Source organism: Xenopus tropicalis, chromosome 8 (assembly GCF_000004195.4).
Source record: "Xenopus tropicalis strain Nigerian chromosome 8, UCB_Xtro_10.0, whole genome shotgun sequence".
In the NCBI taxonomy this organism is placed as follows: domain Eukaryota; kingdom Metazoa; phylum Chordata; class Amphibia; order Anura; family Pipidae; genus Xenopus; species Xenopus tropicalis.
This window is the reverse complement of record NC_030684.2, coordinates 129,263,158-129,335,246: the sequence shown is the minus strand read 5'-3', so window position 1 is coordinate 129,335,246 and position 72,089 is coordinate 129,263,158. Positions and strand designations below refer to the sequence as shown.

At 39.3% G+C, this 72,089-nt stretch overlaps 6 protein-coding genes across 6 annotated transcripts; all 6 read left to right on the top strand.

The window, feature by feature from the left end:
- Positions 1-1,057: 1,057 nt before the first annotated feature.
- On the top strand, positions 1,058-1,981 carry LOC108648285 (olfactory receptor 1019). The gene has a single exon (XM_018096482.2). The coding sequence runs from the start codon at positions 1,058-1,060 to the stop codon at positions 1,979-1,981; it is 924 nt and encodes a 307-aa protein (XP_017951971.2).
- A 12,946-nt stretch (positions 1,982-14,927) lies between these two features.
- LOC100491787 (olfactory receptor 10J4-like) lies at positions 14,928-19,474 on the top strand. Its single transcript, XM_004917521.2, has 3 exons — positions 14,928-15,048; positions 15,145-15,193; positions 18,532-19,474. Exons 1-3 carry the CDS (start codon positions 14,928-14,930, stop codon positions 19,472-19,474), a joined length of 1,113 nt encoding a protein of 370 aa, XP_004917578.2.
- A 7,215-nt stretch (positions 19,475-26,689) lies between these two features.
- On the top strand, positions 26,690-27,604 carry LOC116406841 (olfactory receptor 5B21-like). The gene has a single exon (XM_031891805.1). The coding sequence runs from the start codon at positions 26,690-26,692 to the stop codon at positions 27,602-27,604; it is 915 nt and encodes a 304-aa protein (XP_031747665.1).
- Positions 27,605-41,452: 13,848 nt separating this feature from the next.
- Positions 41,453-42,013, top strand: LOC116406840 (olfactory receptor 5V1-like). The gene has a single exon (XM_031891804.1). It carries the CDS (start codon positions 41,453-41,455, stop codon positions 42,011-42,013), a length of 561 nt encoding a protein of 186 aa, XP_031747664.1.
- A 7,751-nt stretch (positions 42,014-49,764) lies between these two features.
- On the top strand, positions 49,765-50,691 carry LOC116406839 (olfactory receptor 5B21-like). Its single transcript, XM_031891803.1, has one exon. The coding sequence runs from the start codon at positions 49,765-49,767 to the stop codon at positions 50,689-50,691; it is 927 nt and encodes a 308-aa protein (XP_031747663.1).
- A 13,369-nt stretch (positions 50,692-64,060) lies between these two features.
- On the top strand, positions 64,061-64,990 carry LOC100492797 (olfactory receptor 2G6). The gene has a single exon (XM_002938468.2). The coding sequence runs from the start codon at positions 64,061-64,063 to the stop codon at positions 64,988-64,990; it is 930 nt and encodes a 309-aa protein (XP_002938514.2).
- The last annotated feature ends 7,099 nt before the right edge of the window (positions 64,991-72,089 follow it).

Sequence of the window (72,089 nt, the reverse complement as noted above, 5' to 3'; positions counted from 1 at the left end):
GTTAAATGATTCCCTTTTCTCTGTAATAATAAAACAGTACCTGTACTTGATCCCAACTAAGATATAATTACTCCTTACTGGATGTAAAATAATCCTATTGGGTTTAATTAATGTTTTATTGATTTCTTAGTATACAACGCTATTTTATTTAAATGCCTAAACTCACTCAGCTCCTTCCAGACTTTGCCATTGTAGATCTACATTAGGAGCAGTACCTGGGTGCACTATATGTACAATTGATCTAATTCTCTAGTTTATTGACTCCTGGCCTGTTTCCTGAATTCTTCTGACAGTTGTGCCTGTGCTTGAGACTATTTGCCTGTTTTGCTACAATGCTCAATTCCTAATCCTGAAAGTCTTGTGGCCCAAATACTGGCTAAATGCAGCACAGCCTTTAATAATTAAGTGCCCATCTACACTTTTAAGCCTTGTCCTACAATCTGATGGAGGTCCAGAGAGGTTCACCTAACCCCTTGTGTTTTCCATCATCACACAAACAAGCAGGATCTACATCTATTAACCTGTAACATTGTAATAAGGATTTGATGTAGATCTAGATGCACACTAAGAACACCGGAGTTCTCCATTGGGATATTTGGAATAGCTGCCAACATGTTGGTGTCTGCTTGCCCAGCTTTATTCAGTATCTTATCTGATTTCTGTCATTGGTTCGCTCCCTAGATTCACTCGTTGCCACCTCCATGGAGTTTGGACCTTCCTGACCACACAGTGTTTATACTGTATACCCAGCTTTGGATGCATTGGAAGGAAATTACGTTGTGCAAGTCCATTGTGAGGCAGATTAGAATACATTGAAATTCAGTTGCAGGATGGAACATTTACCCACCAGTAAATACAAACAGAGGAACTGATACAGAGGTGATTCTTGGTTTTGATTACATACTGCCTAGTTTCCCTGTAATACACATTATTTTGCAGCCATAGAATATCGTAATTGGCATGATAAGTAATGAAGTTTTGAAGGTGGCCAACCAGCAAATGGCATGAGTGAGATCCCAGTATATTTACCGGTATTGCTTAGCTGCAGTGAAGAGTTATGGAGATCTCAAATGAAACATCTTCCAACCAGTTCTTTCTCCTCAGTCTTGCTGATACCCCATTCCTTAAGGCCTTGAGCGTCCTAATATTTCTCATCATGTATATACTGGCATTGTCAGTAAACGCTCTACTTATTATCGCGGTGAGAATCAATTTGCGGCTTCACACCCCGATGTATTTCTTCTTAAGCAACCTGTCCATCATTGACATTGGCCTAAGTTCCTCAATAGTCCCTAAACTTATCATAATTACAATAACTCAGGATACAAGTATTTCACGCCATGATTGTGCTTCTCAGATGTTTTTCCATTCAGCCCTTATTGCGTCAGAGTGTATAATTCTTGCTATTATGGCCTATGACAGGTATATAGCCATCTGTAAGCCTCTGCACTATAATACAATAACAAATAAGAAGTTCTGCATTTCCATGGCTGCTGTCTGCTGGGCTTTGGGTTGTATCAATTCTAGTTTTCATGTACCATACACCTTACAGCTGCCATTTTGTAGGTCCCATGTCAACCATTTTTTCTGTGAGATACCTGTCATTTTACATCTGTCTTGCCAAGATACTTGGCTTCACGAGGTATCAATGTACATCTCGGCTTGTACTCTTGGCCTTAGTGCCTTTATATTGACTCTTTTTTCATATGCTTATATAATCTCCACTATTCTAAATATCCGTTCCATTAAAGGAAGACATAAAGCTTTCTCTACATGTGCCTCCCATCTCACAGTGGTCTCTCTGTACTATGGGCCTGTTATGTTCATGTATTTGCGCCCTCACTCCAGATACTCTCTTAGCACAGAGAAGACTGCATCTGTTATTTACACTGTTGTGACTCCAATGCTTAATCCCCTCATCTATAGCATAAGGAATAAAGATATTAAATCTACCATACAAGGAGCACTGAAGAAGAAATAACATTTTTGGACACAATTGTATAATACTATATACAGGTATGGGATCCCTTATCTAGAAACCCGTTATTCAGAAAGCTCCGAATTACGGAAAGCCCGTCTCCCATAGACTCCATATTAATCAAATGATTCAAAATTTTAAAACTGTTTTCCTCTTTCTCTGTAGTAATAAAGCAGTACCTATACTTGATCCCAACTAAGGTATAATTACCCCTTATTGGGGCAGAACAGTCCTATTGGGTTTATTTCATGGTTAAATGATTCCCTTTTCTCTGTAATAATAAAACAGTACCTGTACTTGATCCCAACTAAGATATAATTACCCCTTATTGGGGGCAGAACAGCCCTATTGGGTTTATTTAATAGTTAAATGATTCCCTTTTCTCTGTAATAATAAAACAGTACCTGTACTTGATCCCAACTAAGATATAATTACCCCTTATTGGGGCAGAACAGCCCTATTGGGTTTATTTAATGGTTAAATGATTCCCTTTTCTCTGTAATAATAAAACAGTACCTGTACTTGATCCCAACTAAGATATAATTACCCCTTATTGGGGGCAGAACAGCCCTATTGGGTTTATTTCATGGTTAAATGATTCCCTTTTCTCTGTAATAATAAAACAGTACCTGTACTTGATCCCAACTAAGATATAATTACTCCTTACTGGATGTAAAATAATCCTATTGGGTTTAATTAATGTTTTATTGATTTCTTAGTATACAACGCTATTTTATTTAAATGCCTAAACTCACTCAGCTCCTATAATAAAACAGTAAGTAATAAATAGGTTTCAGAAAGAGAATCTACTAGTTATATTCCACTGAATAAGTCCTGAATCAGTATAAGAATAAATAGCAAAGATTTTCAGTGGAATAAAAACAACAACATTTATTGGCTCAAATTAACAACAACATAAATTATATGAAAAGCATACTATACCAAACAATGACCAGGTGCATCCTAATCTCCTAACGCGTTTCGCACCATGTGGCGCTTCATCAGAGGAGGTGTGGTTTACTTGTGTCACTTCCCTTATATACCCTTAATTTGTTAAATATACAGTGTGCAGGGCTACCTAAACACCCCATACCAAGCTAATAACATATCAAATTTATAAGACATACATAGCCATGGGCTTTCAGGTCGCCCTGTATATAGCACATATTATATCATTATATTAGAAACACACCAATAAATTCAAAACACAAAAAAACCTCAAAACATAAACAAAATTGATTAAATAAATAGATCAATAAATCTACGGCTCAAAGAGCTTATAAAGACAAATATCTTAATTGATCCCACATATTAAAGTGCATAATTGTGCATAGTTGTGCATAGGATTCTATTCCAATAATACTTAAAAACCACCCAATGTTGTTGCATCCTGGAGATTCCCTAAATGCCAAAGGCTAGTATTATAGCCATATGGCCATAACAGTAATTAATCAATTTAACCTCATATCATATACCTTTATTATAGATGTTAATATTGAACATAAAAACCCTGAGACCTCCAAGATGCATCAACATCCTAAGTGTACACTAGTACTCAATACAAATAATAAAACCAATAAATATATGCAATATAAAACTACATATTACAGACTCTTAATATGAATTTTTTCTCTAATTATGATTTTTTCATAACCATAATTTTTTCATGACTTTTTCATGACCATGATGACCCAGACCAGTTGACTTAATACTATTTTTTCAGTTTAACATAATAACAATTCATACAATGTATACAATTTCTTTACACAGTTTTTTCAATTTTATTCGGTTCAACATTATAACATCTCCTATTTATCTTAATTCCAAGGTGATATAAGGAAAGGTTTTAGCTGAAATTTTGTATTCATTCCTTTTGGTATCACAGTATCCAGCGTAAATATCCATTTAGATTCCAATCGTAAAAGTTTGGTTACCAAATTCCCTTCACTTTTTTCATCTATTTTATCTATGCCAAACATATTAAATTTCATTTGTTTTCCTTTATGCACATAATCAAAGTGTTTATATAGCGGATTATCACTATCTTTATTCTTTAAACCTCTCAGATGTTCTCCTAATCTTGTTCTCAGCTGTCTTATAGTACGTCCTATATAGAGGGAACCACATTCACATTGTAGACAATAAATTACGTATTGTGTTTGACATGAGATATAAGCATCAATTTTATATTCTTTATCAGTATTTTTACTTGAAAAAGTCTTTTTATTACTGCTATATTTACATGACTTGCAATGCTTACAGGGGAAGAAACCTTTTGGATCACCTAACCATGTTGTTCCTTTGGTCAATTTTCCTTTTGACCTTAATTTATTAGGGGCTACAATACCTGCTAGGGATTTAGCTTTTCTACTAACTACCCCCGGTTGAATATTTAACTGTTTCAATATTGGATCTGCCTGTAATATATTCCAATTTCTTTTAATTACTTTTCCGATTTTTTTATATTGGACACCAAAATCTAGAATACACCTTATTTCTTCTCTCTTTTCAGCATTAGTAATTTTGACTTTTTCACCTTTTTTGTCACTTTTGCTGTTATTTTTGATTCTCAGCTCATCAACTCTTTGTAATGCCATTTGCAAATCACATTTTTTATATCCTCTTTCCCCAAGCCTCTCACATTCATGCCTTGCCTGTTCTTTAAACACATCGTAACTGGAACAATTCCTATGAAGTCTCACTAGTTGTGCATATGGTATCGATTTCACTGTATGTTCTGGATGAAACGAATCTCTTCTCAGGATAGTATTGCCTGCCACTGGTTTCCTGAAAAGTTTCGTATTAACTTGTCCCTTTTCTATATAGAAAGTCAGATCCAAAAAATTAATCTTTTGCATATCATGTTCCAGAGTGAAATTGATATCGTATATATTGCTGTTAACATAATGCAAAAAGCCAGACAATTCATTCGCATCACCATCCCATACCATGATGACATCATCTATGTAGCGAAACCATCCCACAATGTCATCATGGTATGGGTTATCTACTCCATAAATATATTCTTCCTCCCACATTGCCATAAACAGTCCAGCATATGAGGGCGCAAATTTGGCCCCCATTGCGGTTCCTATCAGTTGCCTATAGTACCTGCCATCAAAAATCATCACATTGTGGGAGAGAATAAATTCAACCGCATCAAGCAAGAATCTTATCTGTTCTCCTGATCTTAAAGATCTATTTAAATACATGTTGACTGCCTTAAGCCCATCAACATGATTTATACGTGAATATAACGCTTGCACATCCAGAGTAACCCAAATATAACTATCTTTCCATTTTATAGCAGAAATTTTAGATGAGGCATCTTGACTATCACGTATATATGCAGGTGTAGATTTTATGATGTCATTAAGATAATAATCTACATATGCACTGAGACCTTCTGTAAGACTGCCTATACTGGAGACTATTGGCCTCCCTGGGGGACAAGTAACACTTTTATGTAATTTAGGCAAGGCATAAATGTGAGCCATAATCGGGTTTTCCCTCCATATATATTCAAATTCCGATTTATTTAGAATTTCCTGACCTCTAGCATCTAACAACAGCTGTTGTAATTCCCTTTTATATTTATTAAGTGGATTATCCTTCATATGTTCATATGTCTTTTAGTCACACAAAATATCCATTACCATTTTTTTATATTGGCCTGTATCTAATATTACCACTTTCCCTCCTTTATCTGCCCTTTTGATGCAAATATCACTATCCTTTTGCAGACTTAATAAGGCTTTCCTTTGCTTGCGGGTCAAATTATCCCGAAACCTCCAATCTGTAGATATGTCTTTTTCAAAAATCATTAGTAATTCTTGTTCTACCACTTTTTCATACATCAAAATAGCATTCCCTGGAGGGATATCTGGTGAAAAGACTGACTCTCTTTTTAGATTACTATGAGTAATAATTTCAATTGGGTCAGACTCTTCTGCACACTGAGCCATAAAGTTAATAATTTCCACTTCCTCCTTACTAAAACCATCCTGTACCTTATTAATACCTTTATCGTTATCTAAAATTACATCCATAACCATTTCTTTAGTTTGTATCATCGATGTATTAAGTTGAACCGAACTTTGCAATTCTTTAACCTTAAAATATCGCTTCAAGGCAATTTTTCTAATAAATTTTTGAAAATCAACATATGTATTAAAATAATCCATGTTACAAGTTGGGCAAAAATTCAGACCCTTTTGCAGTACTTCAATTTCTTCCTTACTTAGCTGATGGGTAGATAGATTTAAAATTTGTTCATTTTGCCATACACTTTTACTAATTTGTTTATCTTGTGTTACCACATCAGAAGGGAAATTATCCATAATATTTTTCTTTTTTCTCAACTTTTTAGAACTATTTGTAAAACCAGTATTACTGCTTTTACCATGCTCCAAATCCTCACATTGTAGAGCATCTTGCTTTATAATATCCAATTCTGTACTTTTCAAACTAGCAGTATTCTGCAAATAAGGCATAAACTTTATACATTTCAATTTCACATTCTCCTGATCCAGCCTTAGTACATTATCATTGGGTGATAAGAAGAGACCACCCATATGTGGGTTCTCATCAGTTATCAAAGGGGCAAAATCAGAATTTTTCTCCATTAGCAAAGAGGCACAGTCAGTTTGCACATTGCCAAAAGTCAAATCAGAGTCAATTTGTAAGGTCCCATATATTTGAGACTGAATGTAATCGTCTTGCAAGTTATCATTAGAAACAGTAAAGTCAACTTGTAAATTGTCATCAATTGGTGAAATTGCATACTCCAACTGAGGGCTATCACCACCTGGCTTGGAGAGATAAACAACCTGCGGACTATTATCAAATTGCGAAGCAACACAATCAATTTGTAAATTCTCCTCCACCTGCATAGAAACATGATTAATATGTAAATTGTCTTTTTCCATCGGTAAAGACCCATGGTTTGTTTGCAGTCCAACACCCCTCAATGAGGAAAAAAAACTTGATTGTGAAGTACTCTCAATACAAGCAGCATTTTCTTCCAGGCACTTAGATGTATATTTAAGGTTGACATTTCCTTTAAAATAATTAGCTGCATATTCAGACTTTAAATTCAACCCATCTGTACCTTTAAACAAAGCTCTCTCCGGTTCTCTTGCAGCTTTAAACTGGCTTGTATACTTTACCAGCGACTCCTCTGTCTTAGCTGCCTGGACGAGCGCCGCAGGGCTTCTACTCCGTTTCTCTCTCCTACTTCCGCATCGGAGCTCCGCCCCCACGTTACGCGCTGACGTCGTTGGTTCCGTCCTCTCACTTGCGTTCTCTCCCAGCTGCGCACAGACGCGTCCTCTCTGCCGACGCGTACAGACGTGTCCTCCCATCCGGCGCCTTCTTCCTGCTCTCTCGCTTTGCGCGGCGCCATCTTTTCTCCCCTTCGTTCCGCTGAGGATGCTGGGGCTGGGGGACTCTGTAAAAAACAGTCTGGGCTCGAGGCGGTGCTGGCAAAGGAAGAGTCATCGGTTATATACTTTTTATCATTTGCCTTATATTGCATTGGCGATTTCAATATAGATTTATACATAGGTCGCAACATTCTCTCATTTCTCCAATAAAATATCTGCCCCATTCGATAATCAGTTAAGTCTCTCTCATATTTATTTTGTCTTTGTGCAATTTCGCCCATTTTTCTAAATTTTCATTTAGTTGTATAAATGTCTCTGTTTCCTTATAGTTAATTAACTCCTTTTGAATCACTTCAATTTCATCATTCAGTTTACTTAGTTCATTTTCTTTTTGCTTAACTATCAAAGCCATTAAGTTAATTGAACAATCTTGCAGTATATTTCTCCATTCTGACATGAAATCTTCATCATCTCTCCCAAAGGTTGGCCATTTCCTTGTAATTCTTAAGCCCCTTGGTACTATTTTCTCTGATATATAATTCATTAATGATTCTTTTTGCCACCATGCTTTGATTTCTTTTTCACATAAAGTCTGCAATGTTTGGAAATGGTTTTTAAGATCATCCTCATCTCCAAAATGTACTTTGTTTGGATGTTTAAGAAAAATCTTTGCCCTTTTCCTTATATCACTGGTCTTAGGGTCTTTAAAACAAAAGGATTTACCTTCTGCCATTCTTTGGTATAGTATGTGAAAGTTAAACCAAACCTTTTTCTTTAAGCAGATTTAGGTGTTTAGGTAGCCCTGCACACTGTATATTTAACAAATTAAGGGTATATAAGGGAAGTGACACAAGTAAACCACACCTCCTCTGATGAAGCGCCACATGGTGCGAAACGCGTTAGGAGATTAGGATGCACCTGGTCATTGTTTGGTATAGTATGCTTTTCATATAATTTATGTTGTTGTTAATTTGAGCCAATAAATGTTGTTGTTTTTATTCCACTGAAAATCTTTGCTATTTATTCTAATAATAAAACAGTACCTGTACTTGATCCCAACTAAGATATAATTACCCCTTATTGGGGCAGAACAGCCCTATTGGGTTTATTTCATGGTTAAATGATTCCCTTTTCTCTGTAATAATAAAACAGTACCTGTACTTGATCCCAACTAAGATATAATTACCCCTTATTGGGGGCAGAACAGCCCTATTGGGTTTATTTAATGGTTAAATGATTCCCTTTTCTCTGTAATAATAAAACAGTACCTGTAATTGATCCCAACTAAGATATAAATAATCCTTATTGGGAGTAAAACAATCCTATTAGGTTTAATTAATGTTTTATTGATTTCTTAGTAGACTTAAGGTATGAAGATCCAAATTACAGAAAGACTCCTTATCCAGAATACCCTTGGTCCCGAGCATTCTGGATAACAGGTCCTATACCTGTATTATGACAATACAATGTTTACTGATAGATACATAAAGTACATGTGCATCTGTTTCCAGTGAATGGATAATCCTGACAAATGTACAGTAATGGCAGTGTATAACATCAGTTTTTTATTTTTCCTGATTGGCTAATTTTAATATTTTATATCAATGCAAAGTGTTATATTATGGGTTATGTTCCCGTTGTTTATGCTAAAAGCATCCAGAGGTCAATTTTGAACCAGCAAAGGGTTAATTCAGACTATTTGGTCATACAGAAGCATAGTTATTATGGTGGAAGCCTCCTTAGTCGAGCGAGAAGATAGGAGATGCATCAGTTTTCATGATGGTATCATGGTTAATATCCTGAATAACCCAAATGGGAATGAATTGGCTACAACTTCCCCAGGTTAGTTTGTACTTATAACTTATAGAATAATGTAATGTTCAAGAATTCAAAGAGATGACACAGGAGTAGTGATGAGCGAATCTATCTAAACAGCAAAAAATTCACAAAACGCATTTGTCGCGCAATTTTTTTTGTCGCCTGCAGCTCTTTTTTTTTTGTTGCCTGCGCTTTTTTTGCCGCGACCATGCCCTTTTTGACACAACTGTGCCCAATTTGACGCGCGACAAATTTTTCCGCAGCGAACTTTCACAGAAGTTTCGTGAAACAGTTCGCCAATGGCGAAATGCGGAAATTTGCTGCAAATCCATGCCTGGTGAAAAAATTCGCTCAGCACTACACAGGAGTTTTCCTCTGGAGACAATACAAGGTCTCCATCAGTCACAGTCAGGTGACATCCAAAGTAGCGCAGTTTCCCACACAACCCCCTTTAGACAGAGACAAAAGAGCTAATTCTTAGTGATTTAACTTTGAAGTTAACTTTTGTGGGGTGTAGACAGCAGAATGTGAATTATATCAATCTGAATGTACTGTATATGAATTGTAAAATTTAAGGTAAAGGTGAACTTTCATAAACCTACTGTACATGTGTATTATTAAGACTTAGAATAAAAGGGGAGGACCACAAGAGTGACGGAATGTACAAATTCTGCTAGAAGAGGGATGGGCAGATGAGAATTGGTACTGTAGGTGAGCAGAAGCTGTTAGTGACCTCTAGTGTTGTCCTCAATCCCTGTCTAACCCAACTGCCAACTACGGCTTGGGGATATTTAGGAAGACAGGAATCAGTCACAGACTGCAGAACTCAAAATTACATGCACTGAAGGAGAGTGCTCGGGAATTTTAGATTGTAAGCTCTTTTGGGCAGGACCCACTTCATCTCCTGTATCAGTTATTGTTTGCTTTGTATGTTACTCTGTATGTCCAATGTACAAACCCGCAGAACTGCAGAATATGTTGGTGCTTTTTAAATACTGGACCTACCTCTGTCCAGGTGGAATCCAAGAAGAAAGAGAGTGAACCCAATCAACTCCCCTCCATTTTATAAAATAGAACAATGACCCCCCCGGTTAGTTATGGACATGCCAGGAATATACCTTTACACAGGATCAGGAAACAGTTTGCCCCCCCAACTGCAATTTAGTAGCCAATTTAGCCATCCACAACTCTAGGGGACTGTCTGTAACATAAAGAGGGTAAGTAAACTATCAGTTTCATTCATAAACAGTATTAAATTGCATGTATTTTTGTCACATTGTTGGTCACTAGTGATGGGCAAAAAAATTCAGCAGGCATGGATTTGCAGCAAATTTCCACATTTCGCTGAATTTTTTTGTGAAACTGGCGACAAAATTCACGGTGGAAAAATTCACCACACGTCCAAAAATTGTCAACCGTGTCAAAAGAATTGTTGCAAGCGAAAAAAGAATTGTTGTGCGTCAAAAAGAATTGTCTCACACCAAAAAGAATTGTCTCCCTCATCAAAAGCATTGTCTCTTGCATCAAAAGAATTGTCGCGTGTAGTGATGAGCGAATTTGTCACGGCAAAAAATTTGCCAATGGCGAAAATGTTGTGCTTCAAAAAAAATTGTGGTCCGCAACTATTCTTTTGACATGCGGCTATTCTTTTGATGCCTGCGACTATTCTTGCGTCAATTTTTGGATGCTCGACTATCCTTTTGACACCCGTGCCTATTCTTGCAACAATTTTTGGACGCAAGACTATCCTTTTGACACCCGCGACTATTCTTGCAACAATTTTTGGACGCACGACTATCCTTTTGGCGCCGCGACTATTCTTGCGACAATTTTTGGACGCGCGACTATCCTTTTGACACCCGCGCCTATTCTTGCGACAATGTTTTGACGCACAGCGATTTTTTACGCAGCAAATTTTTTCATCCATTTTGCGAAACAATCCACCAATGGAATTCGTCGCAAATCCATGCCTGGCAAAACATTTCGCCCATCACTAGTCGCGCATCAAAAAGAATTGTCTCGTGCCAAAAAGAATTGTCTCTCTCATCAAAAGAATTGTCTCTCTCATCAAAAGAATTGTCTCTCGCATCAAAAAGAATTGTCTCTCTCATCAAAAGAATTGTCTCTCGTATCAAAAAGAATTGTCTCTCTCATCAAAAGAATTGTCTCTCGTATCAAAAAGAATTGTCTCTCTCATCAAAAGAATTGTCTCTCTCATCAAAAAGAATTGTCTCTCGCATCAAAAAGAATTGTCTCTCTCATCAAAAGAATTGTCTCTCGCATCAAAAAGAATTGTCTCTCTCATCAAAAGAATTGTCTCTCGCATCAAAAAGAATTGTCTCTCGCATCAAAAAGAATTGTCTCTCTCATCAAAAGAATTGTCTCTCTCATCAAAAGAATTGTCTCTCTCATCAAAAAGAATTGTCTCTCGCATCAAAAAGAATTGTCTCTCTCATCAAAAGAATTGTCTCTCGCATCAAAAAGAATTGTCTCTCTCATCAAAAGAATTGTCTCTCTCATCAAAAAGAATTGTCTCTCGCATCAAAAAGAATTGTCTCGATCATCAAAAAGAATTGTCTCTCGCATCAAAAAGAATTGTCTCTCTCATCAAAAGAATTGTCTCTCTCATCAAAAGAATTGTCTCTCTCATCAAAAAGAATTGTCTCTCGCATCAAAAAGAATTGTCTCTCTCATCAAAAAGAATTGTCTCTCTCATCAAAAGAATTGTCTCTCGCATCAAAAAGAATTGTCTCTCTCATCAAAAGAATTGTCTCGCGTCAAAAACAATTGACTCTCATGTTGCGCAACATTTTTTTTTTGATGCGCAACATTTTTGCCGTTTCACAAATTTTTCGCAGTTTCGGGAATCTTTTGAAAGATTGGCAAATTTTTCGGCAAAGCAAAATGGGACAAATTCGCTCATCACTATTGGTCACTTGACTTACTGTAACCTAATGTTAATAAATCATAATATTAAAATCCAAATAAAGTTGATAGATGTGTGATTGCATTGGGAGTTTCATAACTATTGTATGAATTCATTAGGGATTCTCCTGAAATCTTGTACTTATGGGACTAATAGCTCAGAAAAGTATATAAAAGCAAGGATCAAGTTAGCTGTAACTCACAATTGGAAATGAAGACACAGCGTGCGAATATCATTATTGACTTCATCCGGAAAAAGCACTGACTCTAATAAAAGATGTAATGTTCTTCATCTAATCACAGGCAGCTGGAAATGTGCATTTATAAACGTTTTGTAAGTTAAAACCAAATATGATATATTTTGCAAATTTAACATCTAGCCATTGTACAACTACATGTTTACCACAGCTGCAAACTGCCCCACTGCTATGGTTCTCCAACTGCTTCAACTCTTGCAATGCACATCAGAGTGTTATTACTATTATTCTTATTATTAACAGGTATTTATAAAGGGTTACATATTCTGCTTTGTTGTATATTTGCCCAAAAATGTTACGTCTGTTCCACACTGGTATCTATGGGCCTGGGAAAACCTTGGGGGTGGGCAGCTAAAAGCATATTTTTAATTCACAGCATGGCAGAGAACAGATCAGCCTTGGCAAGATAAAGAAAGAAAAAGTGAGAGAAAGTAGGGGCAGCTATTGCTTAAATGATGGTTCTAAGGATACAGGTATGTGATCCCTTATCTGGAGACCTGTTAACCAGAAAGCTCTGAATTACGAAAAGCCTGTCTGCCATAGACTCCATTTTAATCAAATAATTCAGAATTTTAAAACTGATTCCTTTTTCTCTGTAATAATAAAACAGTACCTGTACTTGATCCCAACTAAGATATAATTACCCCTTATTGGGGCAGAACAGCCCTATTGGGTTTATTTAATGGTTAAATGATTCCCTTTTCTCTGTAATAATAAAACAGTACCTGTACTTGATCCCAACTAAGATATAATTACCCCTTATTGGGGGCAGAACAGCCCTATTGGGTTTATTTCATGGTTAAATGATTCCCTTTTCTCTGTAATAATAAAACAGTACCTGTACTTGATCCCAACTAAGATATAATTACCCCTTATTGGGGGCAGAACAGTCCTATTGGGTTTATTTAATGGTTAAATGATTCCCTTTTCTCTGTAATAATAAAACAGTACCTGTACTTGATCCCAACTAAGATATAATTACCCCTTATTGGGGGCAGAACAGCCCTATTGGGTTTATTTAATGGTTAAATGATTCCCTTTTCTCTGTAATAATAAAACAGTACCTGTACTTGATCCCAACTAAGATATAATTACCCCTTATTGGGGGCAGAACAGTCCTATTGGGTTTATTTCATGGTTAAATGATTCCCTTTTCTCTGTAATAATAAAACAGTACCTGTACTTGATCCCAACTAAGATATAATTACCCCTTATTGGGGGCAGAACAGCCCTATTGGGTTTATTTAATGGTTAAATGATTCCCTTTTCTCTGTAATAATAAAACAGTACCTGTACTTGATCCCAACTAAGATATAATTACCCCTTATTGGGGGCAGAACAGCCCTATTGGGTTTATTTCATGGTTAAATGATTCCCTTTTCTCTGTAATAATAAAACAGTACCTGTATTTGATCCCAACTAAGATATAAATAATCTTTATTGGATGCAAAACAATCCTGTTGGGTTTAATGAATGTTTTATTAATTTTTTAGTAGACCTAAGGGATGGAGATCCAAATTACAGAAAGACCCCTTATCCGGAATACCCTTGGTCCCAAGCATTCTGGATAATGGGTCCCATACCTGTACTAGATTTGCTGATTCTGTTGTTGGACATTGAATTATATGTTTATAGGACCTCCTGTGCATTGAAAGAGCTCTTTTATAGGTTATTAATGCCGATTGCCATTTAGCCATTCAATTTACATTTTACTGTCATTTTGGTAAGGAACTGCATTGTTTGATATAGAATTACCAAGGTTTGGTCTTTTGGCATTTAATGTTGCAAAGAGCCAAACACATAAAACAAAAGTATTGACTTCTACATATTAGGGCAGATTCAGTTCAGTGAGAAAAAGTTATCTCATGGTTTATTACGTGAAAACGACTGGACGAGATTCAATTCAGAAAAGCTTCTCTTACTGTTGAAAACTCTATTGAAGTCTAAAAGAAAAATAGAAATTAATTAGGAGAAATGTTTTCTCAACTCGAATTATACGTTTTCATGTGATAAACCATTATATAAACTTTTCTTAATGAAATGAACCTGGCCTATAAGCTAAAAAACCACCACAAAATGGAGCACACTTGTTTATAAAACTTGTCTGTAAAGCTCTATTGAGCCTTAGGTCCAGAGAGGTTCACCAAGAGCCCTAGTCATTAGGTGTTGTCCCATTCACATGACCAAATAGGAGTTATATCTACTGTATTAGCCTGGCAGATCTCGCCCACTATAATAATGATTTCATGCGGATCTAGGTGCGCACTGAAAACACTTTTTCACAATTGTTTCTTTTTCCTTCAGATTGAAGCAGGCCAACCTTCCCAGCATTACATTCACAGCTGAAGTTCCAAACCCAACAGCTCACTTCTTATAATAATTGACAGATACTAAGCGTGTTGCATGATAGATCTCATAATATTTTTTGTTTCAGATTTGTTGTTCAGTTCTAGCAAGGCAAGCGTTATGGAAAACTCAAATGAAACATCTTTCAACCGATTCTTTCTCCTCAGTCTTGCTGATACCCCATCCCTGAAGGCCTTCAGTATACTAATATTTCTTATCATGTATATACTGGCATTAACAGTAAACTCTTTACTCATCATTGTGGTGAGAATCAATTTGCGGCTTCACACCCCAATGTATTTCTTCTTAAGCAACCTGTCCGTCATTGACATTGGCATAAGTACTTCAGTAGTACCTAAACTTATCATAATGACAGTAACACAAGATACAAGTATTTCACGTCTTGAGTGTGCTTCACAGATGTTCTTCCATTCAGCCCTTGTAGCATCAGAGTGTATTCTTCTGGCCGTTATGGCCTATGACAGGTATGTAGCCATCTGTAAGCCTCTGCACTACAATACAATCACAAACAAGAGATTCTGCATTTCAGTGGCTGCTGCCTGCTGGGCTGTGGGATGTAGTAATTCTAGCATCCATGTACCATACACCTTCCAACTGTCTTTCTGCAGGTGATAAACCAAGAGATAACATATTTCTCATTGAATTGAATCTGGCCCATTGAATGGATTACCAAAATAGAAGTGTGCAGTACATCAGAACACCAGCCATTTTTATTTGGTCTTCCTTCTCTCATCTAAGTAACTAATGTAAGTTCAGGTATTGGACCCAGAAATTTCTGAATTACGGAAAGGCCATCTCATATAGACTCCATATTAATCAAATAATTCACATTTTTAAAAATGATTTCCTTTTTCTCTGTAATAATAAAACAGTACCTGTACTTGATCCCAACTAAGATATAATTACCCCTTATTGGGGACAGAACAGCCCTATTGGGTTTATTTAATGGTTAAATGATTCCCTTTTCTCTGTAATAATAAAACAGTACCTGTACTTGATCCCAACTAAGATATAATTACCCCTTATTGGGGGCAGAACAGCCCTATTGGGTTTATTTAATGGTTAAATGATTCCCTTTTCTCTGTAATAATAAAACAGTACCTGTACTTGATCCCAACTAAGATATAATTACCCCTTATTGGGGGCAGAACAGCCCTATTGGGTTTATTTCATGTTTAAATGATTCCATTTTCTCTATAATAATAAAACAGTACCTGTACTTGATCCCAACTAAGATATAATTACCCCTTATTGAGGGCAGAACAGCCCTATTGGGTTTATTTAATGGTTAAATGATTCCCTTTTCTCTGTAATAATAAAACAGTACCTGTACTTGATCCCAACTAAGATATAATTACCCCTTATTGGGGGCAGAACAGCCCTATTGGGTTTATTTCATGGTTGAATGATTCCCTTTTCTCTGTAATAATAAAACAGTACCTGTACTTGATCCCAACTAAGATATAATTACCCCTTATTGAGGGCAGAACAGCCCTATTGGGTTTATTTCATGGTTGAATGATTCCCTTTTCTCTGTAATAATAAAACAGTACCTGTACTTGATCCCAACTAAGATATAATTACCCCTTATTGGGGCAGAACAGCCCTATTGGGTTTATTTAATGGTTAAATGATTCCCTTTTCTCTGTAATAATAAAACAGTACCTGTACTTGATCCCAACTAAGATATAATTACCCCTTATTGGGGGCAGAACAATCCTATTGGGTTTATTTCATGATGTTTAAATATTTTTTTAGTAGACATAAGGTATGGAGATCCAAATTACAGAAAGATCCCTTATCCAGAAAGGCCCAGGTCCCAAGCATTCTGGATATACCTGTATAAGTAAATTCTAGTATTAAAATCCAAACAAAGTTGAGAGATGTGTAATTGCATTGGGAGTTCCATGTATGATTTCATTAGGGATTTTTATGATGATGAGACTAATGAGTGAAGGATCACTCCCATCCACTTAGTTCTGATGTACAAATGAATATAAAGCCATGTTGTGAAAATACCATGATTCATTATTTCTTCCAGAGAACTGATTCTATGGCCAGGCCCTAGAAGTGTTCATTTTTACAAATCAGGGGAAAATCTAGTGAGATAACCAAAAAATCCAAAATCTATTTAAGATACCCAAAACATGTTGCGGTTGTTACATTTTGTGTAGATGGAAACTTCAGCATCTAAACATTCTACATTTACATTGAACCTTTCCACTGTGCCAGAGAGAGTTGTACTTCAGCTACAGATGGACAGACAGCCATGCAGGTGCAGTTTTGCTGCTCAACAACCGCTTTGCTGGCTCTATTGGAACCTACAATGACCTACTATGTATAGAGGAAAGATCTCCTATATATGTATTGATGGTGTATACATGCCTTTTGGTCATTACAGTTCTGTTGTTTTAGGCAAGTCTACATTTTGTAAACAAAAACATTTTGCTTGACTCTGTGACACACACCTCTCAATGCACATTACTACCCACTGGCTTGGAAATAAAAAAATAAATAATTCTTTGTATCAAATTTCAATTCCAGTCCTATTTTAATCCATTTCAGCCCAGCCTTCCCTTACTGCAGTGATCCCCAACCAGTGGCTCAGGGCAACATGTTGCTCCCCAACCCCTTGGATGTTGCTCTCAGTGCCCCCAAACCAGGGAGTTATTTTTGAATTCCTGACTTGGGGGCAAGTTTTGGTTGAATAAAAACAAGAGTTACTACCAAATAAAGCCCCTGTAAGCTGATAGGGTGCATAGAGGCCCCTAATAGCCAATCACAGCCCTTATTTGGCACCTCCATGAACTTTTATGGTGCTTATGTTGCTCCCCAAGTCTTTTTACATTTGACTGTGGCTCACGAGTAAGAAAGTTTGAGGGCCCCTGCCTTACTGCATTTCTGGTAGAAGACTTATTGTGACAAGATACTCAAAAATATATTCTGACTATATGCTGTTCACGCTAAGGTGACTACACAGAGCAACAGTGAACAAAGCTCCATTTACTAAAATAAAGAAAAAACTGGATAGCAATGAATCCATGGTTCAGATGGGGCATGACTTAAGGCAATTTCTTTTTTTCCTTTATGAGATGAGTGTATAATAAAGATTTTTTTTCTTTTTAACTTTTTGAATGGCCTGTCTTTTGGATTTCCAGACTGCCCCCCTTTTTTCCTTTTTTGTTTCTGCGCTAATGGCTTGTCCGCTCCCTTGAGCTGAGGGTTTGGGGTTGGAGCACCTGGATTATCCTTTTCACCTTGGTGAGTTCTCTACGGCTTATGGACGCTAAATTGCTAGACATAAGTGTGTATTTCTTGAATCAATTTTTACTCAGTGCTCTTTCCATAAGCCCTTGCACGATTTCAAACATTGTTTGTGTTGTTTTTGTTTATTAAACTATCACAGTCAGAAGATTACTCACCGCAATCCTCCCAAGCATAATGGCACTCCAGTGAGAAACCGTCAAGCTGCAAAAGTAGCACCGTGCCTGTACTTCAGATTATGCCTGTTCTCCACTACAAACATCTTCTTAAATCATCACTCGGTGAAATCCCCAATTGACCAAGGGTTTAGGTGAACTTTTCTGGACTTTCAAAAGGGCGGATAAGGTGTGGAAGTTCCATCAAAATTAAAGAGGCTGGATTGCATTTATGTGGGTCAGGGCTACAAGCCTATCAGTATCAGGATCTATTAAACGGTTAGATCTCCCCCGCTGTAATAATAATGTAATCTTGATGACTCTATGTATGCAGTGAGAGTGTGAGGATATTTGTTCATAACAGTGCTTAATTTTTCATGCAGTTCTAGAGAGGCTAGAGTAATGGACAATTTAAATGAAACATCTTTCAATGGATTCTTTCTTCTCAGTCTTGCTGATACCCCATCCCTACAGGCCTTAAGTAGTCTAACCTTCCTGATAATGTATATACTCACATTGTCAATAAACGCTCTGATTCTTATCGCAGTAAGAATCAATTTGCGGCTTCACACCCCAATGTATTTCTTCTTAAGCAACCTGTCCATCATTGACATTGGCATAAGTACTTCAGTAGTACCTAAACTTATCATAATTACAATAACTCAGTATAAAAGTATTTCACTTCTTGATTGTGCTGTACAGATATTCTTTCATTCTGCCCTGGTAGTGACGGAGTGTGTTCTTCTGGCTGTTATGGCCTATGATAGATACACGGCTATCTGTAAGCCTCTGCACTACAATACGCTTATGAACAAGAGATTTTGCATTTCCATGGTTGCTGTTTGCTGGGCTGTGGGCTGTATCAATTCTAGCTTTCATGTAACATACACCTTCCAACTGCCCTTTTGCAGGTCCCACCATATCAACCATTTTTTCTGTGAGATACCTGTTTTATTTAGTGTGTCTTGCCAAGATACCTGGTTTCATGAGATATCCATGTACATTGCAGCTTGTATACTTGGCCTTATTGCATTTATTTCAATTCTTTTTTCATATATTTATATCATCTCCACTGTCTTGAATATCCGTTCCACTGAGGGAAGACATAAAGCTTTCTCTACATGTGCCTCCCATCTCACAGTGGTCTCTCTGTACTATGGGCCTCTGATGTTCATGTATTTCCGCCCTCACTCCAGAAACTCTCCCAGCACAGAGAGAACTGTGTCTGTTATTTACACGGTTGTGACTCCAATGCTGAATCCCATCATCTATAGCATAAGGAATAAAGATATCAAAGTTACCATACAAGGAACTCGCAGCTTTTAAAGGCTACTTTTTCACATAACGTTTGCAAATGACATGAGATGCAAAATAAAGTAACCCACCCAAAAATGTCTTTCCACCTTTCCACCCCTAACATATATCTCTTACTCCTGGGAATCCCTGGCAGAGCACAGCATGCAGGAGAATAAAAGACAGAAGTATCGCTGATCTGTTTATAAAATATATCAGACATTTAAAACTACTTGCCTCGAGTATAAGCCGAGGGTTCCTTTTTTAGCACATTTTGAGTGCTGGAAAACTCGGCTTATACTCGAGTATATACGGTAGTTCATATGTATAATATAATTTATGTAACACTTCTATACTGTACATTTACCTTCTCAACTCACCTGCCTTGGGTTGTCTCTCAGGTCACATCGATGGTGAACTTAATTCAGTCCAGACTGACAGCAAAGAGCTACTTTAAGATGCCATAGACTCACCATTTATAAGACCGGTGTAGGCCCTTTAGGACATTGTATATTTATAAGTAGTGATGAGCGAATCTGTCCCATTTTGATTCGCCGAAATGTCAAAAAATTTGCAAAATGGGGGAAAAAAATGGCATGCAACAATACATTCGACGCACAATACGTTTGGCGTACGAGACAATTCTTTTTGACGCAAAAGACAATTCTTTTTGACGCAAGAGACAATTCTTTTTGATGCAAGAGACAATTCTTTTTGACGCAAGAGACAATTCTTTTTGACGCAAGAGACAATTCTTTTGATGAGAGACAATTCTTTTTGACACGAGAAACAATTCTTTGGACAAGCGACAATACATTTGACACTCACGACAATACGTTTGCCGAGGGAGACAATTGTTTTTTTACGAATGCTACAATCTTTTTGACGCGAATGACAATTTTTGGACGTGTAGAGAATCCATGCCTGGCCATTTTTTTCGCCCATCACTATTTATAATACCAAGGCCTATTTTGACCTCAACTTAGGTGTCCCTTGAGATCATAACTATTATCAGGGAGTGTCCCTAACAGTGGAGAGCCAGAGCATGGATCAGTATTAGGGAATTCCTGAGTGTTGCGGATGTGACAGAATGCACTCATGTCACAAAATCGTAGCCCACTGCTGCCAATGCTCACTGCCAGTTCATTAATCCCATTTCTGCTTATGACTCTGTCCATGGCAGGTGATCCTATTGCTTCCAATACCTTACATAAAGACTGAATTCTGTGGCAAATTGGCCACAGTACTCATACAATACATTAAAATTAAAGTACAAACATGAATTTAGGCAGAATGTTAGAGCTTTTGCAAAAAGAGATGTTTCACCTCAATGTCAGAGGACATTTTGGTCCTAGTTTAATTTAATGAGAAAATCGTATGTCCAATGTCAATTCCTGGTTTTCCTATAGAGTCAGATGTAATTTAAGTGCAAAACTTATCTCACTGGTACTGAATTAGGAGAAAAGTTAGTTCTTCTCAAATTGAATCTCATACACAAATTCACATGATAAACACCATTAAAATAACATGATGTCTCTCACTCTTTTTCTGGCTCTCACTGGGTCCTCTTTTTCCAGATGTCTCCTGGGGCTCCCAGCCAGCATCAAGCCTTTTGCCCGCCTCCGGGATAATAATATTATCTTCTTCCTGGCACTGCCCCCCCAAAGGAGTAGGATATATATATAGATATGTTTTATCTGGCTATCTAATGACCTGTTGCAGATAGGATTTCAGAAATGTCATCAAAATTGCCAAATTTAGAAAAGCTTTGAGACTTGTTGCTTTGGAGTAGAAAGAAACTTGTACACATTTTAGATTTAGGGGATTGTGTACTTTTCAAAAATATATGACTTTCTGAGGTGAACATACTTTTTGAAGCTTTACCCCCATAAATGCAGTAAAAGTGTTAATTTTGCAGTAGCTGAAATGAAAGAAATTATATGTCATACAGGGTATCCTCATCTTGAAGCCCCTAAATGCCACATAATTATGTAAACCTATACACATTGGGCATTAAACTGATCAGTAGACACGCAGGATAGGATGATTTAATTTGGTATCTAATAATATGTGGAAGATAAGATGCTGCAGAGTGGAAGATTTGAGGTGATTTTTGGAAATGTCATCAAAATTGCAAAATTTAGAAAAGCCTTACGGTTTGGAACTTTGGAGTAGAACAACATGCTCATTTTGGATTCGGGGGAATGTGTACTTTCCAAAAATATATGGCTTTCTGGGGTGAACTTATTTTTTTGTGGCTTTACCCACATTAAATGCAGTAAATGTGCAAGTTTTCCATCAACTAAAATGACAGAAATGATAGATTATTTACATGCCACATATTTAGTTAAACCTGTACACACTGGGCATCAAACTGTTCAGTGGACCCCTGGCATTTTATATTTAGGGTGTGTTATCTGGTTACATAATGACCTATATGAGATAAAATACTGTAGACTGGAAGCTTTGAGGTGATTTTTCAAAATGTACACAAATTATTTAAAACTGCTAACTATTGGAAAGCATTGCACTTGGTTTGGAATAGAAAGGCATAGGCAAATTTACCTATTTTGGATTCGATAGAATCTGTTCTTTCAAAAAAATGTATGTAAGTAAATGTAGGGTAAACTTAGTGTTAGTGGAATGTTTGGCCTTGAAATCTAAAGTATGCAGCTTTCTGGAGCAGTGCTTTAGAAATTTGTGGTGTATTGCTGGGAGTTTTTGACCTATACAAGTGAGACATCTCCATAAAACTATATATATTTGGTATTGGCAAGTTCGAGAGACATGAGACTTTCCAAATCAATTGTATTTTTGTGCATAAAATAAATTATGTTTCTGATATATGTGTTTATGTTAAGGAAATATGATTGTTTCTATTTGTTACTGAAGAGTAAAATTCGACCATATTTGAAAACTTAGGTTGTCTTGAAAAAAAAACAATATATTGTTCTTCTGAGTAAACTACAAATCCATCCCCCCAGGAAAGGCCCCTAAAATGAGGGAAACAATATGTTCAAAAACTGTCTGACAACAAAAGTATCTCTGACAGTGGAAGGGCTCTCCACCTAGAGTTTTAGAAAGCCAAGCAAAAAATATTAAATCTGAGCAATTCAAAAGAACCAAGATGTAAGGTTTAAAGAATATGTAAACCTTTTTTTCTATCAGTAAAATTACTCTAAACAGTCTCCAGAATTACCTACCTTTGTCCCAGCATTCTCTCTGACCTGGTTCCCCAGTTAGAAGTTAATCGTTTTTTTTTTTGCTTCCTTGTGCAGAGTGAAGCCCCGCCCCCACTTCCTGTTCAGGTCTCTCATAAAAAAAAACCCTGCTAATGACTGGCTCCTGCTGCCTCCAGGCGTGCCCAGAATGCTCTCCAGGTCAACTACAGGTAGTCGAACTGAAGAGAGAACTGAACAGGAAGTGGGGGCGGGGCTTCACTCTGCACAAGGAAGCAAAGAAAAATGATTAACTTCTAACTGAGGAACCAGGTCAGAGAGAATGCTGGGACAAAGGTAGGTAATTCTGGAGGATGTTTAGAGTAATTTTACTGATAGAAAAAAAAAAGGTTTACTTATTTTTTAAGGTGGAAACTTTAAATTTTATATAGGTGGCTTGTACCTAGGTGGGTTTAGGCAACAAATAAAAACTTAATTTTGTAATAACCTGTTTTTTTGCAAAGTATTTATTACACTGCTCACTGGCACATACTAAAAAATGCCTGGCATGTTTTTTGCTAGCGGATAAGATGCTTGCTAGATGCTTTCACAGATTTCCAACACATATATTTCCTATGCTCAGAGTAAAAAATGTACATTTAAAACCCCCAAACCAAGCTGAGAGATGTGTAATTGCATAGGGAGTTCCATAATTAATATATAAATTCATTAGGGGCTTTCCTCATATCTTAACTTCTGGGACTAATAGTATAAATGCAAGGATCGCTCCCATCAAGTTAGCTCTGATGTTCAAATGAATTGGAAGCCACGTCCTGAACATACCATGATTCATGATTTATTCCAGTGAAACCACTGTTTCTATGGCCATGGTAAATGTAATATTCTTCATCTAAGGCCGGGGCACTGGAAATGGCCATTTTTAAAAATCACAGGAAAATCTAGTAAGGTAAGCAAAAAATCAAACATATTTTGCAATTGTTACAATTTGTGTAGCTTCAAACTTTGACATCTAGACATTCTACATTTACATCTACAACATACAGAAGGGCGGATCTTCACCCGATATCCCCACCTACGGGTGGACGATATCGGGGAGCATTTAGGTAAAAAATGTGATAGGACAAAAACGATCGGATTATGTGGGCGGCAATGGGGCAGTCGGTTTGGGGACCGCATCAACGAGCCGATGCGGTCCCTGATCCAACTGGATTTTCTAACCTAACCGATTGATATCTGCCCAATTTCAGGCCAGATATCGGTCGGGCAGGCCCCTCGGTTCTGCCCCTACACGGGCCGATAAGCTGCCGAATCGGTCCAAGGGACCCATATCGACAGCTACAATCGGCCCGTGTATGGGGACCTTAAGTGTATAGAAGAAAGATCTCTCTGTTGATCATCTATTGATGGTGTAGGCCTTTGCGTCATTATGTTTCTGTTATTTTAGGAAAGTCTCAGTGAGGAACATTTTGCTTTACTCTGTGACACACAACTCTCAGGGCACATTGCTACACACTGGCTTGGCAATTGGCAATTGAAAAATTCTTCCGTTGAATCAAGTTTCAGTGTCCACCCTGATTTGTATCCACAATTTTGTATTACTGCATTTCTGGTAGAAGACTTAGGGAGACTTATTGTGACAAGATGCTCAATAGTTTCTGAAAATAGATCTTTCTCACACAGAGCAACACTGAACAAAGCTTCCATTTAGTGAAAGAATGACAACTTGAAAGCAATAAATACATGATTTAGATGGGTTAAAAAAATGATCACACAGTGTTCTTCCCGTAAAGGACAAAATTTCAAACGTTGTTTGTGTTATTCAGAATTTATGAAACGGTCACAGTCAGAAGCCTACTTACCGTAATGATCCCAAACTTAATGGCACCCCACGGAGACACCATCAAGCCACAAAAGTAGCACGTTGACTTGATTCTCATATTTATTGACTCCTGCCCTGTTTTCTGTCTTTTATTGACCATGATCGATAACCCAAAACCCAGATCAATTTCCAAGGTCCTGGTCACCGCTCACACTTCTGCTTAAACAACCACCTTTAGCTTTGGGTGGTGCCCTCTGCTACTTGGGTGCTGTCAGGTCTTAAAGTGAGAGGACCAGGGCAAGGGTTCTGGGTGAGCAAGGGAACCAGATTGTTACAGGAGGACTGAGGGAGCTTAGTAGAGTCAAACAGGCAAAGGGGTCAATGCAGGTGGAATTCGCTCAAAGTCACAATACAGGCAGGGGTTAGAACCAGACAGACAGGACAAAATGCGCACCCAGGAACTATGGTAGATAGACCTATCACGGGCGTGGGAGAAAATGGAAGGTAGGGAATTAAAGGGTAGATGATTAAATCAATCATGTAAATAGAGAGCACCCATAGCCATCATTCCTGCCTGGATAACTAATTTTATTGAAGTGAACCAGGAACCCAGCAGTCCTGCTCAAATAGGTGCGAGGCAAGTAAAACGGTACAGCAAGCAGTGGGTTCTTGGTTCAAATCCTGGTAGGATGTTACCCCACTGCCCGCCCTCTACTTCAGATTAAGACTTGTTCTGCTGTTCTCCAGCACCAAGTCTTTATCTACAGATTCCGTAGACTTGGTTGACAGGGAAAACGCCAAGTTGCATTTTTATCACATCCCAAATTTAACCAAAGAAACACAAGCTCGAATTTACTCAAGAATATTCTTCAGAACCTTGAATCATCAATATTTATTTATAATTTATTATTATTTATGGGGATATTCTCAGGCAATTACATTTATTTATTTATTTTTCCAATTTATTAAAGATCAGCCTCATTGAAAATGAATGAAACAATGTGATGATTCTCATTGGGTTGCAGTTTTCTTTTTTTTGCAACAAAACGCAAATGGAAATGTTCTAAAAATGTTTTCTAAATAAATAAGGCTAATGTTTTTGTTTTCTTTTTAACTCTGCTAGCATTAATTTTCTCAACTTATTATTAAAAGGCCCCCAAGTGACCAGGGGTTTAGATGAAAGAGATTGTGTTGCATTTACTGTGTGTCAGGGCCACAAGACACAAGATCAGGATCTATTTAACTGTTAGATCGACCCACAGTAATAATCATTTAATTGCGAAGGTGCTCATTTATCAACACAGGGCAAATTTATCTGTGGGCAGTAACTAATAGCAACCAATAAGTGATTTTTTTTTTCAGCCAGCGGCAGGTAGAACAATGAATGCAATAATTTGATTGGTTGCCATGGGTTACTGCCCATGGGCAAATTTGCCCGGTGTTGATAAATGACCCCCAAAGACTCTAAGGGCCCCTTTACTAAAAATCTAACATTTCTCATTATTTTTCATTTCAAACTTTGAACTCGCTTCCACGAAAATCTTTCATTTCCAAAACAGTCTGAACTGAAAAAGTCCACGTGGAAAAAGTTGCAGTAAAGTCGTGAAAATTTTTCGACTTGAGTGAAAACAGTGACTTTTTCTAATTGTTGCACAAAAAACTGCATCAAAAATCTGAAACCTCTTAAGTTTCAAACTACCCACTCTCCCAACGCGTTTCGCGCTGTATGGCGCTTCATCAGATCATCTCCTCTGCTGAAGCGCCATACAGCGCGAAACCCGTTGGGAGAGTGGGTAGTATGAGGCACTGGGATGCACCTGTCGTTTTTGGTATAGTATGATTTATATGTTGGTTTCTGTTGTATTTATTTGAGCCAATAAATGTTGTGGTTTTTATTCCATTGAAATTTTTGTTGTTTATTCATATGGTAATTCGGGACCTATCGGTGGGATAATACCTGTTGATTCCCTTCTTAAACCAATTTAATTAATTTATTAACCTCTTAAGTTTCAAAGCAAAAGAAGATCCTCCAGGGAAGGGAATAGACAACTGCCATTGACTTCTACATGATCTCACCAAGAAAGTCCAATAGTTGGTAAATAGTCCCCTAAGTCTGCAGTGAAAGTGTGGGGATATTTGTTACTCTTATTTTCTAAGAATAAACCAGCATCTTTCAGAAACGGATTTCACAGAACGTTTATTTTTTTAGACTTTTTAGACTTTTCAACCCGTTCTAGAGAGGCGAGAGTAATGGAAAATGGAACGTCTTACAATGGATTCTTTCTTCCATCCCTAAATACCCTAAGTATGCTAACCTTCCTGATAATGTACATACTCACATTGTCAGTAAACTCTTTACTTATCATTGTGGTACGAATCAATTTGCGGCTTCACACCCCAATGTATTTCTTCTTAAGCAACCTGTCCATCGTTGACATTGGCATAAGTACTTCAGTAGTCCCTAAACTTATCATAATTGCAATAACTAAGGATACCAGTATTTCACGTCTTGATTGTGCTTTACAAATGTTCTTCCATTCTGCCCTAGTAACGATAGAGTGTGTTCTTCTGGCTGTTATGGCCTATGATAGATACACGGCTATCTGTAAGCCTCTGCACTACAATACACTTATGAACAAGAGATTTTGCATTTCCATGGCTGCTGTCTGCTGTGCCGTGGCTTGTATCAATTCCAGCTTTCATGTAACATACACCTTCCAACTGCCCTTTTGCAGGTCCCACCATGTCAACCATTTTTTCTGTGAGATACCTGTTTTACTTCATCTGTCTTGCCAAGATACTTGGCTTCATGAGGTATCAATGTACATCGCAGCTTTTACACTTGGCCTTAGTGCGTTTATTTTAATTATTTTTTCATATATCTATATAATGTGCACTATCTTAAATATCCGTTCCACGGAAGGAAGACATAAAGCTTTCTCTACATGTGCCTCCCATCTCACAGTGGTCTCTCTGTACTATGGGCCTTTGGCGTTCATGTATCTACGCCCTCACTCCAGAAACTCTCCTAGCACAGAGAAGATTGTGTCCATTATTTACACTGTTGTGATTCCAATGCTGAATCCCATCATCTATAGCATAAGGAACAAAGATATCAAAGTTACCATACAAGGAATACTAAATAAAAGTAAAAACAAAGGCTGATAGAATTGTTTAATACTACATGTCATGACAATATAATGTTTACTGATAGTTACCAGAGTACATTCTGTCCACTGAATTGATTATACAGACAAAACTGTACAGTAGTGTCAGATCAAAACAGACATATCAGTTTGTTCCTCCTTGTAGTGTACATACCAGTTCAACTAACGGGGCCCATTTGTTAAAGCATAATGACCACAATTGCGAAAAATTTGAATTTTTTTCTAAAGTTTAGTACTTTTCGTAATGACAAACATAATATCGGTTTTCGTCAACTTCCACAAAAAAAGTCGAATTTTTGCAATGACTACCAACATTTCGGATTCATTCAAGCTTTGGTATTGTGACTTTCCTTGGGCCGGGTTGGAGCTGCATTGAGTCCTATGGGAGGCTTCCAAAATCATGCATTGAAGTTTCAAAGCCAAAAAGGTTTTCGCACTGTTAAGGATTGTTCGGATACGGAAATTCATGACTTTCGGATCAATCACAATATTTTCGTACGACCAAGAAAAGAATTTTCGAGACATTTTCGCACATCAGAAATGATCGTAGTCACTTCTAATTCAACCATCTGAATACCATGGTTTCATGAATGGACCCCTTAGTGTGCCTCCATTACATCAGCACTAGAGAACCATGGAGAACCAGAGCATGGACAATATAGATTAAGGAAGCCAGATGTGACAACAGACAAGGCAGCCTTAGGGGCACATTCATCAAAGTATGATTGTTTCCGAATACAAAAAATTTGTATTCAGAAATTTGTAAGTTTGTAAGATTTTGTACTGTGTGTATTTTTTCATTAATTTGCATGACTTTTTCGCACTTTGCGACAAAATGGTATTTGTCACAAGGAGTACGAAAGTTTCTGATTCATTCAAGCCATTGAGTCCTATGGGAGACTTTCCTTGGGCCGGGTTGGAGCTGCAGAGTGCCATTGAGCCCTATGGGAGGCTTCCAAAATCATGCACTGAAGCTTCAAAATCAGAAAGGTTTTCCCGATATTTATGATTGTTCGGATACGAAAATTTAGTGACTTTCGGATCGCCATTAAAATATTATCGTGATTATTACGATTTTTTTGTAAGCATTTAGGGACATTTCCGATCATCAGAAATTATCTGACTTTTACCCATTTCAGGATTCGAACTTGTACTTTGATGAATGTGCCCCTTAATGTGGTCAAAAGCCCATTGACGCTCTTGGTACCACACTACCATAAACTAGGAAATTTCTTTGTGAATTCAATATAAGGGATAATAATTGTAGCATTGTGGGCATTAAAGAAGTGACAGAACTCGGGTCTGTTTGAGGTTATTTGCTACAGGCCTCATTACCTACTACATATCCCACATATTATGTGGGAAAAATAAATGTTTATTTTTCAGGACGTTACTTAGTAGAGCTGATAAATAAGAACACTTCTGAGATGAGTTTCCCACCCTAGGCTTATACTCGAGTCAATACGTTTTTCCAGCTTTCTTAGGTAAAATTAGGTACCTCGGCTAATATTCGGATCGGCTTATACTCGAGTATATATGGTAAATCTAGCCTATTATCTGCTAGGGTCTCTGCACTTTTTTTTACCAGTAAATGTACTGTATGTGCTACACATAGGGTTAGGGTTAACCTAAAATGTGTTTTTTTCTGACCGTGAAACTTGATATGGTATAAATTAGAAATAACCACAATCATTTCTGTAGTTCCAAAATGTCTCGACAATGCTTTTATCGTTCGTAAGAAAATATCGCAATTGTGTTCCGAAAGTCGCAAAATGTTCGTAAACGCCACAAAAACATTTCTGGCTTTGAAGCCTTCCATAGGACTCAATGTCACTCGACAGATCAAACCTGGCGAAATTCTAGTCCCGATGATAATGTAACCAAAGCATTAACGAATTCCAAAATGTTTGTATTATTTGCGCAAAGTACATTTTTTTTACCGGAAACCACAAATAACCTAAAAAATGATTTTTTTTAACCAAAATTTTCACATACATCCCGAAACTTTATAATGCTATCATTTCAAAAAAATACGAACTTATCTCAAAATTGGTTGGTAAATGTACCCCAAAAACTCACCCACATTCTATTCTATTTATTCTTATGGGATAGAAGTGTATTTATTAAATGGTGAGTTCCAACTTTCACCCATTGATCAATATATTTCTTAAAATCCCATAGGAATGAACAGAGTTTTTATGTATTAAGCTCTTAATTCACATTTTGATTAATGATGAGCGAATCTGTTCCATTTCGCTTCGCCGTAAAATGGTGAAAAATCAGCGAAATGTGTTTGTCGCACAACTTTTTTGTCGCCTGCATCTTTTTTTTACATGACCGCGCCCAATTTGATGTGACCGTGCCTATTTTGGCACAAATTTTTTTGACAAATTTTTGTGCAGCGAATTTTCCCGCCAATGACAAAATGCAGGAATTCTCTGTGAATCCCTGGCCTGCCGAAAAAATGTGCTCATCGCTAATTTTGATAGATCAGCCTCTATGGGGCAGATCTATCAACATTCAACTCTCAGAGAAATAAAAACGAGTGCAACAAAACTAGGGATGCACTGAACCCAACCCTGACGGGTTTTGCCGAATCCTGAACCGAATGCGGATGCGGTGCATTCCTAAACAAAACCCAAGCAATTATTATTTTCCTCGAATGCTAGCTTATTTTTAAAAAAAAACAAAAACACTTGAACTGAATATATGAGTTTGGGTTTTTTTGTGGAAAGAAAGTTGACCTCCAGTGAGAATTACATTGTTGTCTATATGAAGGGGCCCATTTTCTAAAGGTCATGGGTTTTTTTCCACGATTTTTTGCACCAAATTTTTTGGCAATGCATCTCTCACTGTTACTGTACCAACTGTAGCATGTTCTATATCTACCTACAATTTTTGGGAATCTTCTAACCAAAGTATTTTAGTTTAGCTAAATTTGGTGGCCCATTCCTCCTTTTGTGATGGAGAGAAACATTGTGTCTCTTGATATCTATGTTGGGGACCCCCCCCATATCCTACCAAATATTATAGCTTGCCATTTATCTAAATTTACTTTGTAAATTAGAAGGTAAATGTGGGGAATAGTTTTCATTAAGTAGTTTTTTTAAGAACCCTCAAGTTTTATTTACCTTACAGTAAGAGAGGTCTGATTATTGTGGTGAAATGGCCTGTACAGTAGGGATGTAGCGAACCTAAAAAAAAAAGTTCGCGAACACGTTCGCGAACTTACGCCAAAGAGCGCGAATTTTCGCGAACTTTGTGAACCCCATAGACTTCAATGGGAAGGCGAACTTTAAAACCAAGAAAAGCCATTTCTGGCCAGAAAACTGATTTTAAATTTGTTTAAAGGGTGCCATGACCTGGACAGGGGCATGCAAGGGCAAAAATTTCTCTAAAAAATACTCTGTTGAAAAAGCGTTGCGTAAAAACGGGCAGACCTAGCGGAAATACGCGGCGTTTTTTGCTATTTCGCGCTATTGGCACCATGGAAACGGGATTTGCTTACACCAGTACTAGGCTGAAAAACGCCATGTGTGGTAGTGCGGCGTTTTTTAGGCTGAGAAAAAACGCAGAGAAAAAACGCAGCGAAAAAAAACCGCGGCGAACCCAAATTGCAAACATACGCGGAAAGTTTGCGAACTTGCGCGTTCGCGAACACCCGATGTTCGCGCGAATTAGTTCGCCGGCGAACAGTTCGCTACATCTCTACTGTACAGCAGGTATAGATTATATATAGTGATGAGTAAATTTGTCCCTGTTGGCAAATAATTCACAAATCTTTCAAAAGATTAGCAAAACGGGAAAAAATTTGAGAAACCCGAAAATGTTTCTCGACAATTTTTTGGTTGCGTGGCAAATTTTTACGCAGCGAATTTTGATGTCTGTTTTACCAAAGCAATCCGCCAAAGTCAAAAGGCGGAAATTTGCCACGAATCCATGCCTGCCAAAACATTCGCCCATCACTAGTTATATAGGTTGAGAAACATATCATCAGCGAACAAGCCTATTCTATGGGTAGTTTTACTTTATTTGAATACTTTTAATTGTTCCATCATTCCTTAAAATAGTCGTTAATGGTTCCATTATTACTTTAATTATTTACTTAAGCAGCAAAAGTGGGAACCTTGCATTGTTCACTGGATATGCCAAACTGATTTGATAGAAAACCTGAAACCAAAACATTTCCTGTTGGGTTTTTTTGCAACAAGAGGAGTTCCAAAAAAAACCCCAATCTTTCAAATGCCTTCTCTGTATCCAGACAGAAGCAGAGAAGGTATTTTTGCGAGTTCAACCCGGTTTAATATAAATCGACAGTTACTGTTCTGTTTTTTTATGCAGACGACTATTTTTCTTGGCGCATCGAATTTTTACACGGCAAATTTTGTCGCCCAATTTGTGAAATATTCCCCCAATGCTGAAACACGGAAAATTGTTGCAGTTCCATCAAAAGTTGCGTCAGAAAAAGTCACGCTCACGTAAAAAAAAGTTGAGGTTGTGACTCCGTGGGAAAATTTGCACGTCAAAAAAAAATGTGGTCGCGTAAAAAAGTCACGGTCGCATCAAAATAGGCGTGGTCGTGGCAAAAAACAACGTGGGCAACAAAAAAAAGTGGGACGTCAAGTGTGTTTTGCGGATTTTTGACCGTTTCGCAAATTTTACTGTTGTTTCGCTCATTTTTTGGTGAGGCAACACGGGACAGATTCGCTCATCACTACTAAGAATTGTTGAAGATCAGTAGCTTGAGTTTTATTACCATTTTTTCCCACATTTTTTACCTTGAAAATTGGTAAATCAACCTCCCTTTGTTCAGTGATGGGTAAGAACTTATATTGGGAACGTTATACCATATTGAAAGGACAGTATTTAGCTATAATTCAAATTTCATTTAAGTTGCATTTCAAATGCCCTGATTGTTAAAGAGTGTATATGTTTATGAAGCTATCATTAAAAATAGAATGTAGTTAGAGAAATGATAACTATAAGGACAGTAAACAGAAGTAATATAGTCATGCTGTCACGGTCGGCACCCAATACCAGAGCTAGTGCCAAGCACCCTGGTCTCGGCTCGTGCTTCACCAGTAGCGTGACCGCCTTTGGCTTCGGGAGGAGCCCTCAGCTACTCGGATGCCACCTGGACTTATACGAGAGGTGCAAAGCAGGAGTTCTGGCCAGCAATGGGGCACGACTGTATAAAGTCAGTTAGGCCAAAGATCACGGTACAAATAGGGTTAAACAAGGTCGTCTTCAGGCAGGCTAGGTCGGGGCGGGCAGCAATCAAGGATAGTCAGACAGGCAAGGGTCGTAGTCAAAGTATAAGCCGAGGTCAGATATGGATAATCAGAATAGTCAGGAGCAAGCCGGGTCAAAACGGAGAAATACTATCAGAATACAGGAACAAGAATGCACAAGGCTCAGGAAGGCACCAGGAATCGAATCCTATCACGGGCAATGAATGTAAGCAAAAGTCCCTTTAAATAGTTTGAATTTCGTGCCATTGCGCGATGACGTCATGACGCCAGCGTGCGTGCGCCTTTAAATTGCGGAAATGCGCGCGCGCGCACACTTAGGAAGGAGCCGGCACAGGAGGAGAACGGCGCGGCGGGCGTCCCCGCCGATGGCAGCGCGGTGGGCATCCCCGCCGCGCTGGTAAGTGTTTCATTACATTACCCCCCTCTCTAGGGGGGGCCACTGGACCCCCAGGCCTCTCAGGAAATCTTGAATGGAATTGCTTCCTGAGACGATCAGCCTTGATGTCATCAACTGAGACCCAAGAGTTCTCCTCAGGACCAAAGCCTTTCCACCTGGTGAGATATTGTAACTTACCTCTCACCAGACGGGAGTCGAGGAACTCCTGGATCTCGTACTCAGGCTGACCTTCAACCAACACCGGGGGAGGAACAGACAGACAACGAGTATTAGAAGCAGGTTTTAGGAGAGAAACGTGAAAGGTATTAGAAATCTTGAAATTAGGAGGTAACTGAAGACGGACAGAAGATGAGTTAATTATTGCAATGATGGGATATGGACCAATGAACCTGGGACCTAGTTTGGGAGAGGGGACCTTCAACTTAATATTTTTGGTAGATAACCATACCAAATCCCCCACCTTGTACTGAGGAGCCTCCCTACGGGATTTGTCAGCAGCTTTTTTCTGGGCTAGGGAAGCTGCCGACAACGAATCATGAACTGACGACCATATTTCAGAAAATTTTAAGACAGAGGAATTGGCAGAGGGTACCGGGGAATTAGAGCCAGAAAAAGAAAATGCTTTGGGGTGTAACCCATAAACGACAAAGAAAGGAGACCTCCCTGAGGAGGAATGGGTAGCATTATTGTAAGCAAATTCTGCCCAAGGAAGCAGTTCAGACCATGTGGACTGGTTATCGGATACATAGCACCTGAGATACTGCTCAAGGGACTGATTCACCCTGTCGGTTTGACCATTCGTTTGGGGGTGATAGGCAGAGGAAAAAGACAGTTCTGTACCAACCAAAGAACAGAAATCACGCCAAAATTTAGAAACAAACTGAACCCCCCTGTCAGAAATAATATTTTCAGGAAACCCATGAAACTTAAAAATGTGTGTGATGAATAAGTCAGCCAGGACCTTAGCAGAAGGGAGTTGTGGTAAAGAAATAAAGTGAGCCATCTTACTGAACCTATCGACCACCACCCAAATCACTGTCTTACCCTGGGAAGGAGGCAATTCCACAATAAAATCCATAGAAATGTGAGACCATGGTTTCACTGGGATGGGTAAGGGATTTAAGAGACCCTGGGACAGCTGATGAGATGGCTTAGAGCGTTGGCAGACTGCACAGGAATTGACAAAAGTTTTAGCGTCCTGTTTAAAGGAAGGCCACCAAACATGACGGGACAATAAAGAAACAGTTTTAGCAATTCCTGGATGGCCTGCTACTTTAGAATCATGAACCTCTCTTAAAACTTGTTCCCTAAGCTCTTCAGGAACAAACCATTTACCAGATGGGGTTTCAACAGGGGCAGAAGATTGTAAAGGAGACAATAAGGAAGAGAGATCGGACTCCAAGGTTGCAACAACAATCTCCCTGGGAATGATGGGAGTACATTCACTAGGGTCAGAGGAAACAGAATTGAAACTCCTAGAGAGTGCATCTGCCTTGGTATTTTTTGAACCAGGCCTAAAAGTTAAAACAAAATTGAACCTAGAAAAGAATAAAGCCCATCTGGCTTGTCTTGGGTTCAAGCGCTTAGCGGACTCAATGTAAAGTAAACTTTTATGGTCCGTATAGACCATCACTGGATGCTTAGCCCCCTCTAAAAGATGACGCCATTCCTCAAAGGCCAATTTAACCGCCAACAACTCCCTGTTCCCTATATCGTAATTTACCTCCGCGGGTAAAAACTTCTTGGAAAAAAAAGCACAGGGATGCAATTTATTGGTCATCGGGTGTCTTTGAGAAAGGACTGCCCCAGCTCCCACCTCAGATGCATCTACTTCTACAATGAAAGGGAGTGCAGAATCGGGGTATTTAAGGAAAGAGGCAGAACTGAACTCTTTCTTAAGAGTTTCAAAAGCTTGAACAGCCTCAGGGGACCACATACTGGGATCGGCGCCCTTCTTAGTTAGATTCGTGATGGGGGCTACAATAAGGGAAAAATTCTTAATAAATTGCCGATAATAATTGGCAAACCCAAGAAACCTTTGTACTGCACGTAAAGAAAGAGGTTGTGCCCAGTCCAGGACCGCTTTCACCTTACCAGGATCCATCTCTAGACCCTTGCTGGTAATAATAAACCCCAAAAACTGGACCGAAGAGACCTCAAAGATACATTTTTCAAGTTTCGCATACAGGTTATTCTCCCTTAGCCTTTTTAAGACTTCACAGACATGGATACGATGTTCATGGAGATTAGACGAGAAAATAAGAATATCGTCTAGGTAGACCACTACAAATACCCCTAGTAAATCACGGAAAATGTCATTGACAAATTCCTGAAAAACTGCGGGGGCGTTACAGAGCCCGAAGGGCATTACTAAATATTCGTAGTGGCCGTCTCTGGTGTTAAAAGCAGTTTTCCACTCATCCCCTTCCCTAATACGAATGAGATTGTATGCCCCTCTCAGATCAAGCTTGGTATAGACTTTAGCCCCCTTGACCTGGTCGAACAACTCTGAAATTAGAGGAAGGGGGTAGCGGTTTTTAACTGTGACCTTATTTAAACCTCTGTAGTCAATACAAGGGCGAAGACTACCATCCTTCTTACCCACAAAGAAAAAGCCCGCACCTGCAGGAGAACTAGAGGGCCGAATAAAACCCCTTTCGAGGTTTTCCTGGATATACTCCCTCATAGACTGAGATTCAGGTAGGGAAAGAGGATATGTGCGACCCCGAGGAAGTGAGGCGCCTGGAACCAGGTCAATGGGACAGTCATACTGTCTGTGCGGAGGTAAGGTCTCGGCAGCCCTTTTGGAAAAAACATCAGCGAAAGCCGAATAGGCTGCAGGTAAACCCTCTAGTAAGGTGTTCGCAATAACAGGAGGAATACAAACACCCCTACAACCATCGCCCCATTGAGTGACCTCCCCTGTAACCCAGTTAATTAGGGGGTTATGAGCCTGGAGCCAGGGTAACCCCAAAATGAGAGGAGAAGAGGCACCTTCGATGAGGAAAAAGGCTATCTCCTCACTATGAACATTATTTGTACTTAATGATAAGAAGATGGTTTTCTTATTTACCACCCCTGAGCCTAGGGGTCTTCTGTCCACCGCTAAGATTCTCATGGGAACATCTAGAGGAACCACAGGAATGCCGTGTCTGGCTGCAAACGTGGCATCTAAAAAGTTACCCTCGGCCCCAGAGTCCACAAAAGCGGACAAATTAATGGAGCCCGAAGGCCAGGTCAATTTGACTGGTAGCTGAACCTTAGAGGCAAATTGGGGAGAGGAAACGCCTGCACCCAAATGAAGCTCCCCTTCTTCATTTAGGCTGGGGCGTTTCCCGGCCTCTTAGTGCATTGCTTCAGAAAATGACCCTTGTCCCCGCAATATATACATAACCCAAGGGTCCGCCTGCGTGTCTTTTCCTCAGGAGAGAGATGGAATAGGCCTAGTTGCATAGGCTCCTCCTGAGGTGGAGACACTGGGGAAACCAAAGACTTGACATTGGGCACCAAGTCAGGTCCCATATAAGAAACCCCAGAAAAATTAGCATGACCCCTCTCACTCCTTCTCTCCCTCTGTCTCCTATCGATCTGGATGACTAGGGACATGAGATCATCTAGACTGGACGACAAGGGGTAATTCACCAGACTATCTTTAATAGAGTCAGATAACCCGACACGGAACTGACTGCGCAGGGCCGCATCGTTCCACTCAGTCTCTCCTGCCCACCGGCGGAACTCTGTGCAGTATACCTCTACCTCCCGCCTCCCTTGGCGCAGTTTACGAATCGCCGAATCGGCTGATGATGCACGATCTGGGTCATCGTAAAGAACTGCCATAGTATCAAAGAATACATCAAGGGAAAAACGGGCAGGATCAGAGGGAGACAGTCTAAGGGCCCAAACTTGGGGATCCACCACTAGAAGGGTCATAACAAATCTTACTTTTTCCACACCCGAAGGGAAAGAAAGAGGAAAAAAGCTAAGATACAGTTTACATGCCTCTTTGAAGACGAAAAATTTAGACCTGTCTCCAGAGAATTTCTCTGGAAATGCAATTTTGGGTTCTTGGGACCTGAAAGTGTTACCCCCCAAAGCATATGAACCCACAGGAGGGGAAGAACTAGGAATTGGCTGCTGCTGTGAAGCTTGCGGGGTCTCCAGCTGGCGGGTTAAATTGTGAAAACCCTGCAGGAGATAATTTTGTTTTTGCTCCTGATCCTCCAAGCGCTGTAGCAGGGCAGTAAGAAGCGCTTCAGTAGTAGCAGATGGAGCGGGAGAAGCAGCAGCGGACTCAACGTGATCTTGGTCCTCCATGGCCCGTGATAATGTCACGGTCGGCACCCAATACCAGAGCTAGTGCCAAGCACCCTGGTCTCGGCTCGTGCTTCACCAGTAGCGTGACCGCCTTTGGCTTCGGGAGGAGCCCTCAGCTACTCGGATGCCACCTGGACTTATACGAGAGGTGCAAAGCAGGAGTTCTGGCCAGCAATGGGGCACGACTGTATAAAGTCAGTTAGGCCAAAGATCACGGTACAAATAGGGTTAAACAAGGTCGTCTTCAGGCAGGCTAGGTCGGGGCGGGCAGCAATCAAGGATAGTCAGACAGGCAAGGGTCAAACCGGGTAATCAATACAGCAGGATGAGACGAAATCGTAGTCAAAGTATAAGCCGAGGTCAGATATGGATAATCAGAATAGTCAGGAGCAAGCCGGGTCAAAACGGAGAAATACTATCAGAATACAGGAACAAGAATGCACAAGGCTCAGGAAGGCACCAGGAATCGAATCCTATCACGGGCAATGAATGTAAGCAAAAGTCCCTTTAAATAGTTTGAATTTCGCGCCATTGCGCGATGACGTCATGACGCCAGCGTGCGTGCGCCTTTAAATTGCGGAAATGCGCGCGCGCGCACACTTAGGAAGGAGCCGGCACAGGAGGAGAACGGCGCGGCGGGCGTCCCCGCCGATGGCAGCGCGGTGGGCGTCCCCGCCGCGCTGGTAAGTGTTTCATTACACATGCTTGTTGGAATCATTTGAAGAAGAACTTTAATAAAGGGAATGCACTAAAAGTTACAAAGGAAAAAAAATTGCAACTTGTCCCATAAATTTTTCATTGTAAAAACCCTAACAAAATATAGAATCCCTAATCTTTTTTTTCCTAGCAATTAAATCAATTAAAGCAAAGGTAGAAAAGTGAGAAAGCTTTTTCAGAAAGGTCTATGTAAATAAAGCCATAAGCACTTACAGTAACGCTGCACTGAGTCCTCTATCGAAACACAGGATTTCTTGTCTTCTTTTTCGTAAACATGTATTTGGGTATCTGACTTCCTCTCTCAGAAAAATCCTTCATTCCCGGGGCCAGAGACTGTGCATCTCTCATCCCTCTTCTGCTCCCCCTCCCATAAGAATTCATAAGAACTCACTCCCCCCTCCCTTAGGAATGTGTCATCTGAGCTACCAAGGCTTGAGCTACAGCAGGAAGCTACTTAGACCAAGCTAAAATGGCAGCTGCCATCTTAAACAGAGAAAGCTTCTAGGGCTCTTTACTCAGGTATGGTAATGCTTTCTGCAGAATAAATATAGCGTTCTAGGTGGCACTAATGTGGTGAATCTGTTGGCAGTAAAATGCCAAAATGACTTTCCTTCTCCTTCAATACTTCATCAGGTTACCAAAACATATATTGAATATAAATTCTTCACAGGTAATTTTTTGCACAAAATTTAGAGATGTGAAATTGCATTGGGAGTTCCATAATTAATGTATGATTTCATTAGGGACTTTCCTCCTATCTTGCTCTTGTGGGACTAATGGCTCAGTAAAGGTATTTAAATGCAAGGAGCGCTCCCATTAAGTTAGCTCTAATTTACAAATGAATATGAAGGCACAGCGTGCAGGTACCATTCCTGATTTATTTAGGAAAAAGCACTAATTCTAAAGTCATGATAAATGTAACATTCTTTATGTAAGGTCAGGCTACGGAAAATGTGCATTTATAAATATCCCAGAAAAATCTAATAAGTTAAAAAATAATATTATATATTTATATATTGCAAATGAAATGAAGTTATTGCAAGTTTCTTGATATACTGAGGTATCTGTATAAAGGCAAATGTTCTAGATGTTCTAGATGTTCTATAGCTACATATTTATACCAGAGTTATATTTAAACTACAACTCCTGCAATCTGAATAAGATCAGCTACAGATGGATGACATCCATGGGTACCACTGTGAAGTCTACTGGAATCTACAATTCAGTGCCAGCCATGTAGCTCTTCTTTGCCTGGCCAACCAGGATGTACAAAGCAGCAGGGCTGCTCATTGTATAAACTTTAGAAGTGACAAATGATTTTTCACGTCATTATTAGGGTGCTCTGCTGTAAATCGACCAACGTTTGGAGGTAAGGCAGATTTTAGTATATTGTGAATATACTGCAGGGATAAGAGAAGGCCAGCTAAAGAGAGAGCTAAAGAGACTGTACTGATGTTGTTTTTAAACAAACCTTTATACATTCCAGGACTTACTGTGTACAGAAGAAAGATCTCTTTCATAGGATATTCACCCTGGATTTACACTATCAAAGAAAAATCTTTCTTTATATCAGGGCCCAGTCACAGCCCTGATCTTTATCCACTTGAGCAGAAAGTTATATAACATCATTTCTGGTAGCAGATTAAGGAAGACTTGCTGGGACAAGTTAATCTATTCTGACTACACATTGCTCACTATGGGGTTACTACACGGAGCAACACTAAACAAAGCCTTAAGAGTAAACAATTGGTTAGCAAGGAATCTGTGGTCCCTGGGGAAAACACCAAGTGAAGAAGGGTTTGATTGAACATCCCTAGGCCTATATTAGATAGATAGAAGTTCAACATTTAGGCTGCCACTTCAATAATAAAAAAGTTGCGTTTCATTTAGGAGATCGATTGAATATTTATCTATGCTAGCGCATATATTTTAAAAAAACAGGGGTAAGCCACCATACCACGTCAAGGTAAACCCCATAACTATTTACCTCTGGTCTTCTCCTTTACAAGCCACAAGTGGGGGAGGATTAAGCCTGTAGAACCAATGCTGTGGTCCTGGCAATCTCTCTCTATAAAAGCTGAAGGCATGGGGGTGACTAAAGCCTCTGACTTAAACCAGCCCCAGGTCAAGAAAGGCTACTGTGCACGGGTGTGCCAGCCTTTGAAAAATATGACAGAAGGTAAATAGTTAGGACCACCATACGGGGTTTACCTTGACATGGTATGGTGGCTTACCAATCTTATGATCATAATTTTGTAACTAGAAACCCCTGTTTTTGGAAATACATACACTAGCATAGATATTTAGAACTAGATATTTATTTACTTATGAAACAGGGAACCAGTGAATGTGCATTGATCAATCCTTTTTTCTTTTTGTATGCTTATAGCTAATTTTGCCAGATCAGTCGCATTTCCATTGTATTTGTATATTCTATTTAGCCTTGGAGTGCTCCCACAAAATGTGAGATTAGTGTGAGCTCTAATCTCATCTACTTTCTATTCATTCCTATGGGATTTTTAGAAATGTATTTATATATAAATCCCATAGTAATAAATGGAAAGTGGGTGAGTTTTTCTGCGGTAAAACCTAATCTCACATTTTGGAAAATCTGCCCCACAAGGCTGTTAGGATCTTGATGGCACTGGGTGCTCAGTGGGATAATTGGTATAACCTGCTCCCCATAACAGGGCTTCTCTAACCCACGCTTCTGCTTCCTACTAAGAATATATAACAAGTGGCATGATCTCATAGAAAATGTTTTTTTTACTTTCACACAGTTCTAGTGAGATGAGTAATGGAAAACATAAATGAAACATCTTTCAATGGTTTCTTTCTTCTCAGTCTTGCCGATACCCCATCCCTAAAGGTCTTAAGTAGTCTAACCTTCCTGATAATGTATATATTCACATTGTCCATAAACTCTCTACTTATCATCATGGTAAGAATCAATCTGAGGCTTCACACCCCAATGTATTTCTTCTTAAGCAACCTGTCCATCATTGACATTGGCATAAGCACTTCAGTAGTACCTAAACTTATCATAATTACAATGACACAAGATACAAGTATTTCACTTCTTGATTGTGCTGTACAGATGTTCTTCCATTCTGCCCTAGTAGTGACGGAGTGTGTTCTTCTGGCTGTTATGGCCTGTGACAGATACATGGCTATCTGTAAGCCTCTAAATTACAATTCACTTATGAACAAGAGATTTTGCATTTCTGTGGCTGCTGCCTGCTGGGCTGTGGGCTGTATCAACTCCAGCATCCATGTACCGTACACCTTACAGCTGCCCTTTTGCAGGTCCCACAATATCAACCATTTTCTCTGTGAGATACCTATTTTTTTCCATCTGTCTTGCCAAGATACTTGGTCCCATGAGCTATCAATGTATATCACAGCTTGTACACTTGGCCTTATTGCGTTCATTTTAATTCTTTTTTCATATATCTATATAATCTCCACTATCTTAAATATCCGTTCCACTGAGGGAAGACATAAAGCTTTCTCTACATGTGCCTCCCATCTCACAGTGGTCTCTCTGTACTATGGGCCTCTGATGTTCATGTATTTTCGCCCTCACTCCAGAAACTCTCCCAGCACAGAGAGAACTGTGTCTGTTATTTACACTGTTGTGACTCCAATGCTGAACCCCATCATCTATAGCATAAGGAATAAGGATATCAAGGTTACCATACAAAGAACACTGAATATGCAGGTATAAAATAGTTTGATACAATTGTTTAACGCTACATATCATAAAAATGTCATCTTCACTGACAGATACCATAGTTACTGTACCTTCTGCATCTGCATCCAATGAATGGATTTCCCAGACAAAACTGTCCAGTGGTGTCAAATCAAAACAGCCATTTTTTACGTGTTCCACCTTGTGTTGTTCAAGCCAGTCCGGCCCTTGGTAATGAGTTCACTGAGTCAGTTTGACTTCATGGCATCAGTGTCACCATGCCAAGACCAGAACATGGGCACTAAATGTTAGGGAGGTCCTGGGAGTTCAGTATGTGGCAACGGAATGCATTCATGGCACACAATTTTGAAGTCCACTGATGCCAATGTTCATTGCCAGTTCATCCCATTCCTGCTGATCACTTTGTGCATAGTAGGTTCTCCTGTTGTTTTCAATCTCAGACTGACCAGCTAGGTTTTAACCTCTACTAAATTGCATTCCCAGGCCTGTGCTGCACCTTAAGGGAAAATGGCTGTAGGGCCAATACCACCTTATCAGTCTGAGCTTTGTATCCTCCATGGAGTGAAGAGCTTCAATGGCAATTTAGATGCTAGAAACTCCTTTAGTATCGCTGAGTAGTTCTCAAGTGTTCGAACCAAGGAAAATAATAAAATGCTCAACTCCATTTAGCAGCTAGATGCTCCTTCACTAACAGTCGAAAAAATGAGATGCTCAACTGCATTAAAAGGATCAATAACCAATAAAAAGTGGGGGTTTTTTACATTTAAAGTTTATGGGGCTGATTCGCTAACGGTCGATATCGCTTATCGCATGCCTTTTTGGGTTAAAAAGCATGCGATAATTAAGTCCCGATTCATCAAAGTCATTTTGCATGCGTTAAAATGCATATTGCATGCGCTAAAAACGTATCAGAATGCATTATTTACCTTGCATTGCGCTAATTCTCGCATAGAAATAATACTAACGCATGATTCACAAACAAATATGAGGGTTGACTCATTAAAGGTCGATAAAACGTGCATTATTTATAGCGCGCAGTAAAAATTTTATTGTGTCTAATTTTTCGTGTCTTAATGCATGATTCACTAAAAGCATACTTGCATTAATTTATGCGCGATGTTGCTTGCGTTATTTTAGTCGCGAAGAGTATTTTTGTGCGGTATTTGACGGACCGAGCGCTAATCAACGCACCGCGTACAAATATTTGCTGCGTGCGGAAAAACGCACGCCATGTTAGCCATACACGGGATTACTTTCGGAAAAATCGCATTAGTCTGTGCGAATATTAACCCCTACTTGGGGCAGGCGGTAATTATAGAAAAGTACAGTACATGAGCTTTTGGCAACACAATATGGACTTTGCAGTGGGATTTATTCAGTCTGTGTTGGCCCCAGAGTGACGCAGCCGCCAGTTTGCAGGGAAATGGGCATTTTCAGACAAGAAGTTTTACGAACGTAATGGTTATGTGTGTAAAATTGTGCGCTAATATAGCACGCGACGAAATATATCGCGCGCAGCGGAAAATAACACACGTGGCGGAAAATAACGCAAGAAAAACACTCATCGCAAGTTAAAGGGGATATATACCATAAATTTTTACAACAATTTTTTATAACGTAAAATAGAAGGAAGTGCTTTTATTTTAATACCTTTGGGTTCAAATAAGGCCATAACTGCTTGAAAACTGTGCTCTGCCCAGACCTTATGCCAGCTTCTGGTTTAGACTCTTCAGTATATCAGCTCAGAGCTGCCGGCCTTCATAGACTTCTATGACACCCTCACCTACTTAAAGTGAATATTAATTCAGAGTGGGCGGGGCTTAGTGATGTCACATTCAGTCCATTCCTGCTTTACTCGCTCCTCTCCCCCACTCCCCAGGCAGCAGCACAAGCAGAGAGACACAGAAGGAGGGAGGGGTTTCCCTGCTGCTGCTGAGTAAAGCCTGTCAGTCAGTGCTGTGACCACTTCCTGTGGGAGACTGAAGGGCACTCCCATCTTTCATTTGGCTCTGGCTTCTGATTAGAGAGGTTGTCTATGCAGCTCTCATATAATGACGGTTTTAGGAGGTAAAATGCTTTCAAAACATCTTTCTTTCTGCACCATGTCACATTTTGAGGGAGGATGAATATTATAACTGAATTTGAATTTATATAAAATGTCTCCTTTTAAATAACGCAAACAGCATCGCGTCTTAATTATGACGCCTGTCCTTTTAGTGAATCGAGCGTTAAGTTGCAAAAAATAAGAAGCGATAACATTTTTAACGCATGCTATAAATAGCGCTCGTTTTATCGGCCTTTAGTGAATCGGCCCCTATATCTGCAACCTACAAATAAATCATTTCTTAGCAACAAATATCTCATATTATATAGTTCTGTGGATAGGCGCTGTAACCCCGTTTAGCATCCTTTGTAAAAACTAACGCCATTGTGTGCAACACAGCTGATCAGCTGCCTGTGATTTTTTGCCTTTCTGAGATTGAACCTTCCAAAGCAATACAACTTCATGCCTTTCCTCACCACCAGCCCACCCCCTCTTGCTTCTGCCGTCACCATCATCATCGCTCTCCCTGGCTGTCACTCACTCTCTATTCTACTTCCTGTTACAGTTAGAGCTGCATTACTTCCTGTCAGCTGATCTCTGAGGGAACACACAGCCCATCACTAAATGGCGGCTCAAGGGAAAGGATGTAAAAGGGCAATATTTACTGATATATATATTCCAGTTTGGCGAGATTCTTTAATAGGCCACTTAATATGATATAAACTATCTGTTGGTTACGTATTTATTCTGGGGGTATTGTTTTTCTGTAACTGTTCCAGCCCAGTCTTTGCTTTTACCTTGAAGAATACAAGAAGGGGATATAAGAGTTGTTAGTCTGGCGATGTATATTAAAAGGTTTTTATTCTTACAATTAATTTAAAGCGTCATGCAGACAATACAGTTTGCAACTGAGCTTCTTTTTTTAGTTTTTGCGGTTTCTTTTTTTAATGATTTGTGTAATGCCACTCTCAGGCTTAGAAATCAAATCGTTAACTGACTACAAGGGGTTAATTACCCTAGCAACCAGGGAAAATGGAATATGAACATAATCTTTCAATACCTGCCATTCTGTTTGTTCAAAGGTTTATAGTAAGGCAGCAGCATCCCATTAATCACTTCCCCTCCTCTAACTTACATGGCCCTTTCATCAGGCTGTTGGCTACTGGGCATGCTCAGTTGTTCTCAGCTCAGATTACTAAACACGCCCTCCAGTCTAGCAGCCAATGAACAGATAGCATTGCTGGTTCCCATAGAAACTCTGCTTTTCTAACCTCCTCTCCTGAGCTCATCTTAACCATTACAGTGCTTAATCAAAGCAGACATTTTTATTTAAGGAATATTCTCATGGCAAAACATATTTTTTTCAAAATGTATCATTAATAGAGCTTCTCCAGCACAATCCTGTATTGTAATCTGTTTTTACACAAACACAAACAGATTTTTTTATATTTAATTTTGAAATTTCCCATGGGGCTAGCCATATTCTTCATTGCCCAGGGTGCCACAGCCATGTGACCTGTGTTCTGATAAAACAGTCAAACTTTACTGCTGCGCTTGGGACTCCTCCAGTTACATAGGAGTAGGAGAAACAATAGGTTAGCTGAAAGCAGTTCTAATGTGTAGCGCTGGCTCCTTCTGAAAGCTCAGACTCAGGCACACTTTACTGCTGCGCTGCAAGTTGGAGTTATATCCCCCCCCCCACACCCCCAGCAGCCGATCAGCAGAACAATGGGAAGGGAGCAAGATAGCAGCTCCCAGTAGGTATCAGAATAGCACTCAATAGTAAGAAATCCAAGTCCGGCTTGGGACTCCTCCAGTTACATGGGAGTAGGAGGAACAATAGGTTAGCTGAAAGCAGTTCTAATGTGTAGTTGCATGAACATCATGAACATGAGCAGCATGAACAGCACATGTGCTTTTGGCAGATGGAAATGTCACTGATGATGTGTCAGAGTTAAAATGGCCGCCAGGTGAAATTTGCTGTTTGTTTTGGGAAAATGTGATGGTGCTGGCAAACGGAGGAGAATATATGCAGCACAAATGATGCCATTTGGGTCAGGGAGAAGTGCCCAACTTATATCCTGTATAGGCTTTACATGTCCTTTAAGCTGCCAGCTGGAAAGAGCTAATAATATAAAAAAAAATATACAACAGAAATAATGAAGGCTAAAGTTGATAGAACAGATCCATCTCTTAACATAATAAATGTTAAGGTAAAAGAAAACTTCAACAGTAATATCTTACATGTGTCAGTTCCTTTTAGCATCTAAATAATAGTAAAAAGGGGATCAAACTGGACCATAATAATGGGGGGAAGAAGGATGGCCAGAGGGAGGGGGTAAAAGGTAGGTGAGCATGTCTATTACCAGTGTTGTAAGGCTCCAATTCCTGTCTAACCTAACTGCCAACCTTTAAAGTATAGCTTGGTAATGTTATTGATAGTGATGGGCGAAATGTTTCGCCAGGCATGGATTCGCGGCAAATTTCCTTGTTTCGCCATTGGCGGATTGTTTCGCGAAACGGATGAAAAAATTTGCCGTGCAAAACTTCACCGCACGTCCAAAAATTGTCGCCGCCGTCAAAAAAGAATACGTCATGTTCGTCAAAAGAATAGCCGTGCGACAAAATAATAGCTGTGGGCAACAAAATAATAGCTGTGGGCGACAAAATAATAGCTGTGGGCGACAAAATAATAGCCGCGGGCGACAAAAGAATAGCCGTGCGACAAAATAATAGCCGCGGGCGACAAAAGAATAACCGCCATTTCGCGAATTTTTCGGAACAGATTCGCTCATCACTAGTTATTGACCCTGTGCTTAGGACCTACAGCAACCTATCACAGAAAACAGGCCATCACTTTAATGAATAATTCTACTATGCAGCCCAATTCCTTTACCTTATTGTCGCATTTTATCTCTTCCAGTTAACCCAGGGAAAAAAATACCACAATTTGCCACCAGGTGACACATGGTCTATAGCATTTTTGATCTATTGCGTTTTGCTGGCAAGTCTTTGCTCATCATCTAGAGGCAGGATTTAACACTCAAACAATGGTGTCTGGACAGAGTGAGACAAAATGTGAAAACTTGCTGGCTGCATCTGTGGGTTGGTACAGATAATACATATAAACGAATGTTGTGATAAAAGTAACCACTCCATCCAACAAAAATACACACAAGGAAGAATATAAAATCCATAAAAACAATGAGGCTTTTTTCTATACTGTGTAGTTTAGCTGGGACTACTAACAATTCCCCATCAGATAAATAGGATTAAGATTCAATAAAAATCAAGATCCAGCTTTTACAGAGATTTTTACTTTATTTTATTTTACTTTTACTCAGATTGTAAGCTCTACGGGGCAGGGACCTCCTTCCTACTGTGTCTCATACCACATGGCACTTATATATATATATATACATATATGTATTTATTGTATTTATTATAACACTTGTCCTCCCTGTGTGTAATTTTGTATTCTGTAAGATTGTACAGCGCTTTATAAATAAAGTTATACATACAAACATACATACAGAGAAAAACAGCAAACAAAAATATAATCTATTTTGAGTTTTTAAAACTCAAATTTGTTTTATATGTTTTTAAAAGAACAAAATCTTCTATGGAAGTCAGTCTGTGAAAGTGAATTTAAACATTCAAGCAAGTTATTTTGGTGGGAATTCTTTAAAACATTTATGATTTTTGTAGCCTGATTGACAACAAAAGTCATTAGACCCATGTGAATGGGGTGCATAATTCTGCAGCAAAATAGCTACAATCTATTTTTTAATTAATTAAATTAATCATTAAATATGTTCATGAGTTACCAAAAATTAAATTTTAGAGATATATGTACTGTATATATGGCATGAGGAACCAGCACTTCTTATTAGCACCAAGCTTGTGGGGTGTTGTATTTCATCACTATACATCGAACATTTGGACCCCACTTTGGACCTATATACAGTATATGTATGTATGTATGTATGTATGTGTATATATATATACACATACATACATACATATATATAGATCCAAAGTGGGGTCCAAATGTTTAATGTATAGTGATGAAATACAACACCCCACAAGCTTATATATATATACACACACATTATATGCCACACATTTCATAAGTTACCATCATAAAACATTACCAAATAAGCTTTATGGGCAGAAACAAGCAATCAAAACCTTTACAGGACTTAAAAAAGCAATAAAACGGCTCAAAATGCAATAAAATGGTAAAAAATCTAAATCCCCAAGAACAGAATACATGATGTGAATGTGTGAAGCCCCCGATCCCCCAAAAATATATAGTATGTGTGTTTGTAAGTGTAATTGTTGAGGAGACCTTCAGTTGCAGAGGATCCAGTGCGTGGCCAGAGCTGGGGGTCCAGGAAGTTCATGCAGCAGCAGACACATAGTTTCCACATGCCTGCTGCTGCCTTGGGGCCCCTGGGTGATGGTGTCACTTGTTCTCCCCACTGTTCTTTGCCTAGAGGCTGGGGGTGAGCTTTAAAAGCCACTTCTCTGTTCCCCTACCCAAAAGTACTGTAGACCTCATCCGTTTTGTGGCACTTCAATTCCTCTATCCACAGAGTGTAGATTCTACAATTGTAGATTGTAAGCTCTTTTGGGCAGGGCTCTCTTCACCTCCTGTATCGGTTATTGATTGCTTTATATGTTACTCTGTATGTTCAATGTATGTAACCCACTTATTGTACAGCGCTGCGGGATATGTTGGCGCTTTATAAATAAATGTTAATAATAATAATAATGTAGATTGTAAGCTCTTTTGGGCAGGGCTCTCTTCCCCTTTTGTATCGGTTATTGATTGCTTTATATGTTACTCTGTATGTCCAATGTATGAAACCCACTTATTGTACAGCGCTGCGGGATATGTTGGCGCTTTATAAATAAATGTTAATAATAATAATAATGTAGAGTGTAAGCTCTTTTGGGCAGGGCTCTCTTCCCCTCTTGTATCGGTTACTGATTGCTTTATATGTTACTCTGTATGTCCAATGTATGAAACCCACTTATTGTACAGCGCTGCGGGATATGTTGGCACTTTATAAATAAATGTTAATAATAATAATAATCTATGGTCACTTGCCTACTTCAACAAACAGTTCCATGCTATTTTAATAAATTCTAATATTAAAATCCCATACACAGTTGAGAGATGTGTAATTGCATTGGAAATTGTGTAACTACTGGATGAATTCATTAGGGGTTTTCCCCTGCTCTTCTGGGACTAATGGTTCAGAAAAGTATATAAATGCAATGATCACTCACTTCAAATTAGCTCTAACCTACAAATAAATATAAAAACGACATACGCAGGTACCATTTTTTATTTCCTCCAGAAAAAGCACCGATTCTAAAACTGCCACACTGCCACAAGGAACCCAAATGCCATGACAATCTTGAGAAACCATCAATTCATGAAAGTAGCATATGGCCTGTCTTCTGACTTCTCCTGACCACTGGCTGCCCTGAACTGAGCCTGTATTTTAGATTATGACTTTTTCTGTTCAGCTATTCCCCAGCACCAGCTTCTGCTTAAGTTCTCACTTGGAGATCCTGATTTTGTGAACAAGAAAAATACAAAAGGGGACAAAAGGTTTTAATGAACCTTCCTGGCCTACAGCAGAGAATAGGAACAAGCAACTGATCTCACAGAAAACGTATTTTTTTTTTTTTTCTAGAGAGACGAGTTATGGAGAACTCAAACAAAACCTTTTTCAATGGATTCTTTCTCCTCAGTCTTGCTGATACCCCATACCTAAAGCACCTATGTCTTCTAACCTTCCTGATAATGTACATACTCACACTGTCAGTAAATTCTTTACTTATCATTGTGGTGAGGAACAATTTTCAGCTTCACACCCCAATGTATTTCTTCTTAAGCAACCTTTCAATCATTGACATTGGCATAAGTTCTTCAGTAGTACCTAAACTTATCACAATTACAATAACTCAAGATAAAAGTATTTCATATTATGGTTGTGCTTTACAGATGTTCTTCCATTCTGCCCTGGTAGTGACTGAGAGTATTCTTCTGGCTGTTATGGCCTATGATAGATACACGGCTATCTGTAAGCCTCTGCACTACAATACACTTATGAACATGGGATTTTGCATTTCCATGGCTGCTGTTTGCTGGGCTGTGGGCTGTATCAGTGCTGGCATTCATGTACCGTACACCTTCCAACTGCCTTTTTGCAGGTCCCGTCATGTCAACCATTTTTTCTGTGAGATACCTGTTATTCTACGTCTGTCTTGCCAAGATACTTGGCTTCATGAGGTGTCAATGTACATCTCGGCTTGTACTCTTGGCCTTAGTGCGTTTATTTTGACTCTTCTTTCATATGCTTATATCATCTCCACTATCTTGAATATCCGTTCCACTGAGGGAAGACATAAAGCTTTCTCTACATGTGCCTCCCATCTCACAGTGGTCTCTCTGTACTATGGGCCTCTGATGTTCATGTATTTCCGTCCTCACTCCAGAAACTCTCCCAGCATAGAGAAGACCGTGGCTGTTATTTACACGGTTGTGACTCCAATGCTGAATCCCCTCATCTATAGCATAAGGAATAAAGATATCAAAGTTTCCATACAAGGAACACTGAATAAACACTGATAAGATAGTTTGATATAATTATTTAATACCACATATAATAACAATGAAATATTTACTGATAGATACCAGAGTTACTGTATATGCATTTCAATTGCCTCACAAAATGTTTCTCTCACATTCTTTTCTGTTTGCAAGCTTTTGTGTTTAGAAGTTATCTTTTCTGTGATTATCGAAAATCTTCTATGCTTGTATTATGCCGCTCAAATTGACCTACTCTTCTGACCCAAGAAGCCACTCACAACTTTCTTTTTTCTACTGAACAATTGGAAGAACTAGCTAAAACTTTACCTGTCCAATCTGTGCTTTAACTTGAAGAATCCAAGCCACAACAGTTGGAAAAAATCCAAGTTTCCTTTAGTTTGGGGACATTTAACATTTCACATTCACACAGATATATCTATGGATAACCCTTGGTGGTGTTGGCAGCTTTCTTCCTATTCTGAATATACTGCAGGGCAACTGACAGTTCAGCTCTTGGAGAGAGGGATGGAGGGATTATACTGCCATGTAGCGAAAGATCTCATGTAGGGTATATATGCTGGGTTTGTGCTTTTTAGCCATTAGATTTACAAATTTGCTTATATTTCTTTTTTTTAATTCATCTTAGTAAAAAAAAACAGAAAGAAAAGCTTAAAAAAAGGGATTCCGTCATGATTTTATGAGGTACTTTTTATTCCTAAACCACACTGTTTGCATTGGAAATAATACTCATTTCGAATATTCTTCTTAAACAAATAAAATTCATTTTTTAGCTTCAATATTGGTATGTAGGTGCCATCTCATGGCACATGTACTGTGTCTGATTCTGAGCTTTTAGTAGGAGCCGGAGCTAGACAATAGAACTGCTTTGAGATAAGCAATTGTTTCTCCTACTCAATGTACTCAATATGACCCAAGTGTAAGGCTCTGCTGGGGATTGATCCCGGGACCTACTGGTTCTTGGCTGCTCTCTCTAACTGTTGAGCCAGGAGAGCAGCTGGTGAGAGGGGATTGCTTTGTAATCCCTTTCACCCGTGTCCTGGGCTTCATAACTTTACCCCAGCAGCCTTATTGGCTAGGTGGGGTCAGCCAATCAGGGCTGACTCTGCCCTATATATAAGCCCAGCCCTCCTCACACTCAGTGCCTGAACATTGATTACATTTAGCACTGTGGCCTGCCCCTAGCTGGTGTTCCTGTTCTGGCTCCTTTGTCTTGTTTGTTCTCGCTCCTTGTTCCTCAATCCTGATCCTTGCCTTGCTTCCTTGTTTTCTTGCCCCTTTATCTTGTTCCTGTTTTCGCTCCTTGCTCCTCACTCCTCTCTCCTCAGTCCTTACTTTTGATCTTGCCTTGCCTGCTCCGTCCCGTCCTGTCCTGTCTCATCTAGTCTACGCCAGCTCCGTCCCGTCCTGTCTCATCTAGTCTACGCCCGCTCCGTCCCGTCCTGTCTCATCTAGTCTACGCCCGCTCCGTCCCGTCCTGTCTCATCTAGTCTACGCCCGCTCCGTCCCGTCCTGTCTCATCTAGTCTACGCCCGCTCCGTCCCGTCCTGTCTCATCTAGTCTACGCCCGCTCCGTCCCGTCCTGTCTCATCTAGTCTACGCCCGCTCCGTCCCGTCCTGTCTCATCTAGTCTACGCCCGCTCCGTCCTGTTCTGTCCCATCTTCTCTACACCTGCTCCGTCCTGTCCTGTCCACGCCTCCTCTGTCCCGTAACAGCCCCTGCCTGAAGGACTCACCTTCCCTTCTCCCACTCACCACAGTATGACTCTTGACACCAAGTCCCATAACAGCAAAACTGGGTTTCATCTTCTTGGCTGCTATTCTCTTTTCTACCACTAAGGGGCATGTGAGCACCTTCAGAATTGTAAAAAGTTTGTATATTCTTTATTTTCAGTTTTATATGCATACAGTACATATCAGAACCAGACAGCTTTTTACGGTAGGCATAATGAACACTTCATGTGTCGGAATGAGACAGGTATACTTACCGTATTTTTCGCCGTATAAGACGCACCTTTTCTTCCCCAAAACTTGGGGGTAAAAGTTGGTGCGTCTTATACGACAATTATACGGTACAAATATACACACACACACCCCTTTGGATGGAGGTGAGCACGGGCGCGCATGGACACGCGTCCGTTCAATCGCGCATACCTCCCCCGTACCTCCCTCCACCTCTGTCCGTCCTGCCGACACTTGAGCTGAAGATGTAATGCGCACGCACTCACCTCTGTCCAAAGGGGGGGCGGGGTGCATGCGGCCAATCACAAGTTGCTAAGTACAACCCAGTCGCGCTGCATTTTGGGATATGTAGTTCTAAGGAGGCGATTGGGGCACCGATGGGCTTGTCATGAGTGGCAGTCTCCGGCCGTTCTTAAGGCAGTGGGGGGCAAGGGGAAGCAGGATGGGACCATCAAGGGGCAAGTCATTGGTGAGTAGGAGTGGAAGTGTGGTGGCCATTGTAACTGTGTAATAAGAGTGTAAGCTCTTCGGGACAAGCCATTAGTTTAGTACAAGTAACCCCTTCCCCTGATCTACCTACCAGCACCTATGCACCAAGCAAGTCCTTTTCACACTGCCTTTTGCAGTATTTGGTTCAGAATCTTTTTTTTCTAGATTTTCCTCCTTTAAAATTGGGTGCTTCTTATATTCCGGAGTGTCTTATATGGCGAAAAATACGGTAGATTTTTTGCAACCGTGCAAAATGCAATACCAGTTTTCGTAACATTCTGCTTTAACAAAGTTGTCTAAGATAGCTTTAATATTTATTATACTTAGTTAAGCTGTAGCGATGGTGTCTCCTATTGCTGCCATTATTACAATGTTATTGTCTGATATGGTACTGAGGGAGAAGAACATGGTAAGAAAAGAAGAGAGGGGAGGATAAAAAAAAAAGGGAAAGTAAGTAAACAGTTTTTAAACTTGTTTTGATCTTTACAATGCTGAAATCTTCTCAGGCATTCAGGAAACCTGCTTTTTGGAAGAGTTAGGGGGTCTGGGGACTCAGAAATCATTGCCTCTCATTGTATTGAATATATTTGGGGCTAAAGTTCCCACTGCTTTTCTCTATATTTAATGTATTTTTGGTGACACTACCCAATGTCTCTCACTGTATTTAATATATTTTGGGGGCCACTACTTCTATCCCTCACTGTATAATGTATTTAGGATCTGGAGTTATTGGTCATAGAAATCAATGAACCATTATTTACAAGTTCATACTGTGTGTATATATCTTTATATTCTTTACTTTACAAGCTAAATGAGGCTAATGGCACTTGGGGCCTGAAGCCACCCTAAATTATTGGTAGGTAGTATAAGCAGTTTTGACTGTTTACCCACTAAAATTCCTATGTACAATGGGCATCAAACTGTTCAGTGGCCCCTTGGCTTTCATACTGTATTTAGTATGTTTTTTCTTGGTACCTAATGTTATGTGGGCGATAAAGTGCTAGAAAGTGAAAGCTTTGAGGCAATTTTCAGATATTTCATCCAAACTGCCAATTATGGGAAAGCATTGTGATCCAGTAGATTGGAGTAGAAAGAAATGGTTACCCATCTTGAATTTTCAAGATTGTGTACTTTCAAAAAATATATGTTTTTGGGGGGTCCCGCTGAGTACGTTAATGATTTTATGTCTGATTTAGCAGATAGACACTTCTGAATTATCAGAGGATCATTGAAGGACTGTTGAAGGACTATTAAATTTAAATTATGGTATGTATATTTTTAGGGTTGTTCACCTTTCAGTTAACGTTTAGTATGATGTAGAGAGTAATATTCTGAGGCAATTTGCAATTGGTGTTTTTTTTTATCATATGTATTTTCTTAGATATTTCACTTTTTGTTTAGCAGCTCTCCAGTTTGGTGTTTCAGTAGCTATCTGGTTGCTAGGGGCCAAGTTACCTTAGCAACCAGGGAGTGTTTTGAATGAGAGGCTGGAATATGAATAGGAGAGGACCTGAATAGAAAAATAAGTTATAATAAGTACTAATGACAATAACATTGTAACCTCACAGACAATATTTTTTTTTTGGCTGTTGGGGTCAGTGACCCCCATTTGAAAGCTGAAAAGACTTAGCAGAAAAAGGGAAATAGTTAAAAAATGATAAAAAAAAATTAATGAAGACCAAATCAAAAGTTGCTTAGAATTTGCCATTCTATAAGGACTGTGACAGATGGGGAGATAAGTCGCCGTGCAACAAATCTCCCTTGTCGCGGGTGACTAATCTCCCTGAAATGCCATCCCACCGGCTAGAATGTAAATCACCAGTGGAATGGCATACCCGGTGGTGCGGCAATTTGCCGAAATCGCTGAAGTTGCCTTGAGAGGAAGCTTTGGCGATTTCGGCACTTCGTATGTCATCCCACCGGCGATTTACATTCTAGCCGGTGGGATGGCATTTTGGGGAGATTAGTCACCCCCCAAAAAGGGAGATTTGTCACGCGGCGACTAATCTCCCCATCTGTCACGACCCTAACATACTAAAAGTTTACTTAAAGGTGAACCACGCTTTAAAGTATGTATCTGTTGATCTGCAGCAATTTATTGGCAACAAATATCTTTTTTATATAAGAAGGATTTTTATCATACAGTCCTGTAGAAAGCCATTGTATCCCTGTTTATCTTCTTCTGTGAAAACTAATCACATTGGGTTCTACTGATCTTACAGATATTATCAGCATTGTAACCGGTACTATCATTTTTTTGGTCTTACTGTTCCTTTCAAGTCTAAAGATAAGACTGCCCATAGGTCATCCTCTGCAGCATCTGACTGTCAAATCCAGACATGTCAAAGTAAGCTTTTAATGTGGCCAAAAGCCTTCTGACACTCTTAGTACAAGACCACCTTTGATGGAAAAACTCTAGGGGAGTAAAGCAGGGGTAATATCCAGCCAAAAAAGCCAAAAATGGCCTTATCACAAGGTCTTTTTGTCAAAGTACACAAACAATAGTGTTGGAGGCCACTTTATCTGCTAGGGTCTCAGCACTTTTAAAACATGGACAAAAAATCCATCTGCCTTCTTTTACCAGTAAATGTAGGTGTTACACTAAGATAATAAGTTTATTTTCTCAGTAAAAAACAGATACAAGGGAGAGTTTATTTCATTTTTGTCTGGTTCAATTCAGAATGTGCAGAATGTTGATAGATGAGCCATTAGGATAACTATTACATGTTCTCCATAACAAATATATATAATACAGAATTTATTTCATTATTGTTTGGAACAGATTTCATACTGAATGTGGAGAGCGAGGCACATATATATTGAGATATTTTTGTATTTTGCACTCTGTATTCATTTACACCTCAAAAAAGGCTGCCCTGAACCATAGCCAGAGAGCAGTTTTTAATGGAATATGAATAGGAGAGGGCCTGAAAAGATAGATGAGCATTGCAGGTATATGATCCCTTATCCGGAAACCTATTATCCAGAAAGTTCTGAATTACGGAAAGGCCATCTCCCATAGACTCCCTTAAAGATGATTCCTTTTTCTCTGTAATAATAAAACAGTACCTGTACTTGATCCCAACTAAGATATAATTACCCCTTATTGGGGGCAAAACAGCCCTATTGGGTTTATTTCATGGTTAAATGATTCCCTTTTCTCTGTAATAATAAAACAGTACCTGTACTTGATCCCAACTAAGATATAATTACCCCTTATTGGGGGCAGAACAGCCCTATTGGGTTTATTTAATGGTTAAATGATTCCCTTTTCTCTGTAATAATAAAACAGTACCTGTACTTGATCCCAACTAAGATATAATTACCCCTTATTGGGGCAGAACAGACCTATTGGGTTTATTTAATGGTTAAATGATTCCCTTTTCTCTGTAATAATAAAACAGTACCTGTACTTGATCCCAACTAAGATATAATTACCCCTTATTGGGGGCAGAACAGCCCTATTGGGTTTATTTCATGGTTAAATGATTCCCTTTTCTCTGTAATAATAAAACAGTACCTGTACTTGATCCCAACTAAGATATAATTACCCCTTATTGGGGGCAGAACAGTCCTATTGGGTTTATTTAATGGTTAAATGATTCCCTTTTCCCTGTAATAATAAAACAGTACCTGTACTTGATCCAAACTAAGATATAATTACCCCTTATTGGGGGCAGAACAGCCCTATTGGGTTTATTTCATGGTTAAATGATTCCCTTTTCTCTGTAATAATAAAACAGTACCTGTACTTGATCCCAACTAAGATATAATTACCCCTTATTGGGGGCAGAACAGTCCTATTGGGTTTATTTAATGGTTAAATGATTCCCTTTTCCCTGTAATAATAAAACAGTACCTGTACTTGATCCCAACTAAGATATAATTACCCCTTATTGGGGGCAGAACAGCCCTATTGGGTTTATTTAATGGTTAAATGATTCCCTTTTCCCTGTAATAATAAAACAGTGCCTGTACTTGATCCCAACTAAGATATAATTACCCCTCATTGGGGGCAGAACAGCCCTATTGGGTTTATTTCATGGTTAAATGATTCCCTTTTCTCTGTAATAATAAAACAGTACCTGTACTTGATCCCAACTAAGATATAATTACCCCTTACTGGAGGCAAAAAAAGCCTATTGGGTTTATTCAATATTTAAATGATTTTTAGCAGACTTATGTTATGGAGATCCATGGAGATCCGTAAAACCTCAGGTCCCGAGCATTCTGGATAATAGGTCCCATACCTGTACTATATTTAAAAAATAACATTGAATCCTCAAAGAATATATTTTTGGTTGCCGGGTGTCAAGGCCTGACGGCCCTTACTGGGTAAAGGTCCAGACCAAGAATGTATACAGAAAGTCCAATTCGGGGTGTCCAAAGGGTTTACAAAAGTAAAAAAAATTATACAAGTAGAAGAATTACCATTTACCCTGTTCCTATACAAGTAAAAGTATAAATCCCTGATTCTTTTCTCTAAACTACAATGTGTAGGTCAGTGATCTGACTCCTTCCCTGAGCAGCACTAACAAAGTCTTGGAATCTTGGTAGACTTAGTGGCCATCGCTGTAACAAATTATTGTAGGTGGGTACAGATAATACAAACTTAATCTTGTGAAAATAGTAACTGCCATATATATATCATATCATGGGGGCTTTATGGTCACTCGGCTACTTCAACAAACAGTTCCATGTTATGTAACCAACCAAACAAAATTAGAAGATGTTCAATGTCATTGGGGGTTCTGTAGCTACTGTATGAATTCATTAGGGGCTTTCCTGATATGCTGCACTTCTGGGACTAATTTGTAAGAATAGTATATAAACCCAATGATCACTCCCTTCAAATTACCTCTAACCTACAAATGAATATGAAGACAAGGTGTGCAGGTACCATTCCTGATGTCCTCCAGAAAAAGCACAAATGCTAAAACCATGATAAATGTAACGTTTCTCATCTAAGGTCAGGGCACTGGGAATATACATTCAAAAAACTGTACATTTGAAAAATGAAATCAATGGTACAGATGGGGAATGGGGTAATGTAATTATCACACGGTACAATTTTCCTTACGTACTCTTTCTAGATCTCAACCATTGTTGCTGTGTAGTATTTATTGAAGTGCCAAACTGCTCTCCACAAGGATCCCAGATGTTATGGCACCTACCGGTGAAACCATATGAAAGTAACACTTTGCCTTTTTATAAATCTCCTGGTGTGTTTCCTGACTTTTCTTAAACACAGACTACCATGAACTTCTGATTAAGTCCTCACTTGAAGATCCTGCTGGCTTGTGTGAATAAGAAAAATTCCAAATGACAAAAGGTTTCAATGAACCTTCCTGGGCCTACAGCAGAGAATAAGAATAAATAGGAAAGCGTCATGAATTGATATCATAGAAAATGTATTTTTCAGACTTTTCCCCAGTTCTAGTGAGACAAGAGTTATGGAAAACTCAAATGAAACATCTTTCAATGGATTCTTTCTCCTCAGTCTTGCTGATACCCCATCCCTAAAGGCCTTCAGTATTCTAACTTGCCTAATAATGTACATACTCACATTGTCCATAAACTTTTTACTTATCATCATGGTGAGGAACAATTTGCGGCTTCACAGACCGATGTATTTCTTCTTAAGCAACCTTTCAATGGCTGACATTGGCATAAGCACTTCAGTAGTACCTAAACTTATCATAATTACAATAACTCAAGATAAAAGTATTTCACGTCATGATTGTGCTTTACAGATGTTTTGCTTTTCTGCCCTTGTAGTGACAGAGAGTATTCTTCTGGCCGTTATGGCCTATGATAGATACATGGCTATCTGTAAGCCTCTGCACTACAATACACTTATGAATATGGGATTTTGCATTTCCATGGCTGCTGTCTGCTGGGCTGTGGGCTGTATCAGTGCTGGCATTCATGTACCGTACACCCTCCAACTGCCTTTTTGCAGGTCCCACCATGTCAACCATTTTCTTTGTGAGATACCTGTTATTCTTCGTCTGTCTTGCCAAGATACTTGGCTTCATGAGGTATCAATGTACATCTCGGCTTGTACACTTGGCCTTACTGCATTTATTGTGACTTTTTTATCATATATTTATATCATATCCACTATCCTGAATATCCGTTCCACTGAAGGAAGACATAAAGCTTTCTCTACATGTGCCTCCCATCTCACAGTGGTCTCTCTGTACTATGGGCCTCTGTTTTTCATGTATTTTCGCCCTCACTCCAGAAACTCTACCAGCACAGAGAGAACTGTGTCCATTATTTACACGGTTGTGACTCCAGTGCTGAATCCCATCATCTATAGCATAAGGAACAAAGATATCAAAGTTACCATACGAGGAACCCTAATTAAGCACTGATAAAATAATTTGATAGAATTGTTTTATACTACTTATCATGACAATGTAATGTTTACTGACAGATACCAGAGGCACTGTATAGGTCTTTCAATTACCTTATATTTTTCTTAAATTCTCTTTTCTATCTGCAAGCTTTTGTGTTTATAAGTTTGTCTATTCTGTGATTTTTTATGAACTTCTATGCTTGTATTACTCTACCTCACAATAGACAGAAGTAGCTACTCTCCTGACCCAGGAAGCCACTCACAACTTCCCCAGACACTCTTGGGCCTTTTTTTTCTGTCAGAGGATTGGAAGTTCTGGCTAAAGCTGTCCCTGTCCAGTCTGTTCTTTTAACTTGAAGAATAGAAGTTAGGATAAAGAATCCAAGGGGGATAACTCTAGAGTTGTCTCCAAGAAACAAACCCAGGTCCACAGTAAAACTCAGACTATTTTGCAACATGCACAGTGGCTGCTAAAGCAAATAAAGTGCCATCTTGCATAAAAAAGGGCATTGACTCAAGGGATGAAAACATAATTTTGCCCCTTTATAGGTCCCTGGTAAGGCCTCACTTTGAGTATGGGGGCAGTTTTGGGCTCCAGTCCTTACAAAGGATATAAATGAGCTGGAGAGAGTGCAGAGACTGCAACTAAACTGGTAAAGGGGATGGAAGGGTTAAACTATGAGGTTAGACTGTCGAGGTTGGTGTTGTTTTCTCTGGAAAAAGATACTTGCAAGGGACATGATTAAAACAATTTGTGTTAGGGGAGCACCACCATTAGTGGAACCATTGAAAGGTGTGCATGGTCAAAGGCATAAAAGCCTATTCACAATTATTGGAAAACAAAAAAAGAAAAAAGTTGACCATCAAATTTGTACCGCCTCTTCCTTAGTACCTGAAATCTCCTACTCAGATTAAAACATAACTTTTATTACATCAACAAATTCTAAAAGGGAAAATAAGTGCTTAACTAGCAGTATCAAAAAATAAAAACAAAAAAGTTAAAACTCTAGGGAAGGCAGGACTGCCACATTGATGCTGTCGGTCATATAAATTGACAGAAGGAGTGAGACCGACACAACTCAAATTGGTGGAATACCACTATCCATTGGATCGCTACACCCTGCCAGGATACGGTGATGTAGTATCCATTGGATCGCTACACCCTGCCAGGATACGGTGATGTAGTGAGGTATTGTGGAAAGTGGGCAAGGGGAGAGAAGCAGAGGCCGACCAGTGTCAGATAATAGGTTAAGCAGACAGCTCACTAGTCATAAAAACATCAATCCCAACAGTATTCGGATTTGGGTTACCCCTCTGGTATCCCATTCACATCACCCAGCTCAATTCTGCTTAATTAGCCCAATCCCAACCAATTACCCTCACCACCCCCAGTTCCACCCAATTCCAACACCGTCCACCCTCCCTCATATCACAGCTAGAGGAGCCCTGCCTAACACTTGCTAAAATGTGCCTGACGAGAATTTTGCCCTCTACACACAGGTCTATGTCAAAGGCAAGTACATGGCTAGTATAGCATTTGTATTTATAACCAATCAAATATGTGGGAAATTCGAATGTACCAATAACAGTCTGACACTTGATCGAGGCTCAACCCAACCCACGTCAGCAGCATCACCAAAGATGCCTCCACATTGGAGCCTCTCTGGATTTTTCCCCCTAATCGAACATCATCACACACACGCAATTGTATGGGATCATAGTATCTGATATACAGTAGTTGTCTCCCAGGCATCTGTTCTACCTATGTCACTATTCTTCATCCCATTGGTCCAATCCCTAAGTCTCCAGCATATATAGTGAATACTAAAGCAAATGGACATAATAATGTCCCCATGTCCCAGTAAATGATAATGTCTAGCACTAGTCATAAATCAAAAGATAAGAAATGAAATAATAATAAATACATGGAAGGTGAGTGTAATACCATCTTGCTATGTAAAAAAAAAAAAAGGGAAATCATGATCAAAGGTGAATGGAAATAAAGTGATGATAAGGTCTGAAGAGACAGGTGAAAGTGAAAAAGTAATAAATAGACTATTGTTTAATGAGCCGGGGAGAGTGCAGAGACGTGCAACCAAACCAGTGGTAGATTTAAAACTATGAGGTTAGACTGTCGGGTTGGGGTTGGGGTTGTTTTTTTCTGGCAAGGGGATTAGAGGGCATTATAGACAGATAAGCAGGTAGGTAGGTATGTGTAGGTGTTTCTTCCCGGTGAGGGCAGTGAGGTTGTGGAATGCCCTACTGGGGGATGTTGGCAGATTGGATGATGTCCTGAACAAGTCTAATATATATCGTTTATAGAGAGTGTATAGATAGGTCGGTATTAGTATGTGTATATTGCACTGGGGCTCGTTTGGAGGGGTTGAACTTACATACTGTACATGTGCTAGAACAAATTATAACATTTCAAGTCTTTCTGGGGTTTTTTTTGTTTTGTTATTTCTTAAATGTACTCAAAAGTAAAAATGTCTGCACAAAGTAAGCAATTTTACTTTGCAAATATATTTTACCACTAACGTTCCTTCAAAAAGGTGAGTACTTCTGGTTGAATTTGAATCCTTATGCTTGATAAGGATGTCCATGTTCATGGTCAGTTCAGATGTATCACATGATGGTAAATAATGGTCAGCTAAGTTACTTCAACAAACAGTTGTGTAAAGAGATGATAATGTTATAATCCCAAACAACCTTGAGAGATAGGAAATTGCATTGGGAGTTCCATAGGTAATGTATGATTCCATAAGGGACTTTCCTGATATCTTGCTCTTGGGACTAATGGCTCAGTAAAGGTATTTAAATGCAAGATACACTCTCTTCAAATAGGCTGTAACTCACCAATGAAAATGAAGAGACAGCGTGCAGATACGAGGATAAGGCCATGATAAATGGAATGTTCTTCACCCAAGGTCAGGCTACTGGAAATGTATAATTTTAAAAATCACAGAAAATGGAAATATCTGATATAATTTGATATACTTTGGAATGATTTGCCCCTCAGAGTCACATTAGAGTGCTAGGCACTTTGCAGAAAATCTGACAGAAGATGTCTCTTTTAGTACATGCCTGTTTCTATGGGTATGAGCATCCCTTGATGGTGATAGTACCTTCCAACATAGTCTGAAGGGCATATAAATATGGTTGCCAGCTTGCGGGTATTTTACCAGCCTGGCTAGTACCATGGGGCTTGGGCAATGTTATTAATAGGGATGAAAGTATTTTTTCTATGAAAGTAGCAACAATACACTTAATACGTCACTTTGAAATTGTAATGAGAGAAACATGAAAGATTTGAAGGTTATTTGATTTACTGATGTTTCATCAACATTGCATTATACTTTTGACAGTGTGGTTATATTTAATCTCTAATTCACCTTAGTAAAACTCATACGGATTCTGTAACACACAAGCCTCAGGGCACCTACAGTAACTACCTGCTTCTGGCTTGACAATAAAGAAAAAAATCCTTTGTCTTGGGTTCCAGTATTAGCCCTGATCTTTATTCATTTGAGCACAACCTTTTCTCACTACATAGAAGAAGACAAAGGATAACCCTGCTTTAGTGGCCATTGTATATATGTGATATTTTCCATGCACGTTGTTTATTCTGAGGTGAATACAGAGAGAAACAATGGATAAAGCTTCTACTTAGTGAAAGAGCACATCACTTTTACTGCCCTTACTAGATCTCAGCCAGTGTTGGTTTTGTGCAAGATCTAATAAACTACCCCCATACATGCAGCACGGCCTCTTTTTGAAGTACCTATCCATACTTTTTTCCACCCTCTGATGTATGTTTTTGACCCAAACCCATTGTCTAACTATCCCTGTTCACACAAGCCAGCAGGACCTGTACCTTCTAGATCTCATCCACTATTATAAGGATTTCATGTGGATTTAGATGCCCACTGAGACCACCTGATATTAGCCTGGAGATATTTGGAACAACCTGGTTATTATTTATAGCAGTGCCAGAACTGCCCCCTATTTTGGTGCCTGCTTTCCCAGCTTTAGTCTGTATATTACACATTCTTCCTCTGTCATTGGTTTGCGCCTAACCCACCATCCTGATCATGCAATATATAGACCAGGGACCCCCAACCTTTTATACCCGTGAGCCACATTCAAATGGAAAATGTGTTAGGGAGCAACACAAGCATGAAAAATGTTCCTGGGGGTGCCAATAAGAGTTATGATTGGTTACTTAATAGTCCCTATGTGGACTGGCAGCCTACAGGAGGCTCTGTATGGCATTATACTTGGTTTTTATGCAACCAAAGAGCAGCATCCAAGGGGTTGGGGAGCAACATGTTGCTCACGAGCCACTGGTTGGGGATCACTGATATAGACTGTATTTCCATTTTCCACTGTATTGTTTCCATGTAACTAATACAAATGACTGTGTTGACATGGAATATCATGGCTGTTTTTTTAACTACAGATTGAAGATGGCCAACCTGCCTAGCACTACACTCCCAGCTGGGGTTTGCTGATCCATTTCTTCATTTCTAATAATAATCACCATTTCTCAGAGTTATTGCTCAGTTTGAGTGAGTTATGGAAAACTCAAATGAAACATCTTTCAACCGATTCTTTCTCCTCAGTCTTGCTGATACCCCATACCTAAAGGCCTTCAGCGTCCTAATTTTTCTCATTATGTATCTACTGACATTATCAGTAAACTCTCTGCTCATTATCGTGGTGAGAATCAATTTGCGGCTTCACACCCCGATGTATTTCTTCTTAAGCAACCTGTCCATCATTGACATTGGCATAAGCACCTCAATAGTCCCTAAACTTATCATAATTACAATAACTCAGGATACAAGTATTTCACGTCTTGATTGTGCTTCACAGATGTTCTTCCATTCTGCCCTAGGAGCAACAGAGTGTATAATCTTGGCTGTTATGGCCTATGACAGGTATGTAGCGATCTGTAAGCCTCTGCACTACAATACAATCACAAACAAGAGATTCTGCATTTCCATGGCTGCTGCCTGCTGGGCTTTGGGTTGTATAAATTCTAGCTTTCATGTACCGTACATCTTCCACATGTCTTTCTGCAGGTCCCACCATGTCAACCATTTTTTCTGTGAGTTACCTGTCTTTTTTCCTCTGTCTTGCCAAGATACTTGGCTTCAGGAGGTATCAATGTACATCTCAGCTTGTATAATTGGCCTTATTGCATTCATATTGATCCTTTTTTCATACGCTTATATAATCTCCACAATTCTGAGTATCCGTTCCACGAAGGGAAGACATAAAGCTTTCTCTACATGTGCCTCCCATCTCACAGTGGTCTCTCTGTACTATGGGCCCCTGATGTTCATGTATTTGCGCCCTCACTCCAGAAACTCTCCTAGCACAGAGAGAACTGTGTCCATTATATACACAGTTGTGACTCCAATGCTTAATCCCCTCATCTATAGCGTAAGGAATAAAGATATTAAAGTTACCCTACGAGGAAGCAGTAAAAAAATGATTTGATAATTGTGCAACTACCGTGCCGCACTCCACACTCAAGCTAAGGTTATTTTTGTTTCTTTTATACAAATTTGTTTTTTATTTATTATTTGAATGTATTCACAGCTGATATTAATATACAAGTGGAGCAGGACATGGTTAAAAGAAACTAAGGAGAAGCAAAAACAATCCTCACATGGTTTGACATGATGGCCAATAGTGACAGATCACTCAAAATGCAACAACCATTTTCATTTGTTCTTCCTTCACTCACCAAAGTTACCAATTGTAATATTATTAGTGATGAGCGAATCTGTCCCATTTCGCCTCACCCAAAAATTTGCGAAACTGCAGAAAAATTAGCAAAATGGCGGAAAGTTCGCAAAACGTGGGTGTGGTGCGGCTTTTTTGGCGCACACAACTTTTTTTTACGTGCCCATTTTGACACGATTAAGTCCATTTTGATGCGACCATGCCTATTTTGATGCGACCGAGTCTATTTTAATGCGACCTTGCCTATTTTTATGCGACTACGCCCATTTTGACACAACCAAGTCCATTTTGACGTGACCATGCCTATGTTGATGCAACGGTGCCCATTTTGGCATGATCACACCCAATTTGCAGTGGCCGCGACTTTTTTTTCACATGCAGGTTTTTTTCTGCTGCAAATTTTTGCTGGAGTTTCGCGAAACAATTTGCCAATTTGCCAATGGCAAACTGTGGAAATTTCCTGCAAATCTATGCCTGCCCAAAAAAATTTGCCCATCACTAAATATTATTGATAACAATTGTTTATGATAAGGGATTCAGTTCTATGCTTGAGGTTCCAAGTGGTGTGCCCCAAATCTTCAGCTGGTGTTAATCTTTTTATCTGTTGTGTATTTTTAATTACTTTTAGTGATGGGCGAAATATTTTGGCAGGCATGGATTCGTGGCGAATTTCCGCGTTTCACCATTGGCGGATTGTTTCGCGAAACGGATGAAAAAATTAGCCGCGGAAAAATTCGGCGCACGTCAAAAAATTGACGCGGGCGTCAAAAAAAGAATAGTCGCGGGCGTCAAAATAATAGCCGCAGGCGACAAAACAATAGCCACACAATGAAAAAATAGCCGTGCGACAAAACAATAGCCGCGGGCGACGAAACAATAGCCGTGCGACAAAACAATAGCCGCGGGCGACGAAACAATAGCTGCACGAAAAAACAATAGCCGCGGGCGACGAAACAATAGCCGCGCGACAAAACAATAGCCGCGGGTGACGAAACAATAGCCGCGTGACAAAATAATAGCCGCGGGCGACGAAACAATAGCCGCACGACAAAACAATAGCCGCACGACAAAACAATAGCCGCGGGCGACAAAACAATAGCCACGGGTGACGAAACAATAGCCGCGTGACAAAACAATAGCCGCGTGACAAAACAATAGCCGAGGGCGACAAAATAATAGCCGTGCGACAAAATAATAGCCGTGCGACAAAATAATAGCCGCGGGCGACAAATTTTTTTTGTCGCACGTCGTTTTCGCCGTTTCGCTAATTTTTCGCCGTTTCGCGGATCTTTTTAAAGATTCGCTAATTTTTCGGCAAAGCGAAACGGAACAGATTCGCTCATCACTAATTACTTTAATTACTATTTTGGTTTTCAGGTTTAAAATCAAATTCTTGCTAATTACCATCTCACAAGCTCCTTTGCACAAAGAAAAAAAAAAAGATAACTCTTATACTAAGCAATTTTGAGATAAAGTTGGATTTTTTCTTACCTCTAGATAATTTTGAGATTTTTTTGTTATTGTTCGAAAATAACTCCCATAATTCATGATTTGTAAAAAAAAAATTCGACAGGTTTGATCTATTGAGTACCATTGTGTCCTATGGAGGCTTAGAATAGTAGGGCAATAGAATAGTCACTGACAGTCTTTTCTTCAATGGGATGTTGTTTTCTGTTTCACCCAGCTTTAAAGGGAACTTATTGTTTTCAGTTTCACACTTTTCAAGGGGAAGTTAATCCCATCATTGTTTTCTATTTCACCCAGTTTCAAGTGAAACTTAAACACATTATTGTTTTCCAAAAATGAGCGCCAATGCTGCTAAAATGGCTGCTGGAGCAATTCCTGTTTGGGAAAAATAAAGAGGATTCACGGAAACGAATGTCCGTTTAAACTTGAATTTTTCGAGTTTTTACAATGCTTGAATGTAAACTCGAAATTTTCATATGAACAATTCAAACATTATCGTTTCATTTTATAAATACAGCAATGATCGAGATTAATTCGAATTTATACCATGTTGAGTATTTTTTTTTTTAGGAAATGTGCCCCTAAATGTTTCACATTCGTGATGTAGAATTTCAAATTTGTCAGTTTTTATTTTTATTTTTTTTACCAGAAAAACTCGAAAAAATTGACCAGGTGTCGAAACTCAAATGTGTGCTTATTTATTAAAATACTCAATTGCTAAAAAACATGAAATAAAAAAACTTAGCACAATTGCATTCTATTTCTTTTTTTTTTTTTGTAATGACCCATTCAGGTGTGGCATATAAATTGCTTATTACACTAGTAACTAGGGAGTTTATTTAAAAGACAAGGAAAGGTTAATATAAATTAAAAGTAAGTCTAAAGGCATTCTTTTTAAGTACTTACTGCATATCTAAAACCCCAGATCCCTGCTTGCTTCTCTGAGATATGGTGCTGGCAGCCTACAGCAGTGTGAAGCCTACAGTGACATCACTGAAATCTCTCTCCCCTTCCTGTAGGTGCCAGTGGCAGCCTTCCTATTCTCTGAGCATGTGTGTAACTTGATCCTGTCTCCTGTTCTGAGCTACACATGCCCACCAGCCAATCAGAAGCGGATCTGGCAGAGGGGAGGGGGGGGGAGGGAATGAAACACATGTGCAGTATGAAGCAAGGAGGGAAAGGAAGGGAGAATACCTTTTTAGAGATGGCTGCCTGTTCTAGAAAATGTGAAGTAAGTGTGACTGAGTAAATATTTGATTAGGTGAGCCAAAAGTGTGGGGTTTTTACTAAACAATAGGAGCACTATTGGGCAGTAGGGATGTAGCGAACCTCAAAAAAAAAGTTCGCGAACCTGTTCGCGAACTTCCGCCGAAAATTGCGAATATTCGCGAACTTTGCGAACCCCATAGACTTCAATGGGAAGGCGAACTTTAAAAAATAGAAAAGCCATTTCTGCCCAGAAAACTGATTTTAAAGTTGTTTAAAGGGTGCCACGACCTGGACAGTGGCATGCAGGAGGGGGATCAAGGGCAAAAACCTCTGAAAAATTGACACACATGCCGTTTTTCGAAATGATCGGTAATTTTGCGACTTTTTCGTATTTTCCGGCGCTTTCGTAAAGTTATCGTAAGTTTTGCGACTTTTTCGGAGCTTTCGTACCGTTATCGTAAGTTTTGCGACTTTTTCGGAGCTTTCGTAACGTTATCGTAAGTTTTGCGACTTTTTCGGATCATTCGTACCGTTATCGTAAGTTTTGCGACTTTTTCGGAGCATTCGTACCGTTATCGTAAGTTTTGCGATTTTTTCGTAACGTTATCGTAAGTTTTGCGATTTTTTCGGAGCATTCGTACCGTTATCGTAAGTTTTGCGATTTTTTCGGTGCCGGCGAACCCAACTTGCGAACATCACGAAAAGTTCGCGAATTTGCGGACTTGCGAACACCCGATGTTCGCGCGAATTAGTTCGCCGGCGAACAGTTCGCTACATCTCTATTGGGCAGTATGCTTTTTACATTTTGACTTGCATTCTCCTTTAATGTCTAATTGCCCCCATTGCTCAACAGCAGCTATTTCTAAAAATGATAGAAGTTTGTCTGAAGCAAACGCTCAACTTTTACCAGTGCAAGGAACCAGATTAGTGATGAACGAAATTTTTTCGGCAGACATGGATTCTCTGCGAATTTCCATGTTTCACCATTGGTGGGTTTTTTCGAAAAAAAACAGGCGCCAAAATTCGCCATGGGGAAATTCATCATGCAACAAAAACACAAGTTGCGTGAGTCAAGAAAAATTGTGGAGTGCGTCAAAAATAAATTTTTTGATGTACGTCATTTCATGCATTTCTCAAATTTTTTTGCTGTATTGCAGATATTTTATCACTAAAACTTTCATTTTTTGGTGTTACTGTTCCTTTAAATATTTTCTTAAAAGTAAATTTTGTAGGTCTACCATCATGGGCGTCCACAGAAGGGGGCAAGAGGGGGCACTTGCCCCCCCCTGGAAAAGTAGCAAAAAAAACAAAAATCTTACTCCGTTTCTGCACTTTCCCCTCAAGCCCGTTTTTGCTGTGCTCCGATTGGATCTTTCTTCTTCTGGATTCACCAATCAGAGCACAGCTTCCTTGACAGACAGTAAAATTGACCAATCAGAGCACAGATGCACACAGGGATCGGGAGATTTTGCAAACTGGAAATAGAAATAAAGACTGAAAAGATGAATCTGCAGCTGTAACTTTACCTGAGAACCAACTCTCAACTTTTGCTGCAGTTTTCATCCCACAGGCACTATACACAGGCACTATACACAGGCACTATACACAGGCACTATACCCAGGCACTATACACAGGTACTATACACAGGTACTATACCCAGGTACTATACCCAGGTACTATACCCAGGCACTATACACAGGTACTATACAGTTCTAAAGAATCACTAGCTGACATTAAATTGTTTAATTTATAATCTATCCCCTACCCTAACACATGGAGGGTAAGTTAACTCTTTCCCTCTGAAAAAGCTCATTGTGAGTTTATATATGTGTTGTTGTTTTTTGCACTATTTTTTTTTTTTTTTTGTCATTGTTTTGTTCATTTATAGTAAGTTACAGTGGGGCCAATGTTGTGTATCAGTGCCAGTGTTATAGTGCCAGGGCCTGAATATCTGCCCTCAGTACCCACTGCTCCTCATGGCATATAATGTGCTGGGTTTGTAAATACGGACTGCATCTCACTGTATATAATGGGGAGTCAGTACCCACTGCCTTTCTTGCTATAAAACTAACATAAACACATCTAAAGGGGTGGTTCACTTTTAAGTTAACCTTTAGTATGTTATAAAATGGCCTATTCCTAGCAACTTTGCAATTGGTCTTCCTAATTAATTTTTTTGAATAATTTGCCTTTCTCTTCTGCCTCTATACAGATTTCAAATGGGGGCCAAAAAATATTGCTCTGCGAGGCTACAATTTTATTATTATTATAATTTTGTATTACTTATTTTTCCAAGTAGGCCCCTTAACTATTCATATTCCCATCTCTTGTTTAAATCACTACCTGGTTGCTAGGGTAAATAAGACCCTAGCAACCAGATAGCTGCTGAAATACCAAATGGAGAGCTGCTGAACAAAAAGCTAAATAACTGAAAAACCATTAAAAATAAAAGTGAATTCGAATGCGAACTACCCCTTTAAGCTAACTGATCCCAAACACAAATGTTTGCAGATCCCCTAACAGAAGTGCGCGTATGAATACTTTTACTACTAATACTAAACATTTTAGGGTAAAAAAAAAAAGCACCCCCACCCGCACTTTTGTACAGTATCCCTGGGAGTCAGTGGGAACGGCAAGAGGTAGTTGGGAGGTTAACTTTTTACGTCAGCAGTGAATCCACTAAGTGTCACATTAGCTGTAGGTCAGTCTGTGTATGGGCCATATTTAGCCTCCCCTAGTATCATCCTGCAAAAAAAAAAAATATATATATATATATTTATCTGTTGCAGGATGATGCTAGCTTACTTGCCCCCCCTTGGAAAATTTTCTGCGGACGCCCATGTCTACCATGTGTACCAATTAGTGATTAGTGAATTTTTTTTTTGCCAGGCATGGATTTGCAGTGAATTTCCACAATTCGGCATTGGAGAATTATTTTGCGAAACTTCAGTGAAAATTTGCTGCGAAAAAATTCGGCACGTGTCAAAAGAAAAAGTCGCGGTCACATCAAATTGGGTGCGGTAGCGTCAAATCGGATGCAGTCGTGTCAAAATAGGCTCAGTTGTGTCAAATTGGGCATGGCCGCGTCAAAAAACAGACGCAGTGACAAAAAAAGATGCAGGCGACAAAAAAGTCTCAAAACAAATGTGTTTCCCATTCAAATACTGTTATTCATTTCTTCTACAGAAAGCAATGAGGCCATGATAATGTTCTTTATCTTTGGATTGGAAATGTACATTTTTAGAATTCACAGGAAAATCTGATAAGATTTGCAAAAGTAATACAGTTATTACTAGTAATGAGCGAATCTGTCCCGTTTCGCTTCGCCATAGAATTTGCGAAACGACAAGAAAATTTGCGAAATGTCCAAAAATCCGCATTGTCACGCAACTTTTTTGTCGCCCGTGTCTTATTTTTGTCACCTGCGCCCCATTTCTGTGCCCATTTCGCTACAAATTTTTACAGAAGTTTCGCAAAACAATTCGCCAATGCTGAAATGCGGAAATTGGCTGCGAATCCGAAAAAATTTGCTCATCGCTAATAACTTTATTCAACAGATGTTGATGTGTACTTTATCAAGGTACAATTTCCAGTACATTTTAGTTGCATTTCATGTGTAGTGATGAGTGAATCTGTCCCATTTCGCTTCACCATAAAATTTGCGAAACGGCAAGAAAATTTGCGAAAATTCAGGAAATGCATTTTTTTTGCCGCCCACGTCTATTTTTTGTCGCCCATATCTATTTTTTTGACACACGACCGCGGCCAATTTGACGCACAACAAAAAAATTCCTAGCAATGAATTTCGCGAAACAATTCTCCAATGGCGAAATGCGGAAATTCGCTACGAATCCATGCCTGGTGAAAAAATTCGCTCATCAACATTTTTGTGCTGTGATTGTTAGAGGGTGTATATATTTATAAATGTATCTGCTTATAATATGCAAGAGCAGGGGCGGGCCAAGCTGACCGGTCGTCCTAGGCAACCCGGTCGGCCAACTCCGCCCACCTCCCCGCCCCCCGAACGGCGAATGCGCGCCAAAGCACAGGAGGAGGTGCAGGGGGGGCGGTGCTATTAGATCGGTCATTACCTCCACCGCTAATGACAAGCGGCGGAGGCAATGACAAAGTAGCACTAGGGGTAGGCAGGAGAGGGTCCTGCCTGGCGCCCCC

Bases quoted from the DNA above. Each gene is read 5' to 3' on its own strand.
- LOC116406841 (XM_031891805.1), top strand. From the start codon at position 26,690: ATGGAAAATGGAACGTCTTACAATGGATTCTTTCTTCCATCCCTAAAT.
- LOC100491787 (XM_004917521.2), top strand. From the start codon at position 14,928: ATGTATATACTGGCATTAACAGTAAACTCTTTACTCATCATTGTGGTG. The intron at 15,049-15,144 runs GTACTTCAGTAG...TCTTCCATTCAG, and splicing joins CGTCATTGACATTGGCATAA to CCCTTGTAGCATCAGAGTGT. The intron at 15,194-18,531 runs GTATGTAGCCAT...TTTTTCATGCAG, and splicing joins GCCGTTATGGCCTATGACAG to TTCTAGAGAGGCTAGAGTAA.
- LOC108648285 (XM_018096482.2), top strand. From the start codon at position 1,058: ATGGAGATCTCAAATGAAACATCTTCCAACCAGTTCTTTCTCCTCAGT.
- LOC100492797 (XM_002938468.2), top strand. From the start codon at position 64,061: ATGGAAAACTCAAATGAAACATCTTTCAACCGATTCTTTCTCCTCAGT.
- LOC116406839 (XM_031891803.1), top strand. From the start codon at position 49,765: ATGGAGAACTCAAACAAAACCTTTTTCAATGGATTCTTTCTCCTCAGT.
- LOC116406840 (XM_031891804.1), top strand. From the start codon at position 41,453: ATGGCTATCTGTAAGCCTCTAAATTACAATTCACTTATGAACAAGAGA.